Source organism: Benincasa hispida, chromosome 7 (assembly GCF_027475165.1).
Source record: "Benincasa hispida cultivar pf3 chromosome 7, pf3_genome.v1.1, whole genome shotgun sequence".
Classification (NCBI taxonomy): domain Eukaryota; kingdom Viridiplantae; phylum Streptophyta; class Magnoliopsida; order Cucurbitales; family Cucurbitaceae; genus Benincasa; species Benincasa hispida.
Genome location: NC_143484.1, coordinates 3,232,862 through 3,304,950, shown reverse-complemented (window position 1 = coordinate 3,304,950; position 72,089 = coordinate 3,232,862). Strand labels below are relative to the sequence as shown.

At 35.0% G+C, this 72,089-nt stretch overlaps 1 protein-coding gene and 1 long non-coding RNA gene across 2 annotated transcripts; both read right to left on the bottom strand.

Annotated features, from left to right (window-relative positions):
• Positions 1-22,623: 22,623 nt before the first annotated feature.
• LOC120080828 (uncharacterized) lies at positions 22,624-23,694 on the bottom strand. The gene is made up of 3 exons (XR_005482651.2): positions 23,624-23,694; positions 23,459-23,538; positions 22,624-23,348 (listed from the first exon to the last, which is right to left on the bottom strand). It is a non-coding gene; the product is annotated as an uncharacterized LOC120080828 (long non-coding RNA).
• A 554-nt stretch (positions 23,695-24,248) lies between these two features.
• On the bottom strand, positions 24,249-32,787 carry LOC120080774 (E3 ubiquitin-protein ligase ORTHRUS 2-like). The gene is made up of 11 exons (XM_039035400.2): positions 32,516-32,787; positions 31,743-31,838; positions 31,157-31,618; positions 28,778-29,310; positions 28,312-28,437; positions 27,545-27,644; positions 27,165-27,226; positions 26,943-27,045; positions 25,846-25,984; positions 25,536-25,750; positions 24,249-24,778 (listed from the first exon to the last, which is right to left on the bottom strand). Exons 2-11 carry the CDS (start codon positions 31,803-31,805, stop codon positions 24,572-24,574), a joined length of 2,010 nt encoding a protein of 669 aa, XP_038891328.1. The 5' UTR covers positions 31,806-31,838; positions 32,516-32,787; the 3' UTR covers positions 24,249-24,571.
• Positions 32,788-72,089: the final 39,302 nt, after the last annotated feature.

The window sequence follows — 72,089 nt, the reverse complement described above, 5'->3', positions numbered from 1 at the left end:
ATCTCCACATGAATGATTAGAATCAGATCATCTGTAGCAAGTCACAACACTTGTAACTATTCTACAAAGCGGGCTGCATCCGTAGGATTACCAGGATAAGGTTTCCCTCATATATCCATATACTACAGACCATTTTGGCTATCACCTAAGACATGATCCATCTGTATGTCTCCACATACATGCTTAAATTACAATGACAACCAGGGATTTTAGTTTATTGGTTTGTGGTAAAGCAAATAAAACATCCAATGTTTCATAAACAATAGTGAAGAAAAATATTATATATTATTACATCCCAAGTGTTTGTTCAATATAGTGTTTATAAACTACAACACCCAACAAGAGTTTAGGGCATCAACCCCAACAATCTCCCACTTGTCCTAAAGCGAGTGGGGTGTACAAAACAACTAGTACAAAACAATAAACTAGGGCACTAAGGCCCAATACAAAAATCTCCCACTTGCCTTCGTCCAATCGTGGGCGGTCTCGTAGACCCATGCTCTGAAGCTGACCCTAAAAAATTGTAGCCGGGAGAGCCTTCGTAAACGGGTTAGCAACGTTGTACTCCAAAGCGATTTTCGTGACTATCATATCCCCTTGATGCACTATCCCATGGATGAGATGATACTTCCATTCTATATGTTTGTCGCGCTTGTGACTCCTGGGCTCCCTGGAGTTCGCCACAGCACCACTATTGTCACAATAGAGAATGATGGGCCTAGACATGTCTGACATGTCTGGAACAGCTTCTAGATCTGTCAGAAACTTCTTGAGCCAAACGGCCTCCTTAACAGCTTCACAAGTCGCTACGTACTCGGCCTCCATCGTGGAGTCGGTGATGCACCCCTGCTTAGTGTTTCGCCACACTGCTGCTCTTCCGTTAAGAGTAAAAATTAACCCTGAAGTGGATTTCCGAGAATTCTTATTAGTTTGAAAGTCAGAATCCGTGTATCCCGTAAGGATCAAATCCCTAGTTCCATACACGAGCATGTAGTCCCTCGTTCTCCGAAGATACTAGTACTATACTATTTTCTTTCTTTTCTTTTTTTTTTTTTTAAAGAAAAGCCTAATGTCAAAATTTCTAATATTAACAATTCTAATATTATTTAAAATGCAAAAGAAAATATTAACATGGTAGATCTATCATAATACAAATAAGAATATTACACTATGGAGAACAAACTACTAATACCAATACATAAATATTATTAAATTCAATGGCCATTAAAAAAATTAACATGGTTGATCTACTAACATCAATATATAACTAATACTAAAAAATTACTAACATCAATATATAAGGACATTAAAATGGTATATCTAGCATAATATAAATATCAAAAATATTAAAAACAAAAAACTAGTAATAAATAAAAAGTAAACTCACAAATTCAACAACATTCCTATTTTTCCTCAAAGTGACAACGGTCATTTTTTTTTATTATTTATCATCTAGCGACAAAAACTATGAAAAATAGAATAATATGAGAATATGGATCTATAACTTATTTTTAATTATAAAAATAAGAATTTAGTTGAGTGAAATTGTACCTCTTTTTGGTTTTTTTGTTTCCTAAACAACAATAAAGACTATAAAAAAACTATAATAGTATGAGAATAGGAACAAAATTTATCATTATTTTTTTAAAAAAAAATAAGAATTTAGTAGAGTAAATGTACAAACATAGTAAAATCACTAATGTATAAATATCAAAAATAAAAAAAAATCACTAATGTATAAATATCAAAAATATTAAAAACAAAAAACTAGTAATAAATAAAAAGTAAACTCACAAATTCAACAACATTCCTATTTTTTTTCCTCAAAGTGACAACGGTCATTTTTTTTTATTATTTATCATCTAGCGACAAAAACTATGAAAAATAGAATAATATGAGAATATGGATCTATAACTTATTTTTAATTATAAAAATAAGAATTTAGTTGAATGAAATTGTACCTCTTTTTGGTTTTTTTGTTTCCTAAACAACAATAAAGACTATAAAAAAACTATAATAGTATGAGAATAGGAACAAAATTTATCATTATTTTTTTTAAAAAAAAATAAGAATTTAGTAGAGTAAATGTACAAACCTCACAATTTGATGGACGAATGTGGGAATAGGAGGATTTAGTAACAATTTTGGGAAAAAGAATAGAGAAAACTTGTGGGAGAGAGTAATCTGTAAGTTTGGAAGGGAAGAAAAAATCTGAAGAGTTTGTGAGGGGTGGAAATCGGAAGAGAGGAAGTGAGTTTAAAAAGACGTAGGTCGAAGATTGAAAACTCAACCCATTGCAGTATTGATGTGACCAGACAAGGATGGCAACGGTGCGGCAAGCTTCGAGCAGCGTGGTCAACAGTGCAGGTCGAGATTTCAAATCTTGAGATGGCAGGCGGAGTAGATCAAGACTTCAACTTTCGATCTTGTCGATGGCAGGTGACACAGGTGAAGGTTGCAAATGGTCGATATTTCAATTCCCAACCTCTCTTGGTCGAGTCTTCAACTCTCAAATTAATGTGGCCATTTTTAATATGTGTTGATCAAAAGTTCAAATCTTGACCTTCTACCCTTCCAAAACTACCACATTTTCTAAATATTTTCAAATCCACTATATTTTCTTAATTATTTTTCGAAAGTAAAATATTAAAATAAAAGATCCTTCAAATATTATTCAACCAATGTCATGATGTGAAATTTAAAATTTAAGTCAATTAAACTTCTAAGTTTCCATAAGCCAATTAATTCAGACACTTCATTACAATTATCTCTGAAAATCACTAATGTATTAGTTGTCAAATATGTGTACATTTCTTCAAATTTTGATTTTACAAAATGGATAAGTAGAATGCGTTTTTTAAAGAAATTTTATCTGATAATCTAAATTGTTATAAAAGTTTAGAAATTCAATTGATATAATTATAAGTTTCACACGGGCTTTTTCTTAATGGAAAATAATGGAGGGTGCAAAAACTTAAGACTCCGTTTGGTAACATTTTCATTTTTTGTTTTTAATTTTTGAAAATTAAGCCTCTTTCTTAAGTAAATTGTTTAATTTTTAGCCAAATTCCAAAAATATAAAATAAGTATTTAAAAGCTATTTTTAAGCTTTCAAAATTTGGCTTGGTTTTTAAAATCATTGGTAAAAAGTCGATAATAAATGAAAAAATGTAGAGGTGAAAGTAGTGTCTATATGTTTAACTTTCAAAAACAAAAAACTAAAAATCAAATAGTTACCAAATAGAGTCTAAATTTTTAAGTAGTTTTTCTTTTTTAATTTTTCAATTTTGATTTGATTTTTTTAAAATATTAGTAGATATTTGTTAATTAAACATAAATAATACACAGAGAAATAGTGTTTAAAAGTAGGGTTGGCAAAAATCCCCGATCTGGTCCCTACGAGTACCCACCCAGATCGGGGTGGAAAATCTCTGGTTTGACCGAGGACCCAAAACAGGTCTCCGAATTGGAGACGGGGTGGGGACATGGAGCATATCCCCGACCCCGACCCCTCCCCGAATATATATATATATATATATAATGAAATAAAATTTAGAAAAAAAGTAAAACAATAAGTTTAAGCTACTGTTATTATTATTGTTGTTTTTTTAAAAAATTTTATTTCATAATATTATTTTATTTTTTTAATTTTATTTCTTAATATAATTAACTTTAATTTTTTATTGAATTTTAAAATAAAGAAATGTTAAAAATATTTTTTATTATTAAGTTAAATAAATATAACAATAATAATACTAACTTTCATTCCAATACAAATATAAAAAATTATTAATTTTAAATAAAAAAAATTAAAAAAAAAAACTAATGGACGGAAAATTTTTCCCTGCGGGAACCCGATCCCTGAACGGGAATTCCCCAACCTCGACCTTGACTCCTCAAGAGAGTGAATGGGGCAGGGATGAGGCTGGGAAGTACATCCCCGACCTCGCCCCGCTCCATTGCCACCTTGTTTAAAAACATATTTTTCTAAAATAAAACAATTGTTATCCAAGGAGAACTTACTTTTTAATTTATAATAATTTAGGTATGGAATTCAACATGTAACAATTTAGTTCCAATTATTCTAAAAGAGTTACTTTTAAAAAATAATAAACCAAGGACAATAATTATAATAAAAGGAATGATGTGCTTGAAATACCTTCTACTTTAACTATTTTTTTAAAATATATTTTCAACAAAAATGATTTCATACCCTATGTTTATTTAACAGTGATTTAAGCAGCTACAAGTATGTTTGGTAGACGACTTTCTGTTTTTTTTTTTTTTTTCACTCTTAATTCAAATATTTACTATAATATCACACAAATAACAAAATTCAATTTTTTCCAACAACTATTTCAACAAAAGATTCGAATCTCTAATATCTTGATCATAAAATTTATGTTAATTTTCGTGTTAATAAGTAGATTAAATATTGATCAATATATGATATTTTTTTTAAGTACACAATTAAGGTGAGAAGATTTAAACTAGATTCTTGGTTACTAAATATTCGTTTGATAACGCTCTCGTTTTCTGTTTTCTATTACTCATTTTTTCAAGAAACGAACTTGTTTGATAACTGTTTTCATTTTTTATTTCTAAAATGAAAAAAAAAATCTTAAAAAAAAAAGGCAAATTTTAGCCGTATCAATATATTGAAAATAGTTTCATTTTTGTTAAATTTGATAATTTTTTAAAAAGAATAAAGAGAGGTAGGAAAGGAAGGAGTTGTGGGTCCCAAATAATTGGAAAGTGCATTAAGGGCATGAGAGAGAAATATGGAAAATTCTGTATGTTTTTGTTTTTTTTTAATCCCCAGAGCTGCACGTGCTTTAGAAACAATTGAAACAATAATGAAAAATTGCAGAAGCGGTCCCTACAAAGTAGTGAAATCAAGAAAAGGCCCCTAAAGTTAGGAATAATTGAAAAAGGGGAGAAGGAAGGCCAAAAGCAGCGGATGCCTGCCTGCCAAAGTGGTAGACAAAACGTATTTACTGTTTCTCCCTTCTGCAAACTGCAAGAATATCCTCTGCCATAAACCCTACAATATTAAAGAATTTATATCACACGCGCTTCCTAGCGCGCTTCACCTTCACGCGCTTGACTCCTAATTCCCTAACCGCGCGTGTATTATAAACGCCTCATTTTCCTACCCAAATATTCTTCAATGTACCCATGCTAATATTATTGTGCTTAAAACTAAAATCAACAATGAGTAGGTACAACCCTCCTCCTTCTTTTGCCACACAAATAAGAAATATAAAAGATAAATATTTTTAAAAGAAAAAATGCCACAAGGTATATTTTGATTGAATGGTAGTTCGAGTACACAAAAGATAGGTGTATCCCGACTACACTTGAGTTTTCCCTTATTCAAAATTGAAAATACATTTAGGCTGTGTTTCGAGCAAGTACTATCTTAAGATATAATAACTACCTCTTGTTACAGTAAATATTATTTTATAATCCTCACTTAGTTACCGTTAAAACTATCCGTTTTTATTATTTTACGTTCATAATTTTTCTATTATTTGCTAAGATGTTTACTATTTTCTTTTCAAAGTAAAATAGTTTAAACCTCAAATACATATTATTATAACCCAAACTAAAATAATCTACACCTCAAACACAAACTACCCAACTATAATAATCTAGGACTATAATAATCAACCTCTTGCCCGAAACGTCCCCTTGATATTTTCTTTCATAAATAAGAAAAGAAAAATAACATATTTTAAAAGTTAATGTCTCGATTTCATTGAAGTATCGATATATTGACAAAAACTTAAATACTGTAATAACAATTGAATGTTGGATTTTGAATATTGTGCATCTCTAGGTAATATGAAATTATTTTAGGTGGTTGTTAAAGATATTTTAGATAAATACTACACACTGAAACAAAACTTAAATTTCAAGAGTAAAATTATAATATTTTGAAACCAATTAAAATGAAATAAAATTTAAAGTTTAATGACGAAAAAATGTAATATTTTGAAACTAGAGAAATTATTTACATAAAATAATAAAACTTTAATTTTCTTCGATATAGGCTAATAGAAGTCTATCGATGATAGAAGTTGATAGAAAGATGATAGAAGTATATATTTATGTTTTACTATTTAATATAGTTTGATATATTTTTTTTATAGGTAAAAAATTCTCATAATATATAATTGCAATAACTTTGTGTGTGACAGGTGAGGAATGATTTGATGTGGTAGGGTGTAGGGTGAGTAGAGTGGGAAGATAGGGGTGGCTTTAGGGAGTATAGAGCTAAGGGAGAATGTGAAGAAGAGACTGAGAGCATATTGATGGTGTGAATTTTCGCAGGGAATCAAATCCAATATCTTCTTTTGTCAGCGTTTAAAAAACAATAATATCATTATTACACTTCAGTTTTTTTCTCCCCTAATTTTAAAACCCAAAATTTACCACCTCTTCTGAAAAGACGTGGAATGTCTTCTTTCAATATTTTGACTTTAATTTTGGGATTGGTCACATCATTCTAATTAAAACTAACCCTTATCCTTCAATTTAATAAGCTGCGTCAATATTCCTAACCCCTTCTTTTTTTGTTCTCTACTTTTTCATTACACACTACATTTCAATAATTATATTTTACGTTAAAATATAAAATAATTTTTTTATTTCTATATTTAATTGTTAGATTCAGTCTTTCATAGTTTTTTTTTTTTATCTAAATTATTTAAATTCTAATAATATAATAATTTTTTAGGAATAATATCAATTTGTACCTCGTAACTTTTGGAGTTGCAAATCATTTTAAATTTCAAACTAATAATTGTACCAATTTAACTTTCATAAGTATATCAATCCAAATCCTAGACTTTTATAAGTGTATCCAAATAAAACATAATGAAGAATTTAAATCGATACATTCATGAAACTTCAAAGTTTGAATTAATACATTTATGAAAGTTTAGGGTTCAAATGAGTACAATTAATAGTTTAGGGTTTTAAGTTGATACACTATGAAAGTTCAATGTTTAAATCGACACGATTATTAGTTTAGGGTCTAAATTGATACAATCTTAAGAGTTCAGGAGTCTAAATTGATATTTGTCCTAGTTTTTAATCATTAATATAAATTATGTGAATATGTTTTCTAAATTTATTGGGGAAAGGAAGTTAAGATAATAAAAAGTTTTCAAAAAATAAAAGTTAAGATAGTAATAGGGATTAGATTTAAGAATTGTCAAAATTGCAAGGAGTATAATCAGACCTTTATAAAGTGTAAGGATTAAAAATTGAACAAGTTCTAAAATATATGGATCATAAGAGTATTTTAACCAATATTATAATTTGAACTTGGATATTTAGGTTTTACCCCTCTATTCAATCAAGGTTTAAATATTTTTTTTGCTCAATTTGGTTTATATAATTTCAAAATGTCCATTTTAATTCTTAATTTTAATTTTTTCCTCGTTATTTTAACGTAATTTTCTTTTATGACAATGAAAATTGATAGGCGATCATAGAGAAACCAAAATTGTGGCCTTTTAACTGTAAAGAGACCTAATTAAACTATGAAAAATTGCAATAAGAAAAGAAGAAAAAGAATATTAGACTAATTAAAAATCTAAATATGATTTTTAAATTTGCCTATATTGCAAAGAAAAAGTTATAATAATTTTTAGTTTTTAAAATATTCAAATTTACCTGACTGATACATGAATCAATAAGTATATTAATAGTAAATCTGATATACGTATTTATTTATTAGTAGATTTTGATATCTATATCATTTTTAATCTTTAAATTTGTACCATTTATATTTTAACTAGTCGCTAAAACTTCTTCTTATTTACCTTTTTAGACAAATTTTTTTTTTTTTTTGTTAAACAATTATTTTAGTTTTTATCACCACATTATTCTTGATTGTTTGACAAATGAATTAACACATTAGTTCAAAAATGTATCAAATGTGTTAATGTAAACATAAATTATAGCTATATAATTTTAAATTAGAGTTAATTATTAAAATATTATTACATTCTTATTTATAATTTTGAGTTTGGTGACTTAAGGATTATCATTTTAATTTAAACTAGAAAAAAAAATAATGTGTGACCCACACTGATAATATAAATAGAGGCTATTTTATTTTTCAAGTATATAACTCAATAACCATTAGACACGTTTGAATCAATCATTGAATTAAAATTTGAAAAATTATTGAATTCCATTTAATAAAATAATTGAATCATAATAAATAGCATATCATAACAAATATCTTATTTTATAATTCAAAATAACTACTAAAAAAATAAAATTTTACATTGAATAAACAATAATCTTGACGAAATGCATTATTAATTTCACACCATGGTTTTTTATATGTAAAATCGATAATAAATATACTTATATAATTGTTAGACCCTTGAAACATATCATATTATAAGACCATTAGATTTTTACGGAATTTAAAATTTATTTATTTTTATTTTCTGATTAGAGTACGGATTCGAACATTTGATTTTTTTGAAGTATATATAACTTATTTATTTAAGTTATGCTCGAGTTGGTGATATTTGCTATCCTATTAAATGTCGGTGGTTTTTACTATCCTATCAATTTGGGGTTTACTTTTTTGAAAAAGTTAGAATTTAATTAGTCCCTAAGTTTGATAAAAATTCTTATAAATAATGTTGGAACTATTTATGAGGTTTTATCAAATTAAATTCTAACTTTTAAAATTATAGGGACTAAATTTGTAATTTAATATACTTTTATTTTTAATCAATAATTATAAGAATAGAGATCAAACAACTTTTCTTTAGAATGGTAAAACGTGTCTTATCCATTTAAGTCGAGATGACCTATTGTGTTGATGTTTAATTATAGAAAAAATAGATTGTAATGTGGAGGTAAGTTCTAACCGGCATTCACTAGGCATAATGTGTGTTTTATTAAAAGGCTCTTGTTAATAATATTTTTTAGGACGAGGTTGAAATATATAAAATTAGGTTTAAATTCTATTTTAGTCTTTAAGCTTTTTGAATCTTGTTTTATTTTGGTCTCTAAATTTAAAAAAAAAATGTCCGTTTTAGTTCTCCAATTTTTAAAAAATGTTTATTTTGGTTTATATTAACTCTTTAAGAATGAAATCTGTTTAAGGATAAAATTGCATCTAGCATGTGTCGAGCAAAATAAAAGTGAAATCAAATGCCAACAACCGATAGACCAAAATAATGAACAACCAAAATTTTGAATGTGAGTTTTCCTATAGAAAATGAAAATCGCTTTACACTTAATTCAAATTTGAAACCCTAGATCTTTTAGCGTGGCTAACTTACTTGGGAGTTTGATCATTAAAAAATATAAGTCATCTCATCATTCAATTATTTAAACCATAAAATTATTATGCATTAAAAATTTAAAATTTAGGACTAAATTACTACAAATTTAAATATATATAATCATTACAAACTAAAGCCTCGATTAATTCTCAATTTTTTATTTTTTAAAGTTAAGTTACTTGTTTACTCCCAATTTCTTACCATATATTTTCTTTTATCTTTTAGAATAATTAAATTCCGAACCAAAACATAAAAATATATATATATTTTTATTCTTGATCAAAACTTAACTTGATCTTTGAAAGTATTAGTTGAGAGCAGATTATAAAACAAAGAATTTTAGCAATGGAGGCATGTTTATAAGTTTAATTTTTAAAAACCCAAAACAAAATGATTTTGAGATGGATCTAGATTTAGAGACTAAAGGGTTGTTTTTCATAAAAATTTAGGAAAAAAAGTTTTTTTTTTTAAAATGTAATTGTTTAAAATATAAAACAGTTGGAATTATTTATAAATAAGTTGGTTCATTTTCATATATTTGAAAATAACAATTTTTTTAAACCCATATAAATTTAGTTAAAACAATAAAAGATAAAAAGGTCAAAATTATTTACTTTGAAAAAATTAAAAAAGAAAAAAGATAATTGCATTGGATAATACTTGTAGAGATAATAATTAAGTATATAGCAACATTTTCAAGAAATTGTAAATATAACAAAATGTATAAATGATAAACTCTATTACTGATAAATTCTACAAGTGATAGAATCTATCTCTGATAGACTTTTACTAGCGATATAAAACTTGATTTGTATATTTGCAACTGCTCAAAAGATGAAAGAAGACGAAGAAGTGTTGGAGTCCTTCCTTTGTCCAAAATAATGACTAAAATAGACGCAATGGAATCGAACTGAACCGAACCGAACCGAATAAAAGTATTAAAGATAGAAATAAGCTAACCAAGCAATTATGTAGTAAGAAAACCGTAGTTGTAAAGTTGAAAAGGTGGTAGGGGGGGAAAAAAGAGAATGATGGAAGGTTTTTGGTGCAGAAATGGGAGGAAATGGAATGATGGAAAATTCCGAAAACCCTAACTGTTATCATTTCATTTCTTCCTTTCTGCTCTGTGTACACTGTCTTCTCTGCCATTTTTATGCACTATTATTAATTATGTTCCTTTTGTTTTTCTCTTTTTTTTGCAAAAGAAATATTAAATGCAAATTACAGAGATCAGCGCAGAGGTTGAAGATCGTCGCAAGTCTTGAATGAATATCATTAATGTTTTCGCAGACCAAATACTCTTCTCTTCTCTCTCTCTTGTCCCTACTTTTTAAACCATTTATAATTATTTTACTTTCCTCTAAATTCTATCCTTGTAGTCCTTGCTTCTATTTTCCCTTTTGTTTGAGGTTCTAATATTAAATTTATCTTTATTCCTCCGCTTAAATTCTTTTGGTTGATAAGTAAATTTAATATACTATCAGATACAATCTATAAATTATAGATACAGATACGACTACACGATATGAATACAATCGGATATATCAATTCATCAATTTCTAAAAATCTAAGATACGGATACGTCTAAGGATACGTCATATTTTTATATATTTTTTAATATATATATTTCTAAAAAACGAGGATACTGATATGTTGAAGATACATTTTTTTAAAAAAAAAAATTAGAATATAGATAAATTTAGCATACAAGTTAATAACAATAGTACAAAATAGAATACAAACACTGAAATACAATACAAAAAAAGCAACATGAAGTACAATAGTTAATAAAATGCAATAGAAAAGTGACTCATATTGCAAAGAAGAAGAAGAAAAGATTAGAGAGAGAAGTATGAAGATAAACGAATAACTTATTGTTGAAGACATCCAAATGGTTTATATTTTGGTAGACTTTGTGGGGACTCAAATGTGAAGATGGAGATTATATGATTCTAGTCTATGGTTTGGTCCATTATTTATTTATTTTTCTTTTAGTTTTGGACTCGAATAATGAGCTTTTTAAATAGGTTGCCTAATTTTAAATTGAGAAAGATTATATGAGTTACTTATCTTTTTTCTTTAAAAAAAGAATGCATAGAAATAGATATATCAAATCACGTGTCAGATACGTATATGTGAAGTATTGGTATCTGATACGTGTCTGATACTGAATCTTTGTCTCACATGAAGTATCTGTGCTTTATACGATGCAACATTTAAAATGTCGATTTCAACAAAAATATCAAAATCTTAATTTCGATGAAAATATCGTTAAATGTCAATTTTAATGGATATTTCTAAAAAAGTAATAAGAAAACAAAAATATTTAAATTAGTAAAGTTTATATTAAGTTTACATTTATTTTTTATTTTTCATAAATTTTTATATCATATAGTGAAATATTGTTGAACCCATGAAAACATGAAAATAACGATATGTTGATGGAAATTTAATACTATGCATGGTTGAAGTATATAATCCTGTAAATGACAGTTGTATATAATACTGAATACAAGCTATATGGTATAATGTGTATATTCATATATACTATGTATTTCCTGTAGTTGATATCGACTTTAAAAATTTATGCACCTAAAATTTTCTCGATCAACATTAGTGAAAGCAAGGGATGTGTGCAACGACATGTGTAAATCTACATGTCCATCACTTCTTACGTCGCAACAGCCAACATATACAGCAATCGAATACCCCCACAAACATCCACACAATATTGTACTTATATGTAAAGACGTAACTAATCCTGTATACTTATATGTAAAACATCCCCATAACTACATCTTTATATATAAGTAAAATATTACTGTAATTTAGGATAAAAGGTACAATGTCAATTGAGATAATTAGTTTTTTGTTTTTTGTTTTTATTATTATTTTTGTAACACTCTTCTAGCAAAATGGAAGCTTGATGGTTTAATTATTTTTTCTAGGTTGGAAAATTTGGTAGATATAATAGAGGAATATATCTATTTAGAATTTTTTTTAGAACTTCCATCATAGAATACCGGTGACACATCCCTAAATATCCAAACATTTGTTACATTTATCATTTGACCCTCTAGAATTCAGTCACTAGTCAAAATTTCCCTTAACTCTCTACTCAAGTATACCATTTATAAGCTAATTTAAAATGGTAAGGACTAATATAAAATTAAATATGATAAAAGTTGTTAATTTTAAAATCTTAAAAGTTGTTCGGGTCCAACTTCAAGTTGGTGGAGTGATCTATTATAGCCTATTTTATGAAATTATAATATTTGGTATCTATTATAACTTATACTTAATTATAGTATTACTATTTTAAATCTCTATCGTGTTTACTATTTTATACTCAAAACTCTTTCTATATTTATGAACTTTTAATTTGATTAACCAACTTTTTGTATTACGTGGTCTATTACACTTATAAATTTTTAATTCCATTAATTAGCTTTTTGTAGTTTGTTATTTTATACAATCAATTCGTATTTTAGTATTGATATCGACTCATCTTTAAAATTAAAATCTCAATATCGATATTGACTTTAATATTTTAATTTTTTTAATTTGGAATGCTCTTTAATAGTGACATTGAAACCCTCAATTTACAATGTCAATATTAGAGATGTCCACGGGGCGGGGTAGGGCCGGGGATGCTATTCCCCATCCCTGTCCCCGCTCCCCATTTCATTCTCCATCCACCTCAAATTTTCCACGGGGATTCCACAGAGAATTTGCAGGGATCAGGTTCCCGGGATTTTTTCCCCATTACTATTTTTTTTTTGTAAAAAGCCAATTAATTTAAATAACAATTGATGATTAATTTTATCACTAAATTGTTTATTATGGTTAGTTTTATATGACGATTTGAATTTAAAACTCAAATTTTGGCCTAAAAAACTAATTAATTTTTTTTAGTAGAAAGAAATAAATATAAATCAAAATATTCACATATATAATCTAAATTTAAACATATTCATTATATTTCCTAATAAATAATCATATTTGAAATTTAAATGTAATATTTAGATAATAATAATAATAACATAACATTAGATAACTATACAAAATAAATATGTAAAAGCTAATCAGGGCAAGGTCGGGGACGGGGATGGGAAATGTCGTTTAGTTCACGGGGAATTTTTTTTTCCCACTCTCTCCCTCATTCCCCGTTTAATCGGAGAATCCCCATGGGGTCTGTCCCCGTGGAGAAATTGAACATCTCTAGTCAATATATTAATTTTTCCTATGGAAAAATTGGACATCTAGTAAATATTTTAATTTTTTTGTTTAACTACTCACATCGAGTAGTTTGTCACATATTATATACAGTCACAATTTACAAATTCTTTAAAATGAAATAAAAATTAATTAAACTCAATCAATTATTCAATTTAACAAAAAGTCAAGTTGGATACATGTATATGTGTGAGGTCAATTGTAGACCTTGAAAGAAAAATATGATTGGTTCACCAACTCCTCTCATATGTATATATATTTTCAACACAAACCTTTTGTTTTCCAAATTTCTACAATATCTTTGAGAATAGTTTTGGAAATTCCTCTTTTAAATGGAACAATTGAGAATCATCAATCTCTAGGAAACAACTATGACCAAATGAATTAAAAAAGAAAGAAAGAAAGAAAGAAAGAAAGAAAGAAGCATTCATACATTGCATATGAACATTTGCAAATACAAAGTTTGAAAATGGTGTCTTTTCCATAGCCATATTTGTCAAAGAGTAGGCCAAAACACACCTCTTTTCTCTCCCCCACATCTTACCTTGATTCAAGGTTACCTTTTTACTTTATTTTGTTGAAACAATCAAATGAAAGTGACACTTCAATCAAATTCTAGTCCTTTATAATTATTATTTATATAAATAGGTTTTAAATATCATTTGACCCCCAACATTGACATAATGGGTTAATTTTTACTATTCTACCAATGTCAAAAGGGAAAAATGTTCCCAAAATATTAATAACATATACAATGATATGGGCAAATTGCAAAACCATATTTGAAGTATGGTGATAGTTGCAATTACATCCTCAAATTTTTAATTATAAAAGTTGAGTCCTCAAATTTAAGTCATTATTAAGATTTGATCCTCAAACTTACCATAGTCACATAAATTAATGTTCAAATTATAAAAACTAAACCCTCAATTTTTTTATTTATTTATTTTTTTTGATAATGGAATACTTCATTAAGCCTCAAGGACAGTGATTTGAGTTTACATCTTTAGCAATAAGGAAATTAGCCCAAAAAGGAAAATTCTTACATCAAACACCAGATAATCTAAAACTGCTAGCTCTTTGGCAGTTTCATGAACAACAACATTCAGATGTCTTCTAATATGAAGAAATGATATAGAATCGAAGTTTGAACCATATCCTTAAGATTTCTCTGATTCAGATATGATATGGTTTATTCATGTACCATTCCTAAACTTCGACATTACATGCAATTTGATGAGTTGAAAGTTTGAGGAAAATTAATTTGATAAGGTTTGCCAAGTATTATTACTTGGGCCGTGCACCAGCACGTATCAAATATGCATAAGAAAAGGTAGGCCATTAAGGGATTTAGGGCTTTTTATGACATTTTATGTTAAATTGTAGATGATAGTTTATTATGCATGTATGTTGGTGTTGAGAATGTGATCAAAGCTTCACATTAGCTAGAAAAAAAGATGACCATGAGTATATAAAGAAGAACAACTATCACCAATTGTATGAGGCCTTTCGGGTGAAATCAAAAGTAAAGCCAAGAGGGTATAATTAAACTACTATTAAACATCATGAACTAGTAATTTCAATTTTGTATTTAAAAACAGTTTAACCGACCAAGTTTTTTGTTTCATTTTTTATTGTTTAAATATTTGAGCAGTTGGTTGTTAGAGTTAGTTGTTGGGGATAATCGATATAGTTAATGGTATCAAAATTGGTCGTTGGAGCTGGTAGTTTTGTGTGTAGGTGGTGACTAGAGATGATTGTCAGAGGTGTGGTCTTTGTTAGAGGTAGTCACCAAAGGTGGTCGTTATCGAAGGTGGTTGTTGAAGTTTTACTGCAGGAGGTGGTTGTCGAAGCATGTCGCCGGCGATGGTTGTTGCTGGAGTTGGATGTTAGAGGTGGCTGCTAGAATTGATCATCGAAGATGGTTGCCAAAGTTGGCCAACAAGGTTGTTGTCGAAGTATGTCGTTGACGCTAATTGTCGTCATAGTTGGTCATCAGTGGTGGCTGGAGTGGGGTAATTGGAAACATTGGAGTGAGGGATAGAGGGACGATACTGAAAGATGAAATTCCTCACCTCCTTAATTAATGTGCAAACTTTAGTTACAGAGTTGAAATTGATGGAGTTGAGTTATTTAACACGAAGTTGTGAAGTTGGAAGGGCTAAACATTGGAGTTAATAGATATTTAATCATCCAAATATATGAAATCTTAATTAACATCTACGTTTGGATTGATTTCTCCATAAAATCAAGACTTTTACATTGAAACAACTTTCCTTTCATAAAGATCCATGTCGTTTACTACAAGCTGGTTAAACCTTTTCTACGACAAATATTAATTTTAAATTTATATTAAAGAAGCATGGAAAATGCCAAAAATCAGTTCAGAAATTAATTAGATAATACGTACAAAAATACAGATGGGAACGACAAAAAATGTTAAATAACATTGTCCTTATGTCCTATTACGCACATTTCTCTATGTTCATCCAAATTTACAAATACGTTCATAAAACTATTTATTTATTTATTTTCTACTTTTAAAATTTATGCTAATATCTATTTTGTTTGTATTTTTTTATTTTTAAACATTATGTTTGTTTCTCCACCTTCTTTTGAAAACACATTCAATTTCTAGTTAAATATTAAAATTATTTTTTAAAAAGTTTAATTTTTAAAATTTAGTTTAGTTTTTGAAAACATGTTCAAAAAGTAGGGGTAATTGCGAGAATAAAAAACATTATAAAAATTTTTAAGTTAGCAATGGTTTTCTAAAATTTACAAATACATAAATAAATTTAGATCTATTCATTTTTTATGATACTCTTTTGGGTGTTTCAACATGTATATCAGTAGTATATATGATATACTTTATGTTTAATGTATCAATTAACTAATACTTTATATTTTGCATATTGGTCAACTAATATACTGTATATCTAGTAGATTCGTCTGTTATAGTACTGATATAATTAAAATACAATTCATTATGTCAAATTTATAAGCCAATAAGTGCTCATGCACTTGTTATTATTCGTGGACTTAATTTGGATCTTTATTAATTTGTTTTAAAGTGTTAACGTTCTAGTATATTATCATCAACTTACAATATGGTTCAATTCGTTTTATTCGTTCTATTGATAACCATTCTAAATATATGTTCATAAACTATTGTTACTTCAATGTTATAATTGAAATTAAATTTTGAACGATAAGAAGTACTTATGTACTTATGATACCCCAATGTCATTTTTTAAATGAATTTTGAATTGACATTGATATACTATTAAAACATCAATATTAGACTTGAAAGTTAATTTAGAATGAACATTGTCGATATATTGTCAGTACACTGATGTTAAGCTTGAAATAAATTTATAATGAATGTTGATATACTACTGATAATAGACTTATGATTAAATAAAACTATATAGATAAAAATGAAAAAAAAAAAATTAACCACCTAGAGGGGCAAAATGGTAAATGAGGCATATTCTTTAAATAAGTGGCCCATACGTGTGGAATATGAGCAATAATTAGAGAATAGGTAAAAAGTGAAATTAGGAATGGACACTATTTATCTTTTGACTTTGGAATCCTCAAGGAAACGTATTAGGTTTATAAAGTTAGAGTTATTTTCCAACCTTTTCCCAAAATTCTACATCAAAGCATTTGATGTTGATGCCATTTTAGGCTAAACCAAAATTTCCTTTTTCAATCACTAGAAATACGTAGGAAAATTATTTCAAATGGTAAAACTGTCTTAAATATTTATAAAATATAGTAAAATTTTAGAACTATCAATAATATATGCTGATAGACATTGATAGACTTCTATCCGTGATATTGATAGATACTGATGAAAGTCTATCAACGTATATCAGTGTCTATCATTGATAATTCTAAAATTTTACTATCTCTTGTAAATATTTTGGTTTATTTTTCTATATTTAAAAACAGCCAAAATATATATTTAATCAGCCTCACATTATATTACTTTTAATTCCATGATTATACCTTAAAATATCTATCATCAAGATGTTAATTTCTAAATATTATAACTAATTTCTCCATTTTAATTATCTAACTTAATCACCCCTACATTATTTTTTTAATATTTGAAAATTCTCTCTCTCTCGGTTGAAAATATATATCTAAACTATTTTTTTTTACTGTATGTATAAAGTAATTCAGCTATGCTCACATCGGCAAAACAATACAAACCATTGTTATATGTTTATTTTTGTGCAATAATTAGGTGTAGCTTGCATTTTTTCTAACACAAAAATATAAACCATTCATATTTTCTAAAATTTTTTTGTCGAAAAATTGCATAAAGATAAGTGCAACCTCGATTATTTTTATTTTTAAGATGCATACTTGATTTCAATGTAATATTTATTGTTTGTTAAATATATGAAAATGTTCGTATATTGTTATCAGACATGTTCGTAATTTTTTAATATTGTGAAACGTTGTCTTTGGGCATGGCATTATCTTGTACGATACATCCAAATGAGCATAAGAAATTTATTAATATAAGATCACATCGAAAAGAAAATATGTATTTTGAGAAACTAGAAATGAAAATTAGTTAATTTAGTCTAAAAAGGTTGGAATAAATTAATCTAATCCTTACTCTACCAAGGTCCAATATATCATCCTATCATAAACTTGGTTAAAATGATTATCTCTGTTTCTATTATACTGGACAAAAGATTATTTCGGAAGTCCTGATCCTGCAAAATATATTTTTCTTATTTGAAAATTATGTTTGCTGTGTTTTTTTTTTTTTTTTTTTTTTTTTTTTTTTTTTTTTTTTTTTTTTTTTTCTAGATTTCCTACCTTTTTTGTGTGTGATTGTTTTGAAAACTAGGGTTGCTTGCTTGCTTTTCCGCTGTGCATACTTAAAGGAATTGTGATTAGTGTTTCGAAGTTGGTCATTTCATGAGAATTACGAGTGCCATTATCTTGTGAGAAGTTTTCACAAGTATGTCGATTTTGAAAAAAACGGTTGTGTAGCTATAAGTTTGGAAGTTTACTCCGAGTCATATTGTCTTATTCTTTAACATCTTGAGAAGGGATTTCTCATACTTAGGGGAAGCATAAGCTATTCAAGTGGAGCGGTCTTCAATTGAGAGAGAAAGATAAAGTTTTTGTGAGAGAAAGTTTCACGGTTTAAGGGGAGCTTAAGTCACTTCTAAAGGGAGTCTCAAGTTTGGGGGGAGCTTAAGTAATCCTTCACTAATATCCATACTTAGGGGAGCCTAAGTTTTAAAGAGAGGGAGTCTCATATCTAGGGGGGAGTCTGGTTGATTATTTGAGAAGTTAAGCTTTACAGGTGTCATTGTAATCATGACATTGTTACAAATAAGTACAATATTGTAATTGCTAGCATTTATATTAATAAAGTTATCTTTCTTGGACATACTACTTCAGACGTAGATGTATTTCACCGAACTGGATTACCAAAGTTTAATGTCTCTATTCTTTGTTTGTTTGTTATTGTTTAAATTTCTTTGAGGAATGATGTAATGTTGTTCTTAACAAAAATCTAAAGTGGAGTAGGCAACCTTTTTATTTTCAAGCTTGATCAAAGAAAATGCAAATAAATATAAAAGATATAAGATACACCGACACTCAATCCTAGCATAATTATCAAATGGAATTATTTTTGTCCAATTTGGAAAGTATTACTTTAGAATTTGAATTTCACATTTGATTATAGTTGACCTATATTCTACATGAATCTAAACAAATTGCGATAAAAGTTTTTTTGGGGAATAATTTTGGTTAAAGTTATTATTTTTTTTAAAGCATGCTATATATAATTTTCTAAAATTTAGTTGAACTGATTTTTTCAAAAGTGAAAAATTCACAAAAAAAAAAAAAAAAAAAAAAAAGGATTAGAAAACAAGAATGGAAAATATATTTAAGAAACTATTTTCTTGCCATACTTTTCATATAAACTATAAATATAAATGATAGAGCTCAAATTTTATTTATTAATTTAATTTAATTTTTATAATAATATACTACTAAGAATGAATTGTTTTTTATTGACCAAAAGGTTGACTTTTAACAAAAGAGAAATGTAACACGGATTAGTAAGTAATAATGGTCACTGATTAGTCGGAAAGTATAGGATTTAAGACGACAAGAAAATGTGATAACTAATTATTAAAAAATGTAGGGGTGTACATTTAAAAAATAAATAATTTTGAAAAAATTGGAATGTTTCACAATCATTTAAAATAGTTTTTGAGAAATATTTTCAACTACTTTTTAAAATCAAAAGTGATTAAATAAAAATGATTTTTTTTTTTTGAAAAAAAGTTTTCTTGAGGGATGATTTAACAAAATAAAAATATATGCTTGCCGACGGTTTAGATTAAGATTGATTAAATTATCGCATAAAAGAATTATTATTAAATTATTTGTTATTTTTTAAAACAAGTGTCCAAGCCTTCGTAATGCAAAAGGTAAATAAATAAATTGGGTCTGATCATTTAGGCCCAACTTGACTGGGCAGTTAAAACCTCATAGGGAAATTGGATCTAATAACCACTTTTTGGAGCTCAATTTGAAAAATAGCCAACTAAAATTTTCTTTTCAATAATTGACAATTTTCAATTTTCATGGACCGAACTAACCTGTTTCATTCCTTTTTCTATCCTTTGCATCGTGGTGCGGGTCGCCAGAAACGTAGTATTAAATTTCTATCGACATGTCAAAATTTCTAGTGATATATCTATGTTTCTATAGATTTGATCTCCACATGAGAAGTGTATTGATATTTCACGAAACATAAAAATTATGCAACAAAATATCAGTAATATAAATATAATATAAATAATAGACATGCAATTTTGTTTTAATCATAAACTTGTTTATTTACTAATCTAAATTTATTTTTTGATTTTTTTGTTTTTATAATTTTTTTAGAAATATTCATCAAGATCGAAATTTTATCGATATTTCCATAAAATTAAGACCTCGATATTTTTGTTGACATCAATATTTTAAACATTGACTAGAAGTTTCCTATTTTTTAAGGATACTGTAATTTTATCTTTTGTATTTAATATTTAACTTATATTTATCTTTCTTATGTTTTCTTTAAAAATCTTTTTATTTTATGTATCATTCTCTTTTTTCTGCAGGTTTATGTTTAAATAAGAATTTTTAGATTTTAGATTTTAAATATCACGTTGTATTTAAATTAAGGAAAAATATCAATTTATACTCTTGAACTTTGGGATTATATAAATTTAAACCCTAAATTAAAAGTTGTATCAATTTAAACCCCGTCAAAAATAAGGAATTGCTAATTTAAACATTTCAATTTTTTTTCAATAAAGTTGATCCCTAATTGTTTGTACGAGGTAGCAAGGGGACTTTATGTTTCTACAAATTATAAGCTCAAATTATCTAAAATTAATTAATTAAACTCTTTAATTAATCAATTGTCATTCATTAACTATAGGTCACTCAACTATAAACCGATAGTTACACTCTTATGCACCGTATGACAAGTTGTGTCCATGGACATAATTATTGCAACCAAGTAGATCATTCGCGATTGTTTGAAATTACAATTGGGTGAAATATCCGTTTTACTTCTATAATTACCTCTTTCTTCTTAAGACATCGATCCTCTAAAGAGCAATTTGTTTTATGGTCCAACCATAAACCAAGTCTCTCTCGGACCAGTGAGGAGGTGGAGTACCATTGTTCATGTCTCGAAATCAGCACTTAAGAGAACTACTCATTTACTTTCCCTATATAAGGAGTGAATTCCATCTTGTGAAATTATGTTCCCAACTCTCTATTTAGTTAAATCCCGAAAATGGTAGACATATTGAATCGGCTACTTGGGCCATTCTCACGCATACAAATAAAAGGACGAGCTCTCATAGGTAGGAGTTCATAACTCACATAGTGTTCAAATTGGGTCGCATATGATCATCCTGTGAAATATTACATATTTTCAATTAACAGATTTATAAAGAGAAATTAAATATTTTGTGGTTGATACATATCATGAAATACATGATTTTGGTATATATTTTCACACTTTTTCATAGTGAAAATAGTTATTTACATCCCTACAATCGACCTAGATTGGGTAATGTGATCATTTATAAATCCTTAAGCTAACTAAAGTATGTTTTTACTGATTTGGGTTGTTTATATGAGCATTTATAGTAGATTTTAACCAATATGTAGGAATTGACAATGATGTACTCGCATTGGAAACCCTAGATCTCTTTAAAGGCCTTGGCTAAGGAGTGGAAGGAGGATGATGATCAAGGGGTTCTAATTAAATTCCAAAATGTAGAATGTGAGGAAGACTAGAGGAGTCACACTGATAAGAGAAAGAAATCAGAGGAAGTATTACCGGTTATGATACAAGCCCTGCTTTAGGAGAATGAGAATATTTTCGAGCTACCAACTGGATTACCTCTAAAACGATCTATTGATCACCAAATAATCACCCGAGAAGGACAACCTCCAGTTAATGTCAGACCATGCAAATACGAACATCACCAAAAGGAAGAGATTGAACGACTCGTAGAAGAAATTTTGCAAGCATAGATCTTCATACCCGGTAGAAGCCCCTACTCGAGCTCTGTATTGCTGGTAAAAAAAAAGGATGGAGAATGGCAGTTTTGCGTGGATTATCGAAACCTAAACCAAATCATAGTGGTGGACAAGTTTCCCATTCTGGTTATAGAAGAATTACTCGATGAATTCCATGGCTCCACAATATATTCCAGGTTGGATCTAAGATCAGGTTATCATCAGATTTGGATGCACGAGAAATATGTGGAAAAAAACAGCTTTCAGGACACACGAAGGGTATTATGAATTCCTCGTAATGCCTTTCGAATTAACCAACGTCCCAGCCACTTTTCAATCTTTGATGAATCACATATTCTGACCCTTCCTATGAAGGTGTTAGTATTTTTCGATGATACTTTGATTTGTAGCCCAAATATTTCAACTCATGAAACACAATTGGTTATTGTTTTCAATGTCTTGTGAGATCACAAACTAGTTGCTAATAAGGAAATGCTCATTTTGCCAAAAGTCGAATTCAATACTTGGGACATTAAGTATCTCAGGAAGGCGTAAAGGCTGATGACAAGAAGGTTCGAGGAATGATCCAGTGGCCCCTACCCAAAAACTTGACAGAGTTACGTGGATTCCTGGGCCTTACGGGGCATTATAGAAGATTTGTCCAAAATTATGGACAAATTGCAGCCTCATTCACCCAACTTCTTAAGAACGGTTTTAGTTGGAATGAGCAAGACACCAAAGCCTTCCGAAGGATACAATTCTATTGTGGTAGTGGTGGACTGACTGAGCAAATATGCTCATTTTATCATATTGAAACATCTTTCTTTGGCCAAATAGGTAGCTTGAATATTCATACATAAGGTAATATGGCACCACGAAGTACCTAAGTCAATAATTACTAATAGGGACAAAACATTCCCTAGCCATTTTTTGAAGGAATTATTCTCCGTGATGGGCACCATCCTAAAGAGAAGTACCTCGTTTCACCTTCAGATTGATGGGCAGACAGAAAAAGTTAACAGATGTATAGAAACTTATCTACGATGCTTTTGTAATGAGCACCCTCAAAATGGAGCAGGTGGATCCCCTGGGTTGAACGTTTTTGGAAGAAGACCCGCTCCTTTGCTATCTTATGGAGAGAAGAAAACAACTAATGACTTGGTGGAACAACAAGTGATGGTGAGAAACGCAGCTTTAACTGTCCTGAAGGAACATTTGACAATGGCTCAGAATCGCAAGTTGACATCTCTCAACTAAAAAAGAAATTGGGGCAGAGCATGAAAATACAGAGGAGTTTGAACTACAGATGATACCTGAAACTATTATTGGAGAAAAATGGCTAGTGAAATGGAGGGGTTTGCTGGAGAGTGAAGCCAGATGGGAAGCAGTACATCTGATCAATGGAGCAATTCCCGGAAGGAATTGTTAGACCCCTATTATCAATACATACAAAAGAAAGGGCAAAAAAGAAACTATACCAAAGATCGTGAATGAAGATCATTATAGTGGAGGGGAAGAAAACAACCGTGAGACCGAAGGGGGTCCACAAAGAGGCTGTATAACTAAATAAGGTGGTGAAGGAGAGATTACAGGAACAGGAACCTAATTGCTTCATAGGCTGTCAAAGTACAAAAACTTATTTTTATTTTCCGAAAATTCAAATAAGAAAGAACATAAAGCTCAAAATTCAAACTGCCCCGACACATGTGCAAAGTTCACCGTTTTTTATTTATTTAAATTTGACCCTCGAAATATATTAATATGAATTTGTAAAATACAATTACACCATATAGTAAATTGGATTCTGCTGATGAAGATGATACTAGATTTTGAAATGTTTTCAATTGAAAGTGTCTAGGAGTTGGAGTTGCTATGTATCATAATTTCCTATCAAAATAATAAATAAATAAAAGTCAATAATGTAGTTTTTTTTTTAGTTAATTTGACAAATTTCCAAGTTTTAGGAAGGTCATTTCTTTTACAAAGATTTTAGTTTTGGATTGGCTTCAACATATTAGTAAGGCTGCAGCACATATAGATATTCAAAGGAACCAACGCCCCATTTGTCATAATCGCGTTCTATAAGCCTAGAAATTCAGAATATAATGGAACTGGAAACGGAATTCACATTTCCATCAAGCAATTGTCATGGCTGTGTATTACAAAATAGAGTTCAACTGAACTGACCAATTTACACACATGTTGTCTAAAGAGACAATACAACTAAAATATGTGTCTACCTACCATATCTCCAACAAGTTAACAACACGGTCACCTTATACTGTGTTCAAATCAAATCACATGAGCCACATTCATATCTACCTAAAATTATGGTAAATACCCATCAATCAGAATACAAAATCTCAGTCATCTCTACTTCTCCAGGCCCAGCCAAGGCCCCAAAAAACACCACTTGTTTACTTCTTTCATTCCGAATCGTCCACCTTTGCTCGTTTTCTTGTTTCGACAGGACTACTGCTTTCATCTTTTCCCTTCCCTTCATCCTCTTCCTCATCCTTATCTTCCTCCTCTTCCCCATCTCTCTCTTCTTCACACAGCTTCTCAGATGCATCATCCCCTTCTTCAATCTTACTTTTTAACGACTCTATCACATCCAACAACTCTCTATTTACCTATTCATACCAACTATCCAATTCAGAAGAATGAACAATATCCTTTATAGTAAACAAAATGTTTAGGTTTGAATGCTACTTTTAGCTTCTAAGTTCTAACCATTTCCGATACTTTTAAAAGGTTATTGTTTTGATCTCTATTTGTAAAAATTTTAAGATTCATTTTATACCCAATGAAAACCCTTTAATACAAATTTATATATTTTAGAAGTTTTAAGGAATGAAATCTTATGGTAAAATTTTCATTAAAGACATGAGATAATGAAAATGAAGGACCAAAACACTAACCTTTTTAAAAAGTTCATGTTAAAAATGAGCTTTTGGAAAGTACAAAGACCAAAGGTTAAAAAAAATACATTTGATCTCTAAACTTTCATGAAGATAACAATTTAACCCTTGAACTTTAGTCGATAATGATTTAATCCACGTGCCTATAAATTTGTGTGACAGCCAAGTCCATGAACATCAATAAGTATTAATTTAATCCTTCTACTTTATGGTTTGTAAATGATTTAGTCTTTATTGTGAAAAATATTATCAAGATTTAATGAAATTCCTATCAAATTGATCGAAAATCATTTTTTTTATAAACTATAAAAACTAAAACGTTACATAATAAAAGTTGGCACTTAAAGTTCCAAGAACTAAATTATTACTTTTATGAAAGTTTAGGGATCAAAAGTGTTTTAAAACCAAAACGAAAATGAACTTAAAAGTATATGGACCAAAGTAGTATTTAAATTCGCAAGTATATTACCTGAAGATTCTGTAGAAAATCAGAGATATCCGTGGGGCAACAAGGACAACTCAAGACATTCTTTTGAGATCTAAGAGACCTTCCACCAGTTTTTCTCTCTCTCAAGAATGTCTTCCCCACAAAAGCGCCTTCCAAGCATGACTTGCAAAAGTTATGACCACAAGGCGTAGTAATTGGCAAAGTCATCACCTCCCGGCAAATAAGGCAGCTAAACTCTGCACATAGTTACATGCAGCAACTGAAAATTGTTAAAAAAATGTGAACTGCCTTTTCTTTAGGGGTTTTACTCAATAGTATATAATTACCCGACCTTTCAGTAACTTTTCTCGGACACTCAGATTATATGATTTCCTTTTTATCCTTGTCCTCTTCCCAGTAGAATCTTGAGCTTCAACTGGTTTCTTGCTCGTTGGTGGATCTTTGAGCCACTTCCATTTACCGTCTTTCTCCTGAAAGAAACTTGCAGATATAGCTTTAGATAAATTGTAGTAAAATAATCAATAAACCAAAAATGATGGTAGTCAAAATCTTTACGCAAGAGAATATGTAAACACTAGAACAAACGCTAAACTAGGAAAATGTACACAAGTTCGTTTTTCAATTTCACAAGCTTTAGATTCAAATAAACACAGATCATCAAATTTAGAATATATCAATGATATACAATTGTTGCTCAAACGTGTGGAAATGATATACAAGTAGAACTGCAGTTTACAAAATTGCAAGAGAAAGAAAATGAATTCAAAGGGTGGAAAATTCTTACCGAGTTCAAAGAAAGTGAATGCTAGGAAAAACAAACTTCATTTTATACTATATAACTCGTGTTCTTTGAAGATTTTGGATACTTAGACTAGTAAAAAATTAAAACTCGTGTTTTGAAAAAGAGCAACTTCATCTTCTTGACGTTGGCTTACACCTATTAGGAACATTATTGAAATCTAATAGAAGAAAAAAAAATCTGAATGGATTACGTACAAAAGATTTCATAAGTTTTTTACCAATTCTGTAAAGATGTAACATGTATGTGACACTCATTACATTCATTATCCTTTTTCTTTCCCCCGTAAAGGAACTTCTTTAGTAAAACAATATTTTGTAATTGCTTAAGTTTTTAAAAAATATAACCAAAATCTTACCTAAATTCTAGCAAATAAAAAAAAGCTTTATGAAAGTAAATGTCTTAGTTTATTTGGCAAGTATTTCAAAACTTAAGTTTTCAAAAAAAGGAACAAAAAAAAAAAAAGAATGTGAGAAATTATCAGACGGACTGAAAAGCGTGAAAGTATCAAAGGAACAGATCTGTTAGAATCACGATTAAATAAAAGCTAGATATTGCGAGGAAAAGATGTGATCGTTCTTTTGGGAAAAGGATATCTCACGAGTGAAAAATAATTGGAGAATACTCACATCAAAGTCCCATGATGGACCTTCCTTCCTCTCTGTAATATCTGTAGCTTTTTTCAACTCTGAAATTGCAGGTAAGGGTCTAGGTCGGTCTCCATGTTCATCACTGCAGTTAAAAACTTATCGACTGTTTATTTAATGAAGGAAATGCCTCGGAGGCAAAGCCAGCGACTGCAACTAGCCTCTGATAACATGAAAGCAATTACGAAATTAGAGTACACAGACCTTGTCCATGGAGCAGGATCATTGTCGCATCTAACAAATAAATAGCGACATACCTTAAAGCCCTAAATTCAGGATACACATTTAATCAATAATCTGATCAGCAGGTATTATTTAAGGAAAGAAGCAAATATTCTGTTTTCGATTTTAAAAAATGAAGCTTATAAACACTACTTTCACTTATTCTTTTCTTACTTCATAACCTACTTTGGTTTAATGTTTTCAAAAACCAATTAAATGGGTAGTTTATAGAATTTGATTTTGTTTTTCAAATTTGACTTTAAATTCAAATGTAACTTTAACGGATGGGAAAAATATATCAAGAGATATTTGAGGAATAAAGATAATTTTTAAAATTAGAAACCAAAATGATTATCCGATACCTGAATTCCCACTTTACGCCAACACTTCTCAATCCTATAAACTCCATCATACCGCAATCCCTTCTCTGGAGCATACGAGGAACGCTTTTCTTTGTGAGATCTGTTATAATAAATGTTAAAATATGGAGTTAGCCATTGGAAAACTTCAGATCCCTGCTTGTAATAAAGATATACTCGACATACACAATATCAAGAAGCCCAGTGTAACACTAGTTTCCCAAAGGTATTTCACCAATTGTTATGCAATCACGGCTAGCTAAAAAAGTACAAGAAGCTTCAAGTCTGGCATGAAAAGCAGACCCATTTTTTACAAACAGATAAAATGGTGGAAGTTTTATGCCTTTCCCGTACCTCTACCTAACATGGAAAACACTTTAACATGCTCAAACAAAACAGTGGTAATTTTACTGTATTTCTTTAAACTTAACTCACGTTACACACATGAAAAAATCATTGACTAATTAAAACCATGAGCTTTTCCAGTTCCATGCAAGTAGAAAATCAAAGAATGCTTCGTCCGTTCTGGAATTTTGAGTCATAAACTCTCCTATAAATTGAAACGGTGAATTGAATGCCAGCATAAATTTGACGTAGAATACGTAGAATCAAGAGACCCAAGGCACTGTAAAGCAGGTTCTCTAACTGTCTTCAAAAAAGATGTATTCTAAATAACTAAAGGTTCAACAGAATAAATGGGTTATGGGTATTAACAACAGAAACACCAACCAAAATCACGGAATATCAGGCATTAATTTGCAGCTACCTACCTAACAACCCTAACTGGATAACCTTTTGCACAACTAACTTGTAGTGCTTTGTTTGATTTTTCAAATTTCTGGTCGAAAGATTGATCCTTGCTTGTACGCTTGTTCCCACTAAGGTCTCGACCCCCACTGCAATTTAATTCCAGAATCATCAAACACGATGGTTTATTATGCATAGTAACCGAATACAAATAATATAAATAAATAATAAAATACCACCAAATTAACACTATGCTAATCAGCTCTTCAGAAGCTAAAAACAAACAGGAAAATAGAAGACAAGATGGGAAATGGTACAAAGCAATGAAAATGAACTAAAATAACTTATCATGCGATTATTTAACGCAAGAGCAGGCCTTCTAAATACATGGCTTGCTAAAAGTTTGCAGAACAGGGGGAAAAAACAAGGGCAGGGAAAGAACAGACTGCACAGAGTACAGAAGCAGCAGCAAGAGAAGAAAAGAGAGACCTTCCAGTGTAGAGAAACCACTCCCCATGATCTTCATCGTCTTGGTAGCCACCAGAAAGAACCACCGACTGTGCACCAATATTTGACTGTCCTGCTATACCTGCAACATGTGGAAAGTGAGCACCCCATTGACGACATTCTAGCCTATCCTCCCAGCATTCACCAACCAGAACACCCTGGTTTCTCTCAGGATCATTTTCGGCAGTAATAGGACCAAAATGATCAGATGGAATTGTAACAAATATTTTTCCACTTGCAGCATTAGCTTTTCCTTTTCTTTGTGCCCGGTCAGTGGTATAGGCTTTATCTGGTCTATTTTGATTGTGGACAAAATGATAGACCTTCTGAGGTCCACCGGAAGCAAATGATTTTGACAATTTAGCCATACGAATGGCCACTACAAGGGTGGAGTTAATACGGGGCTGGCTAGCCATTTTGGAGGGAATCACGCAGCGGCACTTTGCACAAGTGTTCTTTCCTTGTCCAATCCACTTCTGGAAACATTTTAAGCAGAAATTGTGGCCACATGGTGTCTGGACAATGACATGGCCATAATATTAGTAGCATAAAGGCAATTAATCAAATTGATAATAGACAAGGTTAATCCCCTAATAGTTTGCTTGCACATGAATGGGAATGCCTCGAGTAATCAGCAGTTATGCCAAAGGATACAAGCCAACAGGAATCAATGAAGAAAACGATATGACTATTAATCCACTTATTTTAACTGATTCATAAACTAGAAACTGTACATTAAAACACTAACACAAAGCATCATCTTAAATTCCTTCCACATGTTAGCCACGATGACTTTGGCATTAGTATTTTTGCAAATCAATACTTAAGTTTCTTATTTCCAGATCCACACTATATACAGTTGCAGTCACCTTTGTCACCGTAATGAATAAACAACTGCAGTATATATGAAACTTTTATGAATATCAAAAATGAAGGTAACAGATTCATCCTACAAACCTCGACAATATTGCAGCATTGCTTCAGTTTTCCAATGATTAATATTCAAGTGTGAAATCCTATATTTTGTCCCAATATAAGCACTCTAATATTTTCAAACAACTTACAAGCGTATTGAATGCAACACATAATACAAGACTGGTGCATAATGAATTAGACATCCATAATCTTAAAATATATATGTTCAATGCTTATGCGTTATGCCAAGTGTTTGATTAATTATCAAAATTAATTTTCGCTTGTATAATTTTGCCTCTACTTGGCCACCATTAAGACACATATTTATGCAAACTGAAGGTAAGTAGACAGGAAAATCCTGAAAAAGTCCAAAAAATAGTACGACGCAAATATAGAAAACAACACATTTATATGTTAATCTGAGATCAAAGACAAAGCTTCTATAGCCATGGCTTAAAGTTGAATTGAAGATTTCATCTCCCAATCATACAATATTTGTTGACTGTAATAATTAGGACATAACATTTGAACGATTCTTTCAATACTATCTATGGTGATCACATCCAGTACAGGTATCAATAAAACTGCTCTCTTGAAAACTTGTCTGTATCATCAAAACTTTAATAACGTATTAGAAAAAATGGTGAGTGGTAAAATTTTGAGGAAAAATAGAAAGAGAATATTAAATACAGTTTTTTGTCAACTTTGAAGGACAAAATCCATTCTTTCATATCCACAATTTCGTAATTACTTATCATTAAAATATTCATTAGATCCGTGTTTCCACCTAATAGCCAAGCTTATTGATGAAGGTTTGAGGATGAACTCAAATAAAAAATATATAAAATTAAAATTAAAAAACCTCTTTTGAATTTTGATAGGAATGATAAGTCTAATAACAATGTAAAACACCTATAAACTATTGATAGAATCATCAGCTATCTGAAACCAGGGCAAAAACCATATATGGCAAGTGAAGGCAAGAAGACTGATATCGATTCACGAACCTTAATCCGATAAATTAAAGATACAATACAACCAATATTTGGCACTCGAAATAGAAATTTCCTTTACTTAATACATATGAATAAAGGGAAAACCGATCAAATAAACTGTGAAATCCTAAAGTCAGAGGAAATAAATGAATTTCCATAGGCAATAAACAACCATATTATGTTTTATTGAGTCTAAGCTACTGAAAAGAAGACGAATTGCAGTGAGACAGTAAAATGACATTTACAAATTACAATAAAAATATCTCTTCGTTATATTAAGTGAATTAAAAATAAAAATTGATGAGATAGAAGATGAAACGTCATTTCCTAGATAACACAGACAGTTAAAGACACTGTGAAAGATCATTGCAACCAATGCAAGGGCAAGAAGAAAGAAGCAGATGGTATGGCATGTCAAAGAAGATAAAGAAGGATGGGATAAAAAACTTACAGTGACAGGCCTATCTGGTAACTGCATGCAGAAGGAGCAGTTCAATCTCTCGTCAAACAAATCAAAAACATCGTCCCCCTTTTTTTTCTTTTCCTTGTTGGTATCATGGTCATCCTTGTCTGACTGCAACTTTCCACTGAGAAGTTCCTGGCGCTTCTTTGCCTTCTCACGGTCAGTAAGGGAAACATCTGCCTCAATGGCTCGAATCGCTGCAACAAGGTCACTAGAACGATCAGTTGGAAGTGAATGGTTGCCTGGCGGAGGAAGGGGAACATCTTCAGGAGGGGTGGAACAATCAGGACAGTCCCATTGAAGGGTGGATGCCAGGGTTTCAGGGGGATTTGAGAGACAACTAACATGCCAAGGGGTGACACAAGTTTTGCAAGTGATCGTCTCCAAGTCAGAAGGCTTGGCCTTGCAGAGCATGCAAATGCCATCGCCGTCACAAGGCAACTGAGAAACCTACACCGTGAGAGGAGTGTTCTAATGAGAGAGATTGAAGAGAGATGGATGGTAATTCTAAAAAGTGAGCCAAAATGTTTTCAACTTTGAAAAACATGCTGACATTATTAGCCCATTATTTTACCAGGGTTTTCTTTGCCTGGATTTCTGTAGCCTTCGGCTGTGCTTTGGCATCTTCCTCCATCATATTCACACTCTAATCAACAAACTTAGCTAAACCCTGCATTTAAGGGGGGGACGAAGAAGTATTCCTTTGAATATTTTTACAAAATCACATAATTCATTCCAAAGAAATTAACAAACAAATAAAATTGAGAAAAAGTAACATAGCAACAATAGATTGAAATGCCATACTCCTCTGAATCATAACCATAAGAAAAAATTGAAAACGGCCAAGCAATTAACTAAACATGGAACAAAAGAAACAAACTAGAGGTTAACATGAGAATATCCAGTAACAATCAAGCAAATGTGTACAGTTAAAACACCAACAAAAATTCAAACGGCTTACATTTTCTACCGGATCCAGTGCCAGATCATTCACTGTTACAGAGTATTACACTGATCCAATCAAAGCGCTAAAGTTACAGCATTTCAAATCCTCCTCATTTGATTTTGTTTATTCATTCCTTTATTAGCCAATGTAATTTACGGATATTATCCAAGAAAAAAAATATTCGACTCCATTATTCAGACACGATGATAATGTGCAATGAAAAATGGATTTTAGCAAGGTTAACAATGAAAACTAAATCATCACTTCAATAACAAAGAAGAAAAAGAACGTTGAATCAACTACGATTTGAAGCAATATTTCAGCAACCAAACAGAAATTAGAAAACAAAAGCGAGAAACCCTAATTTCTAGAAAGCGCATAGAATGGAAGAAGGAGATTACCTTGTGATTTGGATGGTTAATTGTAGATTGAGCGGATTGTTCTTCCTTGGGCTTGACCACTGGGTAAAGCAGGGAGAAAACCCAAATGGTGAATTGAATGGAAACGACACTTGGAACAATGAAATGGAAAATAAGATGAAATTTTGAGATGGAGATTTGAGAGGGAAGATTTTGGGAAGTGGAGCGGGAGAATGAGAAGACGGCTACTTTTTTTTAGGACAGATTGGGCGCGAGAGTTTGGAGAAAGTGGGATATATATAATAATAATATTCAAACCAAAATTATCTTTTTCTTTTTTTCTTTTTAAGTAGAATGAATATTCGAAATATCCATCTCAATAGAAATACCGCAGATTTTGGAAAACTTTTTAAAAAATGGATGAGAACTGTTTTAATTAATTAATGAAACTTTGATTGGGACTTAATTAGACTATAAATTGACCATTTTAATCATTATTTCCGTAAGGTAAAACAACATTTAGATGGTTGTAAATATTTATGTAAAAATCGATGTGAGAGCACAAATTTTAAAAATAGATGGATAAATAATTGTAAAATAATATCAAATATTGGTTATTAATTACAAAAATAAAAGAACATTAAATATGCGCATACAAAATTATTATAAATTGTATATATTAAATTGTTTTTTTTTTAAAAAAAATTGATCTTAGAGTATCTTATCCTAAATCTTGATAATTTTGAGGTTAAATGGTGTAAAAAATCGATAAAAAAATGTTTGATTGAAGTTTTTTTAAAAAAAAATCAAATTTGGTTTCTTGAAAATGAAAACTTTGGATGGTAAAAAAACAAAGCTCACATCAATTTCAACTTTTGTGGTAGATGATGTAAAACTTCAATGGAAAAAATGGTTTGAATGACGATAAAAATAAATATGTGTTTTAAATATTTAAATTAGATATAGATGTCCATCGTATCTGACGAGAATGTGAATTTTGTATATTATATTGAATAATTAACTTAATCAAGACAAACAAAGATTGAATGCACCCCCTATACCATATTTGTACAAATAGAATAGTCCATTTATACAGAATGGTAAATGGGTCTCTCTATGATCATAGAAAAGAATAGAAACGGATATTTGAATCCTTACCAACTTGATCTTGTTGCCCCAGGCAACAAGCATGCATGAACCAATAAAGGAAAGAAATCAAGAAAGAAAAATTACATAAAAGGAAAATACTAATTAGGAATAAACACCTAATTTACTTTAACACCCTCCCTCAAACTAAGTTGGTTGTTATGGTGGTAGAGTAACGATCAACTTGAGTTTGTGAAGTGACCGACTGAAGTTGATAACGAAAATCGAAGAAAACTCCCGAACCAAATCATGACAAATTTGGGTTAGAGACATAACCCATAAAGAACTAAAACACAAAGAACTTCAGAGCAGGAGAGAGTACCTACGAAGAACTAAAACACATAGAACTTTTGGATTGGAGAGAATACCCACAAAGTACTAAAACACATAGAACTTTTGGGCTGAAGAGAATACCCTCGAAGTACTAAAACACATAAAACTTCTAGACCAGAGAGAATACCCATGAAGTACTAAAATACATAGAACTTTTGAACCAAAGAGACCTAAAACATAACACAAAAACTGCTGATTTGAAAATGGAACATAGATCCTAGAAGAATAGAAAACATAATAGAGGTTAAAACTAAAAAAAAAATGGCGAAATAGGGTGGCGTGAATAGAGCGAACAAAATGGTAGATCTACACATGGGTTTGCCTCCGTCGATGGTTGATCGACGGAGGTAGAGATCGGATAGAAGCAGTAGTGGAGAAATCTAAGAACCTGGCTCTAATACCATATTAATTTGGGTTGTTTTTAAATATAGAAAGATGAACTAAAATATTTATAAAATATAGCAAAATTTTAGAACTATCAATGATAGATGTTGATATATATGGATAGAAGTCTTTCAGTGTCTATCAATATTTATTATTGATAGTTCTAAAATTTTATTATATTTTGTAAATATTTTCGATAGTTTTATCATTTGAAATAAGTTTTCTATTAATTTTGTATATTATATTGAATAACTAACTTAATCAGAGTACAATACAAAGGCAAATAAATAGACACCAATAAACCTAACAAAGGAAAGAAACCATGAAAGAAAAAGTACATTAAAGGAAAATACTAATCAAGAATAAACCCCTAATTTATTTTAACAGATAACATATTCACTCTCTACTTCTCTCTTCCCTCATGTTGTTCTTGTTTCCCTTGTTTTAGAGTACGTTATCAGCACGATGCTTTACCACTTTGAAGATTAAGATTTTATTGAAATTAGAGTTGATTCATTGGAATACTAAGAAAGCTAAATACTTCCGAAATTTTCTCCATATTCTTCATATTGTTGGAGGTATTTATAATTTAAAGTTCAAATATGGTGGTTATTTTAATTATGGTCAAAATTGCATGCCTAAGAAAAAAAATTACATGCATATAAGGTATGTGTTTGATGTTTTCATGCTACCATTGGTCATCTTTAATTTACTATGTATTTCCGTATATAGTATGTGATGTGTTCTACACCATGCCAGAAGTTCTCTTGCCGACAGTTGTGAAGTGAGTCTTTGATATTCACAAATCTTTAGCCAACAACTAAAAAAAAAGTGTGTATAAAATAAGTGCGTATAAAATTTAATTATTTTTATTGTTATTTACCTATTTTTCATAATCATAATGAGATGTGGGTTCACATTAAAATTTGTAATCAAATCATGTAATTTGATCGAGGAATAAAAAGTGTTCGATCTAATTACGGTTGAAAATTACGTGAGACCTACTACCTTTACCGTTATCATTACAAATATTATTACTAAAGCAATATAAAAATTATGAATTTTTCATATTTATTGTTACTTTTATCGTTACCATTACTAAAGGTCAAACGGTAATGGTAACAATAACATTAAAACGTGACAAATTCATAATTCTAGGTAAACGTGATCAAAAGCAATTCAAATGTGTTCACTATTTAAGTTTATTACGATTCATCTATCAATGAAGTTTCATTTTGATTATACCAGTTTTTATTATGGTTTGACAAATATGGCCTTAAAGTTAAATATTTAGTTAGATATGCCAAATATGCTATATTGTTTTAGATGTATGTTTTAAATGTTGCAATGTCATTTAGATTAAGGTGGTTAATCATGCAACTTATATTTAAATATAATTCTTATATTGAAAGATTTGATTGAGATGTTTTCCTAATTAGTTTATATTTTAATATTTTGAATATAATTGTTATATATAGAAAATATAAATAAGGATATTTGTTTTCCTAGTTAGATTTCATACCTCTTCATCAGATTTGAGGGTTTTTTTTTTTTTTTTTAAAATAAATAAAGGTAAAATTTTCTCATATTAATATTATCTTTTATATGTCAAGATTATCTTATGATAATATTATCTTTTATCTTTCAAATATGAGAATAAATATCCAATATTATCTTTTATTTTATTTTGAAAGGTTTAAGATTTTAGATGGTAAAGATTCTTTCTTGAGTGAATTAATTTTTAATAAGATTGCAAATAAAGCTTAATATAATTATTCACTTGTGTTCATTAATCATTTAATTAACAATTATTTAAAAGATTAATGCATTTGAAATTTTAAAAAAATTGACTATAAAGAAACTTTGTCTAATGATTGTTTCGTTTAGAACGTATTTAAGTTGACCGTAAAGGAACCCATCTATTGGAGAACTAATCTAGAAGTTGAATAAATGAAATTTTTGTTGGTCATGCTTTTATTGAAATTTATTTTGCTTGTTGAATATTTAAATTATTTCCATGTGAATTTTGTGAGCTTCAAAAAATTTATATATAGTGATTATATATATTTGATTAAATTCTCTCATGGTAAAGTTTATGCAAGTTCTGTATAATAGTTACTCTTCCTAAAATTAATTTTGTTTTAATGCACCTGAGGTTGCATAAATTAATTAGTGCTCATTGTTTTTGTCTTGTCCTTGTAGTTGCACATATTTTAAATTAATAAATGCTTATAAGCTAATAAGCATATATCAAACATGTTATGCGCTTGTATTAGCAAATTGAGAAAGAAAGTTTGAAACATCGTGCTAAACATTTTTCTAATATCTTTTGAGGTTGAATAAAACAAATAAGCATATGTTTCTATAAAAAGAAAATAATGAATTTCAACCAAATAATTTAATATCATTCCCTGAAGTAATGTTGCAATATTTAATAATTTTGATCGGAATCATGTTGATAAAGAAATTATTCTATTAAAACTATACACACATATATTGTTTTGAATAATAATTTTATTTTTCAAATGTGATGCAAAAGATAAAATGATCTTGTATTTGTCGTACATTATGAGTCTCCTTGAAAAATTAAAGTCCTTAGTAATAAAAATGAGAATGGTGTGTGGAAGCAAACTATGCAAATTTATTTAAATCTCCTCAAGATAACTTATCTTTTTAACCCCCTAAATATGAAATATTTTATTGTTACACCTTAGAATATCATGAAAAAATAATTGTTCTTTTTGACCCAATTGTATATGAGATATATATTTGAATTTCTTTTTTAATCTCCTGAATAGAATAAGAATAGTTTATATTTTTATTTTGCATATAGTACATCTATGCATACTATACTTATAAATAAACAATACGTCTTTCAAAATTTAAATGGTTGAAGCGAAAAAATCAAATATGTTATTGTCTTTTAGTCTTGATAAAGATTTTGGAAAAGAAAATATTATTTTTTCAAGATGAGTAAAATTTACAATTGATATAATTTATTCTCTTGTAAATTAAAGAGAAGTTTAGTAAATTTGGAAGATATACATTATTATAAATATCATCTAGAGAGATTGATAATAAGATATGGTATTTCTATACTATATTAATTGTCTTCCATGGGAAATCCATATAGAAAAGTTGCCTACTTTTCCTTCTAAATTGTATTACATACATATTCGTGTAATTGAAATATATACAACAATGAACCTAAAGTTCATTAATCAAAATATATTTCTATTTGATATGATAAGTCATTTTAGGTCAATAGGAAAAATAATTATTGGAAATATACATTGACATCCACTAAAATAAACTATAAGATTCTTTCATCTAATAAAATGTCACGTGTGGCGTGTTCTCAAGAGATTAATTATCAACTCTCACTAACTAAAATTGAATTGAATCTCTCCTGCTTTTGGAACAGATTCATGGTTGTATATTTGAATTTTAATCCACTAAGTGAACCATTTAAATACTTGGGCTAGTTGCATAAATGGAATTCAAGCCAAAAATAATATAATATATGGTACAAGGATAAAATAATTGCATATATAGAACAAAAAATGGCAAAAGACTAAAAAGCCCATGCTTAGCCACCATTTTGCTCACTTCTTCCCAATTTTCTCGAATTGAAAGCTATAACTGATAGCAGCTATCAATGATAGCCACTGATAGCTGCTATCAACGATAGTTGCTATCAATGATAGCTCTCAATTTGAGAAATATAAATACAATCTTGAAATATTAGCTTTTGTTTTGCTTTCAGTTATCAGTGGCTATCATGTTGAGGTTGATGCCCTAAAGTCTCGTGTCCTGTAGTTTGTAAACAGTATATACGAACACCTATGATGTTAATATATGATATTTACTTCACATCTTGTATTTTGCTCAGTTAATTGTTTTATTTGCTTTACCACAAACCAATAAACATAAAATCTCTGGTTATCTGTATGTGACTCAAGCATGTATGTGGTGACATACAAGTGGATCATGTCTTGAGTGATAACCAAAATGGTCTGTAGTAAATGGATAAAGGAGGGAAACCTTATCCTGGTAACGCTACGGACGCGACCCGCTTTGTGGAATGGTCACAAGTGTTGTGACTTGTCACAGATGGTCTGATCATTCGTGTTGAGGATATGTGAGCGGGGGCGTCCTATACAAAGAGTTTGTAAAAGACCTGACCACGAAGTGTTAACGTCTCGTTATATAACACCGTTCATGATAGAGACTTCACTTCACTAGGATGACCATAGGTAATATGACTTCAATCCCGAGTGAGTTGGGAACTCCTGCCATTGAGAGCGGTCCTTTGATTTGTATAGGTATGAGTGGCCAGGTCGCCGATTCAAACCTTCCATTTTAGGGATTCGTCTGATTTGGGAGTTGGGAACTCAGTTACACAAGATAAAATTCACTCCTTCCCCGAGGCAGGGGTAAGTAGATAGATGGCTCCCTTAAGGGCTGATTCCGGGGCTTGAGCGATGTGGCACCAAACACCTTCTCTTGGCCCAAGAGGTGTTCACACATATTTGGACTATATTTTATTGTTCATTAGAGGAATTGAACCAGTGGTACTTAAGGAGTGAGATGTAATTACAGGAGCAAAACGGTAAATTGGCCTAGCTGTACTTACGAGCATCTGTGAAGGTTCATCGTACTCATGATTGGTTATGTCCGATGAACACAGAAATATATCTGTGGTAAAAAGAGTTCAACTGTTGGTCTTTAGTGGAATCACTGACAGTTAACGAATGGTGGATCTCATGGCTAAAGAGTTTAGTCAGTTATTCACGTACCGTTGGAGCTTTGAGCCACAGGTTCATTAGGTCACCTGGGTATCTTGGATAAAGTTGAGAACCAATGTTTGGATTAATTTGGAATGTTCAAATTGACAAGAGGAAGTTCAATTATATATGATATAATTGGACTAGTTAATTATATATGATATAATTGGCTAAATGTATGAGATACATTAATTTGGAGGAAATTAGATATAAATATGATTTATATCAAGTAGAGGAGAAAATACTATAGTAGATATGTGATATCAAACTATAGGATATAAATATAATATGATTATATTTATTAATTAATGAATTGTTTAATTATATGATAATTAACGAATTTATCCACGTTCGGACGTGGGAAGTGGGCTGCGATGGTTATGGTAACCGACTGATTAAAAATGAAAATCGTTTTCATTTTTCAATATCGTTCATTCATATTTTCGTCCGCGCCCAAAAGAATTCGTGAAAGTGATCATGAGAGCCTATACGATAGAAGCTCGTCCGTCTAAACGATCATTTGCCTCACGTTTTCTCTAAACGATCGTATATGTTTTTCCTAAACGATCGTTCAGCCTTTCATACACGATCGTGTAGCTCTTCTATGCGATAAGCATTTCCGCTATACGATAGCACAGGTTCATCTTCCACTTGCTTATCGTCTATACGACGCGTTGTCCTCCGTTCTCTACCAAACTCACCAAAGCCCACTCTTTGGATTTTCACATCGAGGATACCCGAGTTTCATTTGTGGTGCTGTCGTCCCCACTACAGTGTTTGTGTACATTCTGGTTGTGTTGTTGCAGTCGACATACTCGTCGGGTGCTGGTAGATCTATTGGAGGTTTTCCGCTGCTTAGGGTTCAGACGTTCGAAGAGAGTCTTCATCTAGTATGAATCATTTCCTTGTTAATTATTGTATTTTGAGCATGCCGATAATTAGGTTTATATGCATAACTGTTTGTGTGAAATGTATGTGTTTTGTGTTTTGGTCACTGTGAAATTGGAGCGATCTAAACCCGTTCATGGACTCTCGGTATGAGATCCTTCAATTGGAATTAGAGTCAGGTTTCTGATACTCCGATTTCATCTGTTGCAACGAAATAACATATACATTCATGGTGGGTGCATTTCTATGCTATTTTAAATGTTAAATCTGCTGTGGATGTGCCAGATTAATGGATGTTTTCGGGATGAATTGCCTTGGTTTGTTTAATTCCTTTTACATTTACGGTTGTTTGTAAAGGCCCCTGCGTTTTTGGGCATAAATAGTCGTTATCAAGTCTGTATTCAAATTTTGTTTGAAGTCTTAAGTCGTTCGTCGAAGTTCTGGGTAAAGGTTGCGGCTCTTCGAGGAAGGAGACGGTCTAGGGTTGATCGCATTGTGCAGAAGAGGTTCTACATGATCGCTGTCCATCACATCATAAAAATGAAGGAGTACGCGATCGTGGTTGAACGCATCAGTTAAATGATGGGGTATGCGATCAAGAGTTGGTTGTATTGGGTTGACGATGGGGCACGCGATCGCTGAGTATCGTTTATGCACGCGCGCTAGATGATCGTTTAGGTCAGCAAGCTTCATCACTTAGTAACTGACTAAACAATCGCTTAGCATTGTAAGGTAAATCGTTTACCAAGTTGCACGCATTGGTTAGACAATGAGGCGCTCGCATATCGTTTCAAGCGCGCTAGACGATCGTTTAGGTCAGCAAGCTTCATCGCTTAGTAACTGACTAAACGATCGCTTAGTAACTCAAGGTAAATCATTTACCTGTCGTCGCGCTACACGATTGCATGGACGATCAGGCTTCGCAACCTCGTCGTCATCCACGCGATCGTTTGCTAATGTTCCTATCGTCTAGTGCGCGCTGAATGATCGTCTAACTTGCTGGAGTTTGCTACACGATGAAGACCTCCTGGCGGTTCAAGACCCCGTTCGCCTGTGAACCAGTTTGCTCGATGAAAAATGTAATAGATAGGGTTTTTCATTCCGATTTTTTTTAAAAGGCACATCCCGGTCCATTAATCTGTTTGTTAATTACATGCGATGTATGTTTTATATGTCATATGGTATGCACATATAGTAAATCCCATCTTAGGTTATGCAATGATCATGCATCATCTCTTTATTGTAATTGTTATAATTTAGAGAAGCATGATTTTAATTATGTAAGAGCATGTTCATGCATCATATAATATAAGAGTTATATTTATGCATGCATAAAAAGCATTGACATGCATCATCTTTATATTATAATTGTTATAGTATAAGGGTGAATGATAGCATGTTTGCTTAGTTATTACGCGTAATATAAAGGTTATATAGTAATGACCGGACATTGCATGAAGCATGACACATAGGTTACTTTATAAATATTATAAATGCCTCATTATATGCAATGTTTTTTAGTTGTTTCTTTTTAAGAGTTAAAGAGAAATTAGAACTAAAAGAAATAAGAAAGACATGCATGCTAACTTAGGTTTAATTCATGGTTTTAAAATGTTTAAAACTTGGATAACATAGACCTAAGATCACGGTTCTAATATGATTAGCAACCCTAAGACTTTAATCTTTTAATCAGTTTAATAGGATTAAATTGGCTAATAAAAGGTTAAAGGGTAACAAATCTATCTATAAGAAACCTTTTTCTAAGGGGGGTTTTGTCTAGGCTGGGGTATTTAAGTTGACGGAAACGTAATACCCCTACTTGGGAACTTACCTGGAAAGGTGAATTAGATAGATTTGATGCATGCATGCAAGTTAAGGACAGTCTATTAAAGTGTTTAAATGTGACTACTTGAACTTGTTTATATTTCATAAACAAACGTTGTTTATGAGCAGACTTTAAAAAGACCACTTAGACTAAAATCAGTAGCCAGATTGTCTAGGTTAATGAATCCCTAGGTAGAACATTCAGTGGGAGGTACTTAGGGCATAAGATGCTTCATTTAAACCTTTCACTTTTCTCCTAAAGTCCACACCGTGAGATCTATCCTCGACCTCGCGACACCTTTGGCATGTCCCCCCAACGGATGGTGTTTGGGTAGGTCAATATCAAGGTGGATGGAGAGAATGTTCATAGTAAGTGGAAGCGGGAAGTGCGATAGCATATCCCTCGGTCTCCCTCGTTAGGTTGAATAAAGTTACTGCGCATCGCCTCGAGACACCGTGGGAGTGTCTCCCTAAAGGATGGCAGTTTTGCACGTTTCTTTATTTGATCTCCTGTAAGAGGATAAAGTAACCTAGTCTCTTGTTCTAATCTGTCTTTTTCCTACGGTAAGTGCATTAGCAGGACTCTGGCATCGAAAACGAGGGGTTACACTTAAACAAAATAGTTAAAGGTTAACGATTTTGGACCAAAAAATGGTGGTTGTTAGGTTCAGTTCCAAGAGTTGGTTCTGCCTAATGGTTGAGAATGTCTCATCCCAGTGAAGGGGCAACTGATCACCCCACCGGTGGCGTTTGTCCTGACTCACTAGGGCATCATTGCAAAATAGAAGTCTATAACTTAAGGTACTTGAAACTGTTTTGCAAAACAAATCTGTTTGAACGTGATTTAGCAAAATCTAATAAAGATTTGTTCGTTTTTTCAGCAACTTTTTCAAATGGCTACAGCCACCTTATAGTTGTTAAGTGCCGAAAAATTAACTGGCGACAATTTTTCAACATGGAAACACATGATCACGACAATCCTAACCATCAAGGATCTCATGTTCGCTCTCACAGAGGCTTGTCCTCCTATTCTAGCTCCAAATGTCCCTCGAAATGTTCGGGAGGCATACGAGCGATGGACAAGGGCAAATGAGAAGGCCCGAGCCTATATCTTGGCAAGTCTTTTTGACGTCTTGGCTAAGAAGCATGAGTCTATGGTCTCAGCTCGTGAGATCATGAAGTCCCTGCGGGGGATGTTTGGACAACCGTCTGAACAGCTTATGCGTGAGGCTTTTAAATACATATTCAACTCCAAAATACAAGAAGGCACCTCTATTCGTGAACATGTGCATGATGGTTCACTTCAATGTGGCGGAGTTGAATGGGTCTACCATCGATGAGGGCAGCCAGGTTAGCATCATCCTGCATTCTTTGCCGGAGAGCTTCCTGCACTTTGTTAGCAATGTGATTCTTAACAAAGTGAAGTATAACCTTACAACTCTCCTCAACGAGTTGCATACATACCAATCTTTACTGAAAAGTAAGGAGAGACAGAAGGGTGAGGCAAATGTTGCTTCATCCTCAAGGATGTTCCACAGAGGTTCGACCTTAGGAACGAAGTCTGCACCTTCTACTTTTAACTCTGCAAAGGGGAAGAAGAAGAAGAGTGGTAAGGGAAAAGGGAAGGCACCTGCTAACCCACCGCCTATCACTCCGAGGAGGCGTCCACCAGTTGTTAAGGGAAAGTGTTTCCATTGTAACCAAGATGGACACTGGAAGAGGAACTGTCCTCGGTATCTGAAGGAGAAGAAAGCAGCTAAGCCCAAAGACAAGGCGGATAAAGGTAAATGTGATTTACTTGTGTTTGAAACTTGTTTAGTGGAGAATGATGATTCTGCCTGGATAATTGATTCAGGTGCCACTAACCATGTTTGTTCTTCTTTTCAGGGGATTAGATCTTGGCGACAACTGAAGGCTGGTGAGATGACGATGCGAGTAGGTGATGATGGGAATTAGAAGTCATTTTTACTCAGCAACTAAAATCCCGTGGATGCGATATGCGATATATGTTTCTAAGATATGTGTTGATAGTCATGCGTCGATGGTCATGCGTTGGAATGAAGATGCGTTAATAAATGTATGCGATGACCATGCGTCCTGTCACAATTTCTTGCGCTCATGCCAAGAATAACGCGAACGCAAGTTTCTCGGGTAATCCGAGGTCAAACATAGGGACTTGTAGCTATATGTGTGTGGTGATGTGCATGCGGTGGTTTAAATAAAAGAATGGAAGAGAGGTCGCTAAGTTAATCCTACTCCTACTCTTATCTCACAGACAACGCAATGAGAGTATGCATGAAAGGTAGAGATACGAAAAACCTTGAAATGAAATAAATGTATGGAAAAATAGATAAAATGCGGAGATGATTTCATTGCAACCCTTAAGAGTGACCGTAAGGGCAACCTTAGTCAATGCAAGCTATGCGATCATGCTACACTCATGCACGGTAAATCATTTTCCAATGCAAATACGGTACACCTAAGTCTAGGACGCATGTGTTGAATGCAAAAGTGTCTATAGAGATTATTCCTAAGTCTCTACTCTTTTCCTATGCGATGATGCAAAATGCACACAACGCTGCAGTGTCCGCACACAATCGTATCCTATCTCTAGGATGCATGCGATGAGTTAATAGCAAATAGTGCTTATTTCGAAGCTCCTATCTCTTATGTTATTTGTTCTAATCTGACTCTCCTGAGCCTAGATTCTGATCTGACCTTCCCAAGCCTAGATCCTATCCTTAGACTACCCTCCTAAGAATCCCTAATGGACGAATGAAGCATACATAATACAAGACAATCGCATAAACTTTACTGACCTAAGATTGTTCCTATCCCTAGTGAACAATGACTTACATTGCTTAATGCGACCAACCACTTACCCTCTCGGGCAGTTGGTTGTTGCTGACTTTACTCATAGACAAGCAATGTGTTAGCTTATAGACGGCGTTGCAGCAGCTTCACACTAAGCAAATAAGATTACTCACACATTCACGCAATGCACACCTCTCGGTGGGTTGCTACATGCTTCATATCCCTAATCCACATGACTAAGTATGCGATACCCAAGCAATCCCACTAAGTGTTGCAATGAAAGTAAGGACGTTAAGTAAAAAAGATGAAGATGGAGTCGAAGGAAATGTAGAAATGTATTGCACACAAAATGTATTAATTCCTTAATTCCAAAATGTCATACAATACAATATAAGAAAAGAAAGGAAAATGAAATGACCAGTTGGAAGCAAAGACTTGCTTCCAGCGGATGTGCGTCAAGGCTGCCGATGGTGCCATGGATGGGCAGAGGAACTAACTCTCTCGAGATCTTGCTCTGGATGAAGGCTCCGGTCGTCACTCGGAATAGATGAAGGAGGTGAAGAACTCTCAAACTTTTTCTCACGCGTTTGTCTGGATCGCAAGGATCCGCCCTAGGCGAACGTCAGGCGAAAACCTTGGATCCCTTAAATTTCTGCTCATCAGCTTCTATTTATAGAGCTTGGGTCGCCGATAGCATTAATTAGACTGCTCTAGTCTGACATTTGGCACGTTAGCCCTTTCTGAACCTCTGCTACTAATGGCATGGTAGGTGAAATGTCAGCATCATCTTTTGGTTTTTCTCGATGTAGATGCGTTGATGCGTCCATTCCACCAACCTTGCATTGATCCCATTAGTATGCGTTGTCATGTAGCCGCAATCATTTAATGACCACATTCGCTTAATACCGCAACTCTACACGATGACCACAATCGCTAGGCGAGCGCAACTCCCATGCGATGGATGTATACGGCTGAGTATCGCAATATCCATGCGTTGATCGACGTGTTCGACCTTGCGATGGAGTGCTTCTCTGCATGCAGTCGTCTATGCGGTGGTCTGGTTTCCTCGTTTGCGTCTATTTCTTGTTTTAGCTACAAAAATAGAATATTGAACACATAATACGCAAAATAACGGGTTAGCTGAGATTCAACATGCTGATCAACGCAAGCTCACTTTCTCATGAACTCCTAGCACAATTACGGCCTATTCTGCCTAACAACCTTCATAATGCTAAGTAAAAGGCCTAAGATGACATGCATTTCTACATGTCATCACACCCCCAAACTTGAAATCATGCTTGTCTTCAAGCATGCGTTATATTCAAGAAATTTTAACTCACCTTCATGCTTTCCTTTGTAATGACCAGCTTCTCAGAATATAATTTACACACACCTTTGACCATCACCGCAATGCTCTCCTCCACTTTGGCTGTTTCTTAAAAAAGATCTTTTCTAAGTTTAGATCCGGCAAGTCTTTGCTCAAAAACTTTTTCTTCATGCACCGCAATTTTGCGTTTAGCTTTTGAGAATGCGTTCGTAAAAAATACTTCAAAACTTTGCGATGACTTATTCAAATGCGGCGTTGAACTTGGTTACGCCCTTTGTTTTGGCTTACCCCCATCTGTGTCATGTGGGCATACAACTTCGGTTGCGTTTCATATTCAACTCAACTCTTGTCTCGTTTGATTTGGCTTGCGCCGGACAGAGAAGCTGCGCTATTGTGCTGATCCTGGCGACTTGCCTTCGTTTTGGCTTGCCCCCATGTGTGTCATGCGGACATCCAACTTCGAGCAAGTGCCTTTCACAGCTTAACTCTTATCAACATGGGTTTCCCCATTACGTTGACAGTGGAGTTATTATTCTCAAAAGCTCGCTTCATCATTTTTTTTCAACTGATCGCAATGTAATGAACGCAATTCTCCAAGACCGCTGCCACCCTCAAACTTAGAGGTTGACAGCGTTCTCATCGCAAAGCTAAAAGCAAAATTACAAGAATGCGATAATAAATGCTTGAACAAAGGTTTGCACAAAATAAAACTTAAGACTTTCAAAATTTGAGGAAGCTAATAAAAGTAAAGAATACCTTGCGTTGATTAGTTAGAAGATGCGGTGAACTTTACGTACCATCATAGAAACATCGCAAAACAACGCAATCGGGAAAAAGAGAATTTCAAAAGGATAAGGCATACAAGATAACAGGAAAAGACCTTAGGCAGAACAATGCATACGATCATGCGTGGGAATCCACGCGATTGAAGCCATGCGTTGAAGGGTGAAAGGAATTCTTCCGTTGAACTACGAACCGAGGAGACTTATTGTTGCACCTACAAGAGCAAATGTACCACAACCAAGGAAGTAGCCATATATCCAAAATAACAATAAAAACAACAATAACCTATACTAAGAAAGCAAAGTAAAGATAGAGTAGAAGACATCCCTGGAAAAATAGGAGTGTTGTCACCGCAAGGAGTCTTCCATGCAGGAGATGGTTCTTAACTACTTGGGCCAAGTTGCCTTGACCATTGGAACTTCCGGCAATATTGAGCGCATGCGGTCGTCTTGTGCTTTAGAATTACTTTAAGCTCTTTTGCGACTGACTGCCCTTCTACATTGGGGTCAACATTGGCTTTTAACACATCGCCTACACTTCAATATTGTTTGCAACCTAGTCGCACAAGCTGCAATACTCCCAAGATAAAAAGTTTGCTCGTAGAGACACAAAACTTAACAAACATTTAGCTGCCAAGTCCTCGGCAACGATGCAAAAAACTTAATGACGGGAAATTAGAAGTCATTTTTACTCGACAACTAAAATCCCGTGGATGCGGTATGTGATGCATGTTCCTAAGATATGCGTTGATAGTCATGCGTCGATGGTCATGCGTTGGAATGAAGATGCGTTAATAAATGTATGTGATGACCATGCGTCCTGTCACAAGTTTTCTTGCGCTCACGCCAAGTATAACGCGAACGCAAGTTTCTCGAGTAATCTGAGGTCGAACACAGGGACTTGTAGCTATATGTGTGTGGTGATGTGCATGCGGTGGTTTAAAAAGAATGGAAGGGAGGTCACTAAGTTAATCCTACTCCTACTCTTATCTAACAGACAACGCAATGAGAGTATGTAAGAAAGGTAGAGATACGACAAACCTTGGCATGAAATAAATGTATGGGAAAATAGATAAAATGCGAAGATGATTTCATTGCAACCCTTAAGAGTGACCACAAGGGCAACCTTAGTCAACGCAAGCTATGCGATCATGCTACACTCATGCATGGCAAATCATTTTCCAATGCAAATGCGGTGCTCCTAAGTCTAGGATGCATGTGTTGAATGCAAAAGTGTCCATAGAGCTTATTCCTAAGTCTCTACTCTTTTCCTATGCGATGGTGCAAAATGCACACAACGCCGTGGTGATCGCACACAATCGTATCCTATCTCTAGGATGCATGCGATGAGTTAATAGCAAACAATGCTTATTCCTAAGCTTTTATCTCTTGTGTTATGCGTTCTAATATGACTTTCTCTGACCTGACCTTCCTAAGCCTAGATCTTGTCCTTAGACTAGCCTCCCGAGTATCCCTAATGGATGAATGAAGCATACATAATACAAGACAATCGCATAAACTTTGTTGACCTAAGATTTTTCCTATCCCTAGTGAACAATGACTTACATTGCTTAATGCGACCAACCACTTACCCTCCTGGGCAGTTTGTTGTTGCTGACTTTACTCATAGACAAGCAATGCGTTAGCCTATAGATAGGCGTTGCGGCAGCTTCACACTAAACAAATAAGATTACTCACACATTCACGCAATGCACACCTCTCGGTGGGTTGCTACATGCTTCATATCCCTAATCCACATGACTAAGTATGCGATACCCAAGCAATCCCACAAAGTGTTGCAATGAAAGTAAGGACGTTAAGTAAAGAAGATGGAGATAGAGTCGAAGGAAATGTAGAAATGTATTGCACACAAAATGTATTAATTCCTTGATTCCAAAATGTCATACAATACAATATAAGAAAAGAAAGGGAAATGAAATGATCGGCTGGAAGCAAAGACTTGCTTCCAGCGGATGTGCATCAAGGCTGCCGGTGGTGCCATGGATGGGCAGAGGAACTGACTCCCTCGAGATCTTGCTCTGGTTGAAGGCTCCGGTTGTCACTCGGAATGGATGAAGGAGGTGAAGAACTCTCAAAATTCTTCTCACGCATTTGTCTGGATCGCAAGGATCCGCCCTAGGCGAACCTCAGGCAAAAACCTTGGATCCCTTGAATTTCTGCTCATTAGCTTCTATTTATAGAGCTTAGGTTGCCAACAGCATTAATTGGACTTCTCTGAGTCTGACATTCGGTGCGTTAGTCCTTTCTGAAGCTTTACTACTAATAGCGTGGTAGGTGAAATGTCAGCATCATCTTTTGGTTTTTCTCGAGGTAAATGCGTTGATGCGTCCATTCCACCAACCTTGCATTGATCCCATTAGTATGCATTGTCACATAGCCGCAATCATTTAATGACCGCACTCGCTTAATTCCGCAACTCTACACGATGACTGCAATCGCTAGGCGAGCGCAACTCCCATGCGATGGACGCATACGGCTGAGTACCGCAACATCCATGCATTGATCGATGCATTCGGCCTTGTGATGGAGTGTTTCTCCACATACGTCGTCTATGCGATGGTTCGATTTCCGCGTTTGTGTCCATTTCCTATTTTAGCTACAAAAATTGAATATTGAATGCATAATAACGCAAAATAACGGGTTAGCTGAGATTCAACATGCTGATCGACACAAGCTCACTTTCTCGTGAATTCTTAGCACAATTGCCGCATATTCTGCCTAACAACCTTCATAATGCTAAGTAAAAGGCCTAAGATGACATGCATTTCTGCATGTCATTAGTAGGCACCGGGCACGTCGTCTCAGCTGTGGCAGTGGGAGGACTCCAGTTAGCTTTACAGAATAGGTTTCTAATTTTAAATGATGTATATATTGTTCCTGAACTAAAAAGGAACCTTATTTCTGTAAAGTATTTATTGCAATGTAAATACATTGTTTCTTTCAATTTGAATAAAATGTTTATTCATAAAGATGGTGTTTTTATTTGCACAGAAAATCTAGAATCAAGTTTATATGCTAAGGCCGTTAGCCATCAATTCCCTCCATAATACTGAAATGTTCAGAACTGCCATAACTCAATCAAAACGTCAACGAATTTCTCCAAAAGAAAATGCCCAACTTTGGCATCTATGTTTAGGGCACATCAATCTCAATAGGATTGAGAGATTGGTGAAGAATGGACTTCTAAGTGAGTTAGAAGAAAATTCTTTGCCAGTGTGCAAATCTTGCCTTGAGGGTAAAATGACTAAATGACCTTTTATTGGAAAAGGTTCTAGAGCCAAGGAGCCTCTTGAGTTAGTACATTCTGACCTTTGTGGTCCTATGAATGTGCGAGCCCGAGGTGGCTATGAGTATTTTATCAGTTTTACTGATGATTACTCCAGGTACAGGTATGTTTATCTTATGCAACGGAAGTTTGAATCCTTTGAAAAGTTCAAAGAGTTCAAGGCTGAAGTTGAAAACGCATTAGATAGACGGATTAAAACACTTCGATCGGATCGAGGTGGAGAGTTTTTGGACTCGGCATTCCAGGACTATTTGATAGAACATGGAATCATTTCCCAACTCTCAATGTCAGGTACACCTCAGTAGAATAGTGTAGCGGAGAGGAGAAATAGGACCTTGTTAGACATGGTTCGCTCGATGATGAGTTACGCTTCCTTACCGGACTCATTTTGGGGTTTCGTAGTGGAGACTGCGGTGTACATACTCAGCTGTGTTCCCTCCAAGAGTGTTGCAAGATCACCTCTGGAGTTGTGGAACGGGCATAAAGCTAGTTTACGTCACTTCCGCATTTGGGGTTGCCCTACACAATTGTTTAAGGCTAATCCCAAGAAGTTGGAACCACGATCGAGATTATGCCTCTTTGTAGGCTACCCCAAAGGTACACGAGGGGGTTATTTTTATGATCCAACGGAAAATAGGGTGTTTGTTTCAACAAAAGCTACTTTCCTGAAGGAGGATCATATAAGGGAGCACAGTCCACGAAGCAAAGTTGTGTTGCGTGAGCTTTCCAATGAAACTATTGAAACTTCAACAAGAGTTGTTGAAGAGCCTGCTACATCAACAAGAGTTGTTGATGGGAGTTCATCCAGTAGGTCAGTTCCACCTCAAGAGTTGAGGGAACCTCGACGTTGTGGGAGGGTTGCGAACCCACCCGTTCGCTATCTAGGTTTCATGGAAATCCTTGCTATGGTAGCAGATGGCGAAGTTGAGGATCCGTTGTCTTATAAGAAGGCAATGGAGGATGTTGACCGGGATGAATGGGTCAAGGCCATGGATCTCGAGATGGAGTCGATGTTGACCGGGATGAATGGGGTGTTGATGGGAAGGTACAGACCTTTAAGGTTCGACTTGTGGCAAAGGGTTATACCTAGGTAGAGGAAGTCGACTATGAGGAGACTTTCTCGCCTGTTGCCATGTTAAAGCCAATCCGCATCCTCCTGTTTATTGCAGCTTATTATAATTATGAGATCTGGAAAATGGACGTCAAGACGGCCTTTCTGAATGGAAATCTTGAGGAGACCATTTATATGGTGCAGCCCGAGGGATTCATAGCCTAAGGTCAAAAGCAAAAATTTTGCAAATTGAATCGGTCCATTTATGGACTGAAATAAGTGTCTCGATCTTGGAACATATGGTTTGATGCTGCGATCAAGTTGTATGGCTTTGACCAAAATGTTGATGAACCTTGTGTCTACAAAAAGATCATCAACACTTTAGTAGTCTTCTTAGTGTTGTATGTAGATGATATCCTACTCATTGGGAATGATGTAGGTCTACTGACTGTAGTTAAGAACTGGCTAGCGACCTAATTCCAAATGAAAGATTTGGGAGAGGCTTAGTTTGTTCTAGGTATCCAGATCTTTCGGGATCGAAAGAACAAATTGCTAGCACTGTCTCAGACATCGTACATTGATAAGATGTTGCTCAAGTACTCGATGCAAGACTCCAAGAGGGGCCTACTGCCGTTCAGGCATGGAATCACTTTGTCTAAGGAAATGTGTCCTAAGATGCCTCAAGAAGTTGAGGAGATGAGACAGGTCCCATATGCATCTGTCATCGGCAATTTGATATACGCGATGATCTGTACTCGTCCAGACATCTGCTACGCTGTGGGCATAGTCAGTAGGTATCAGTCTAACCTAGGCCAGAGTCACTGGACCGCCGTGAAGAACATCCTCAAGTATCATCGGAAAACGAAGGACTACATGCTCGTGTATGGTTCGAGGGATTTGATCCTTACAGGATACACGGATTCTGACTTTCAGACTGATAAGGACTCTCACAAGCCCACATTAGGGTCAGTCTTTACTCTTAATAGAGAAGCTGTAGTGTGGCGAAGCACTAAGCAGGGGTGCATCGCCGACTCCACTATGGAGGCGGAGTACATAGCGGCTTGCGAAGTTGCTAAGAAGACCGTCTGGCTCAGGAAGTTCTTGACAGACCTGGAAGTTGTTCCAGATATGTCTAGGCCCATTACCCTCTATTGTGATAATAGTGGGGCAGTGGCGAACTCCAAGGAGCCAAGGAGTCACCGGCGCGGAAAACACATAGAGCGGAAGTATCATCTGATCCGCGAGATAGTGCATCGAGGGGACGTGATTGTCACACAGATCGCTTCGGAGAACAATGTTGTTAACCTGTTTGCGAAGGCTCTCACGGCTAATGATGACAGGCAGAAATGCATGTCATCTCAGGCCTTTTAATTAGAATTATGAGGATTGTTAAGTAGAATATGCGGCAATTATGTTAGGAATTCATAAGAAATTGAGCTTGCATCGTTCAGCATTAAGAATCTAAGCTAACCCATTATTATGCGTTATTATGCGTTCAATTGTCTATTTTTATAGCTAACGCGACGAAAACGCGAAAACTGGACTATCGCATAGACGACCGCATGTAGATAAACTCTCCAACGCAAAGGCGAATGTGTTCGATCAATGCATGGGTGTTGCGGTAATCAGCCGCATGCGTCCATCGCATGGGAATTGCGCTCGTCAAGCGATTGCAGTCATCGTGTCGAAGTTGCGGTATTAAGCGAATGCGGTCATTGAATGATTGTGGCAGTTGAATAAAAGAATGGATGGGGAGGTTTTTAAGCTAACACTTCTCCTACTTCTAAGTAACAGACAACACAATGAGAATATGCATGAGAGGTAGAGACACAACAACGATTGACAGGAAGTAAATGAATGGAAAAATAGATAAAATGCGGAGATGTCTTCATTGCAACCCTTAAGAGTGAACCTTAGTCAATGCAAGCCATGCAATCATGCTACACACACTTGAGCCTAACTCTAGGACGTATGCAGTGTATATACGACAGTGCCGAGAAGCCTATGCCAGCCTAAACCCCTATAACCTGCTCACGTGCTCTCGCCGCATGAGCATGCTAGCCGTATACCACCGTATCCTACTTCCTAGACGCATGCAATATCCTATCATAGGGTGCATATGTTGTGTGATAGCAAACGAAGTTTATCTCTAAGTTCCCCATTCTTGCCTATGCGTTCCAATCCGCTCTCTCGAGTCTTAGATTTGGGTTTTAGACTACTCTCTCAAGTATGCCTAAATGATGAATGATGCACTCATAAAACAAGGTAACCGCATGAACTTTGCTGACATAAGATTATTCCTATCTCTAGTGAACAATGCTTACATCGCTTAATGTGACCAACCACTTACCCTCTCGGGCAGTTAGTTGTTGCTAACTTTACTTATAGACATGCATTTCTGCCTGTCATCAGCTATAGTGTTTGAGGGTCACCTACGGGGCATAGGTCTACAGGATCGCCCACGACTGGACTAGGGCAAGTGGGAGATTTTATTGTACTGGGCTTTTATGCCCTAGTTTATTGTTTTGTACTATTTTTTTTTGTACACCCCATTTTGCTTTAGGACAAGTGGGAGATTGTTGGGGTTGATGCCCTAAAGTCTCGTGTCTTGTAGTTTGTAAACAGTATATACGAACACTTGTGATGTTAATATATGATATTTACTTCAGATCTTGTATTTTGCTCAGTTAATTGTTTTATTTGCTTTACCATAAACCAATAAACATAAAATCCCTAGTTATCTGTATGTGACTCAAGCATGTATGTGGTGACATACAAGTAGATCATGTCTTGAGTGATAACTAAAATGGTCTATAGAAAATGGATAAAGGAAGAAAACCTTATCCTGGTAACGCTACGGACATGACCCGCTTTGTGGAATGGTCGCAAGTGTTGTGACTTATCACAGATGGTCTGATCCTGATCATTCGTGTTGGGGACATGCGAGCGGGGGCGTCTTATACAAAGAGTTTGTATAAGACCTGACCATGAAGTGTTAACGTCTCGTTATATAACACTGTTCATGACAAAGACTTCACTTCACTAGGATGACCATAGGTAACATGACCTCAATCCTGAGTGAGTTAGGAACTCCTGCCATTGAGGGCGGTCCTTTGATTTGTATGGGTGCGAATGGCCAGGTTGCCGATTTAAACCTACCATTTTGGGGATTCGTCTGATTTGGGAGCTGGGAACTCAACTACATAAGATGAAATTCACTCCTTCCCCGAGGCAGGGGTAAGTAGATAGATGGCTCCCTTAAGGGCTGATTCCAGGGCTTGAATGATGTGGCGCCACACACCTTCTCTTGGCTCGAGAGGTATTCACACATAGTTGGACTATGTTGTATTGTTCATTAGAGAAATCAGTGGTACTTAAAGAGTGAAATGTAACTACAGGGGCAAAATGGTAAATTGACCCAACTGTACTTACGAGCATCTATGATCATCGTACTCATGATTGGTTATATCCGATGGACACAGAAATATATCTATGGTAAGAAGAGTTCAGCTGTTGGTCTTTAATGGAATCACTGACAGTTAACGGATGGTGGATCTCGTGGCTAAAGAGTTTAGTCAGCTATTCACGTACCGTTGGAGCTTCGAGCCACAGGTTCATTAGGTTACCTGGGTAGCTTGGATAAAGTTGAGAACCAGTGTTTGGGTTAATTTGAAATGTTCAAATTGACAAGAGAAAGTTCAATTATATATGATATAATTGGACTAGTTAATTATATATGATATAATTGGCTAAATATATGAGATACATTAATTTGGAGGAAATTAGATATAAATATGATTTATATCAAGTAGAGGAAAAAATACTATAGTAGATATGTGATATCAAACTATAGGATATAAATATAATATGATTATATTTATTAATTAATTAATTTTTTAATTATATGATAATTAACAAATTTATCCACGTTCGGACGTGGGAAGTGGGCTGCGATGGTTATGGTAACCGGTGGACTAAAAATGAAAATTGTTTTCATTTTTCAATATCGTGCATTCATATTTCGTCCGCGCCCAAAAGAATTCGTGAAAGCGATCGCGAGAGCCTATACGATAGAAGCTCGTCCGTCTAAACGATCATCTACCTCACGTGTTCTCTAAACGATTGTATACGTTTTTCCTAAATGATCGTTTAGCCTTTCATACACGATCGTGTAGCTCTTTTATACGATAAGCATTTCCGCTATACGATAGCATAGTTTCATCTCCCACTTGCTTATCGTCTACATGACGCGTTGTCCTCCGTCCTCTACCAAACTCACCAAAGGCCAGTCTTTAGGTTTTCACACCGAGGATACCCGGGTTTCACTTGTGGTGGTGTCGTTTGATGCGTTATTTTATGATGTGGAATTATGAATGAAATGCGATGATGAAAATGTGTTGAGTACTCATGTTTTCTCAGTGGAATCCAAGTGTAAACCTTACCGAGTTTCCTAGTAAGTCCAGGGTCGAACTTAGGGACGGAAAAACAGGTTGCGGTAGTAATTTTTAGGAAAACTTTGCGGTAACTGGTAACTCAAATAAGTGTTGGTTTTGTTTGTTGCGGTAATGAAAATAAACAAATGCGGCGGAGTTCGAAAAGAGTTGATAAAACGGAAGATACGATGAGTATGTGGTGAACGGGTTGAGAAAAGTTTCGGCTAACACTTCCTAGGACGCATTCATGCTATGCGATCATGCAACATGCATACAACAGTAAACCACCTCTCGGTGCGAACCACGGCTTCTAAGGCTAGAACGCATGCAATATATGCGATAAGTCTATAGGACCTACACATAAGCCTCTATTCTTATTTATGCATTGACAAAATGACACATACACAAATAAGGCGACCACATAATATCATACCTATCTCTAGGATGCATGCGATGCAGGTTTGCAAACAGAGCTTATCTCTAAGTCCCTATATCTTGTTTATGCAGTTCTAATCTTGCTTTCTCGAGTCTAGATTCCAACCTAGCTCTCTCAAGTCTTAGGTTCTTTCTTTAGACTCTCTCTTGAGTAGCTCTAAAGGGATGTTTGGCACGACATAACACAAGATAATCGCAAGCAATGAATATCCTAGGTCATGTTAGCTTAGTTCTTCTCAACCCATTCGACAAGTTTAGCTACTCATGCGTGCTAAGAGAGTGAACAGATGTAGAATAAGAACTTCCATTGTATAAATATAAAGATGAAGTACAAAATAACAATACAAGAATAGAATAAAGAAAATCTAAGGACAAGGCTAAACTATCTAAGGGAAAATTCTCTAACTCTCCGAACTGCTGAACCCCTTTTCTGAAGGATGCCTTCGGTATTTATAGAGCTTTCGGGGTAAAAGGAGGATTCTCTCTTGTGATTGCACAAATGGGATGGCTTTAATTCCCTGACTGATGCACCGAATATTTGTCAACAAAAAGCTGAATGTACTTGTTATCGTTAGCAGCTGTCAACTTAATTTGGATTCGACCGTCATCAGCTTTCTGTCCCATCGTGATTAATTATGCCTTTCACCCAGATGCGCCCACCAAGTTACGCCAACTCTATGCGGCAACTGATAATGGGCAGAAATGCACGTTATCATAGTGCTAAGTTCTTAAACAATGTCGGCTTGCGTTGATAAAATGTGTTAGATTGCGTCCAAAAAGCATTAAGTTTATTACATTGCGGTCGCATGCATTCATCGCATAGGAACAGTTGATTTTTGTATTTTTATGCAGAATATGCATTGATGCAAGGCAGAAATTGCGATCATAGGAAATCATTGGTCGAGCACAGCATCACCGCAAGGCTTTGCGGTGATTGTGTTCGCAAACATTTGCTCAAGAAGGATTGTCACAATTTGGTGGGCGCATCTGGGTGAAAGGCATAAATAATCGCGATGGGACAGAAAGCTGATGACGGTCGAATCCGAATTAAGTTGACAGCCGCTAACGATAATAAGTACATTCAGCTTTTCGGTGACAAATATTCGGCGCATCAGTCAGGGAATTAAAGCCATCCCATCTGTGCAATCATAAGAGAGAAGCCGCCTTTCATCCTAGAAGCTCTATAAATACCGAAGGCAACCTTCAGAAAAGGGGTTCGAAAATTCATAAGTTCGGATCAGTTAGCTCAGCACGTCTTTGTCCATAGTTTTCCTTTTTATTTTAAGGCAGAGCAAGAGAAGAGTAGAGACGCTAGAGATTGCTCAGGGCAACTCAAGAGAGAACCCTGAGGTGTAGAAGCAGAGAGCGGGCCGACTCTCGTGAGAGCGAGATTATCTTTTGAACACGAGTAAAAAGACTGTGTAAAAGCCTGGGAAGCAAGAGATTGCTACCAGGCTCTTTATTCTATTCTTGCATTGTTGTTTTGTACTTCATCTTTATATTTATACAGTGGAAGTTCTTATTCTACATCTGTTCACTCTCTTAGTACGCATGAGTAGCTAAACTAGTCGAATGGATTGAGAAGAACTAAGCTAACATGACCTAGGAAGTTCATTGCTTACGATTATCTTGTGTGATGCTGTGCCAAATATCCCTTTAGAGCTAGTCGAGAGAGAGTCTAAAGAAAGAACCTAAGACTCGAGAGAGCTAGGTTAGAATCTAGACTCAAGAGAGCAAGATTAGAACTACATAAACAAGAGATAGAGACTTAGAGATAAGCTCTGTTTGCCAACCTGCATCACATGTATCCTAGAGATAGGAATGATATTATGTGGTCAACTTATTTGTGTGTGTGTGTCATTTTGTCATCGCATAAATAAGAATAGAGGTTTATGTGTAGGTCCTATAGACTTATCGCATATATCGCATGCATTCTAGCCTTAGAAGCCGTGCCATTCGCACCAAGAGGTGGTTTACTGTTGTATGCATGTTGCATGATCGCATAGCATGAACGCATCCTAGGAAGTGTTAGCCGAAACTTTTCTCAACCCATTCACCGCATACTCATCGCGTCTTTCATTTTATCAACTCTTTTCAAACTTCGCCGCATTTGTTTATTTTTCTTTACTGCAAACAACAACCTCAACAACAAAGTTTTCCTAAAAATTACCACCGTAACCTGTTTTCCCAAGTCCCTGAGTTCGACTCTAGACTTACCAAGAAATCAGTGGGGTTTACACTTGGATTCCGCTGAGGAAACTTGAGTGCTCAACGCATTTTCACCATCGCATTTCATCCACAATTCCACATCATAAAACCACGCATCAACAACCCTTCTTGAGCAGATGTTTGCGAACACAAATCACCGTAAAGTCTTGCGGTAATGCTGCGCTCATCCATTGATTTCTTGTGATCGCTCTTTTCGCCTTGCGTCAACACATATTCTGCATAAAAATATAAAAACAAACTGTTTCTATGTGATGAACGCATGTGACCGCAATGTTATGAATTTAATGCTTTTTGGATGCAAACTAACATATTTTATCAACACAAGCCAACATTGTTTAAGAACTTAGTACTATGATAACGTGCATTTCTGCCCGTTATCACACCTCCAAATTTAAACAATGCTTATCCTCAAGCATAAGCTAAAGATTTCGTTTAGCAAGTCGACCATAATTCTCTTTCCTTAAATTTCTCAAGGATACTTCATTCAAATCCTATACACCAAAATTTCCTTAAGTCTTATTCAAGTCTTCTCTAAAAATATTTCTAAGACCTAGGGACTGCAAGTTTAACCTTCAAAAGACTTTACTAAATTCCGGAACATCGCATGATTTATTTCAAAAAGAAAACTTTTCCTCCGGGGTGTCAATTGATTTTTATCCTTGCATATTTCTTGACATTATTATTTTTTTCTCACCTTGCGCTGATCCAAGTGCCTTACCTTGTTTTGGCTTGCCCCCACGTGTGTCATGCGGACATCCAACTACAAGCAATGCGCTCTTTCTCAGACTAAATTCATACCTTCTTGGCAGCAGAGTTGCAGTCATTGTATTTATGTGTTGATCCTGGTGACTTACTTTCATTTTGGCTTGCCCCTACGTGTGTCATGCGGACATCCAACTACGAGTAAGTGCCTTTCTCAACTTAACTCTTATCAACATGGGTTTCCCCATTGCATTGACAGTGGAGTTGTTATTCTCAAAATTTTCCTCTCTTTTTTTTTTTTTTTTCAAAATAGCAAGTTCGAAAATAAATACCTCACCCCCAAATTTAAAATGCGGCAATGTCCTCATTGCCAAAAGATTGAAAGAATTCATGCGATGTTCTTAGAAAGCTTCATAAAGAGAGTTTGAAAGAAAGCTAGCAGACCTTTAACTTCTAGAAATATTTCATGAGGTGACTTTTTTAAGAATTAAGTTGACTCTAGTATATAGAAAGAAATAGAAGCATGTTTTTCATCATTGAACTCATAATTGGCAAAGAGATAGCATGCAGCGACTCACTAAATTTATCAATATTAAATGATTGAGATAATCAAAGAGGATGCAGTGATAAAACTTTTAAAAGCAAAATGCGATGCGATAGTGCAAAATTTGAAATAAGGTTAAGGAAGAATACAACCCCCAAATTTGCGTTGTAGCTCGCATTGCGTGTTGATGCATCCTTCTTTGCGGTGATCTATCTTCTTTTGGATTGCGGTGGTGGAATAAGATAAGTTACTTGTTTGTGTAATACCTCCGCAATCCTGCGCCTCAATCATTGCAAGAAAAACAGAGAGAGGGTCAAATAATTTTAAACAAAACAGAATTCTTTTACCGCAATTTTCATTTTTTTGTAGAATAAGAATAAGAATAGATAAAGACTGAAAAGATATAGTGAAGTGAAAATTCTGAGTAGTAGAGAAGAATTAAAGATTGATTCCATGATTCCCAAAACTTGCGTCCCTGATGTATTTCGATCGTCTGATAGCGCAGGGACCACCTACATCTTTCTTTATTCAAAGTTTCTCAGTTCCACAGAGTAGACTTGACGATGCCAGCCTTCTCCGTGATAAGCTTTTACTCGCTGCCCATTAACTTTGAATATGTTGGTTCCGTCATCATTTGATAATATCGCCCAGAACGACGCATTGCTAAAAAGCCAGGCGTCATCCATCAGAAATCTGGAGATACAGGTGGGGCAGATTGCGAGTGAGTTGAAGAATCGGCAGCCTAGAGTCTTGCCTAGCAACACGAAAACCTAGGAAATAACAATGGAAAAGAGCAATGTCATAAGGTGACATTGCGAAGTGGCCAATCTCTTGAAAAAAGAACCATGAACCCAAGAACCAACAATCCTTCAAAAGAACTCAACACACGCCCAACGAAATTAGAAGATCAAGAAGAAAGGACGCCTAAATCCACAAGCCATTTAGAGCCAAGCACGTTTGACGCGGGAAAACCTGTGGTGCAGCTGAACACACCATTCCCTAGACGCTTGATGAAGAAGAATGATGAACAACAATTTAAGCATTTTCTTGAACTCCTAAGGCAACTGCACATCAATATTCCACTTATAGAAGCCTTGGAACAAATGCCAAAATACGTCAAATTTTTTAAGGATATTTTGACAAAGAAAAGGAGAATCAATGAGACGGAAGTAATTGCACTAACGCAAGAGTGCAACGCGTTAGTCAGCAATAGACTACCCAAGAAACAGAAGGACCCGAGAAGCTTCACAGTCCCGTGCTCAATCGGAGGGTTGAACGTGGGACATGTGTTGTGTGATCTGGGAGCAAGCATTAACGTCATGCCACTCTCAATCTTCAAGAAATTGGGAATTGGTAAAGTACAACCCACTTCTATAACTCTTCAACTCGCTGACAGGACGATCAAGTACCCTGAAGGAAAGATTGAAGATGTTCTTGTAAAAGTTGATATCTTTATATTCCTAGCGGATTTCATCATCCTAGACTATTCTTGGACGACCCTTTCTAGCCACTGAGAAAGTATTAATAGATGTGCATAAGGGAGAATTGACCATGCATGTAGACAATCAGGAGGTGAAGTTTAATGTGTTAAACGGATTAAAGTTCCCGGATAGTGAAGAATGTCAGCTGAACATAATAGAGTTGCCTGAAGAGGAAGCTGATAACTTGTAGAAATACAAGTTATTTATGCTACTTTATTTAGATATTGCGACCAAAAGAAAGGAAAGTTGCGTCAATTGTATAGAAATTAGCTAAGAAATGAAAGAATTATAATTTATCGTCAATACAGAATATTTCAAATCTGTTTTGCAGGAAATCAAGTCACTGCATGCGTTCATGGCTCAAGATAAAAAGAACAACGCATATACGTCGCATTGCGCCAAACATTCAGAAATGAATAAATGATCAACACAGTGACAGCGCATGCGACAATCGATCAAGAGCTAAGCGATTACCGCAACTTCAACCGCATGCGGTAATAAAAAATAACACCGCATGCGGACAAACGATCGAAGATGCAAAAGAGCAACGCAATTGCAGAGGATCCAGACACGTGTACAGCTGACCGTTGTGCATTTCTGACGGGATTGATCGCATAACAGAAGGAATATTCACTCCACTATTTTCAGAATTTCCATAACAATAAAGTGGGGTCCACACTGCAGAGAGTCAAAGCTGAAGCTATAAATAGCCTCTGAAATTCTATTGGAAGATATACTTGATACGGGCATATTTTGATATTTGTATATTGAGAGAGAGACAGGTCTGAAGAGCCTGACCGGAGAAGATCCGGGAAGATTTAAGAGACAAGGGCGAGAGGTGAGTCTTAGGGAAATTCCTTTATATCCTCGCCATTGAAGCTCTGTACCAAGGTCACTTCTACTGGACGAGCAAGCCTGAGAGGGAAGCTCTTCTCTACATTCAACCCATTTGCCGGCAAGCAAATCCACTGTCCAGATCTGTGTCAAGACGTTGGCAATTTTCTATATTTGTTTCTATCTCTTTATCATCAATTGTATTCATCTTCTTAATCTCTATCATTCACACCATGTATCAGACGCTAAATATTAGTATTGAATGTCATGATCATTTTCATCTCCATCTTTCTGTCTATTTCCGTTCCTCCATTAATCGTTTTCTCCATGATGTTTTCTTAATCCCTTGGTAATTAGCATGAATCTAACAAGTAAATTAATCTGTGCTAAGGAGATAAATATGTTTAGCTAAAGCATGCTAGACGACATCTTCACCTGTGAGAGCAGAAGTGAAGATGCCATTCCTCCTGTCGAGAGAAGGTTGGAAGAATGCATTAACTAAAGCGAGAAGTACTTCCAGATATGGAAGCAACCTTGCGTTCGTTACGTTCATCCCTGTTTCACCACAGAGATGTGGGAACGTGGTCGATCATTGAGAGGTGTACGTCAAGGGAAAGCGGAACCGTAGTTATATCTTTAACGCAATTAATGAACTTGCGATGTTTATATTAATTACCCTTTCTATTTCTGTTTCATACATAAAGACTTGCCAACGCATAACACGACCCTTTGTATAATCTTCATAGTCAATCTCAACTCAGTATCATGTATCAATATCTTGTATCTTGTATCATGATAACTTAGGTTTACTTTTATCGCACTTTATTTTAGTATTGCAACTTTACTTTACCGGAATTTAAATACTTGTACACACACACTCTTTTATTAATTGAAAAACCCCTGGTCGCATATATCACGAACGTAACGCATTAACTACGCAATCCCTGTGTTCGACCTCGGATCTCTTCGAGAAACTTGCGATGGAATTATACTTGGTTTCAATGCAAGGAAACTTGTGACAACGCATAGCATACTACAAGCCTTCCATTAATAACGCATACATCTAGAAGTAGTATCGCATAAAGTCTGAATAAGCACAACACAACATCCACATTCCATTTCCATCTTTCAAGTCATCAAGTTTATGGCAGCATGAGCTTGTATGGTCCATCATTCATCACTGTCCATATGCTTATTTAGAATCATCGCATCATCATTTTATGCCTGTACAAGTTTATGGCGCCGTTGCCGGGGATTGGTAACGATTAGTGCTAAGTACTTTTGTAGTATGTGCTGGACAGATCTCTTTGTACTGTCTGTTTATCGTGAAGAGCAGGCTGACAGTTTATGAGTATTGGAGTGATCCAGAAATTCTAAGCTAACCCAGGGATCAGGTGTATTTTTCGTGCAGGAGCACATCAGAACCAGAGTAAGCGCCGGAATTTCGAGACCTACGGTTGCGGGGAATGCAGGGTTTGAGAAATGTGCAACGCATTCTCCATACCTGGTGTGACTCCCGAAGGAATTAGATTGTATCTCTTCCCGTATACATTGCGGGATGAGGCAAGGAGGTGAACAATGTCCTTGATGGCATTGTGCAGGCAAGCTTGACTGCATCATTAGAAGAACCAACGCGTACAGAAGCGACCCAAGTTTGCAAGGTCCTCACGTTGGAAGAAAACATGAAAGAACCTGAGCCGCCAAGTCTGAGTGAGCGGCGGACGAAACCAATGCGTCCATCATTAGAAGAACCACCAGAACTAGAGCTGAAACCGTTACCTAATCATCTTAAATATGCTTTCCTTGGAACAAACAAAACCTTACCTGTAATTATTTCTGCAAATCTTACCGAGCCTAACGAATATTCTCTTTTGCAGATGTTTCAAAAGGACACGCGTGCAATAGGATGGACGCTGGCTGACATCCGTGGCATCAACCCATCTTACTGCATGCATAAATTCAGGCTAGAAGAAGGGAAGACTGGATCAATTGAGCCTCAACGAAGGCTAAATCCCATAATGAAGGAAGTAGTCAAGAAAGAAATCTTAAAGTGGTTGGACGGAGAAGTAATCTACCCTATATCCGATAGCAGCTGGGTAAGCCTAGTTCAATGCGTCCCCAAGAAAGGGGGAATAATAGTGAGTAGTAACAATGAGCTCATCCCTTCAAGAACTGTCACGGGTTGGCGCATCTACATGAACTATAGGAAACTCAACGCGGCAACCAAGAAGGACCACTTCCCTCTTCCCTTCATTGACCAAATACTTGATAGACTGGCTGGAAAAGAATTTTATTGTTTCTTTGATGGATACTCTGGCTATAACCAGATTTTAATTGACCCAGAAGATTAGGAAAAGACGACATTCACTTGCCCCTTTGGAACGTTGACTATGCAACGCACCTGGAACATTCCAAAGGTGCATGATGGAAATTTTCTCTGACTTCTTGGAGAAGACTGTTGAAGTTTTCATGGATGATTTTTCAGTCTTTGGAGACTTATTTCAATCATGCTTAGATAACTTGGAGGCCATCCTCACTCGATGCGAGGAAACAAATCTTGTGTTGAATTGGGAAAAATGTCACTTTATAGTGACTGAAGGTATTGTTTTGGGCCACAAGGTATCTAAAGCTGGGTTGGAAGTTGATGAGGTCAAGATAGATGTCATAGCTAAACTTCCTCCACCATCAAATGTAAAAGCTTTATGAAGTTTTCTAGGACACGCTAGCTTCTACCGAAGGTTCGTTAAAGGATTTTCTCAAATTGTGTGACCTCTGAGCGCATTATTAGAAGTGAACCGACCCTACGAATTCAATGACGACTGCTGTGATGCATTTGAAACACTGAAGTATGCGTTGACTACAGCTCTGGCACTAATAGCACCGGATTGGACGTAAAATTTCATTCTAATGTGTGACGTAAGTGATGTTGCAGTAGGTACCATGTTGGGGTAGAAGAAAGGGAATTTGATACACCCCATCTTTTATGCGTCCAAGACACTGAACGACTCTCAAGAACACCACACAACCACGGAGAAAGAAATGCTGGCTGTAGTGTTTGGCATCGAAAAGTTCAGATCTTATTTTGTTGGTGCATCAACAACCATCTATATAGATCACTTAGCCATTAAGTTCCTGATGAGTAAAAAGGATGCAAAACCAAGATTAATTAGATGGGTGCTGCTATTGCAGAAATTTGACATCGATATTCAGGACAGAAAAGGGACTGAGAATCAGGTGGCCGACCACCTGTCCAGATTAGAGAATCAAGAAATACAAGACCAAGAAAATGAAATCAAAGATGCATTTCCTGATGAAAGCTTATTCAAAGTTGAAGGCAGGGAACCTTGGTATGCAGACATAGTTAATTACTTAACTACCAAGCAATTCCTCGAACACTTCAACTCTCAACAAAAGAAACAGTTGGTACACGATAGCAACTTTTATTTTTGGGATGAATCGTTTCTCTACAAACAAGGTCCCGACTCCACCATGCGTCGATGTTTTCCGAAGGGAGAGACACAACGCATCCTGACTGAGTGTCATGATTCTCCTTACGGAGGGCATTTTGGAGGGCAAAGAACCGTTGCGAAGGTTCTTCAAAGAGGATACTTCTGGCCTTCCCTCTTCAAAGATGCAAGGGAGTATGTTCGCAAGTGTGACCCTTGCCAACGCACCGGAAATATCTTATCAAGGGACGCAATGCCTCTGAACAATATTCTTGAAGTTGAATTATTTGACGTCTGGGGCATCGATTTTATGGGACCTTTTCCCTTGTCCCGCGGTCAACAATATATCCTGCTTGCAGTAGATTACGTATCAAAGTGGGTGGAAGCAGTAGCTTATGCCAGAAATGATGCGTCAACTATTTCTAAGTTTCTTACCAGGAACATTTTCACACGTTTTGGAACACCAAAAGCCCTGGTAAGTGATGAAGGCATGCATTTCATTAACCGCATCATTTCAAATTTGCTTGCCAAATATAATGTCAGGCATAAGATCGCTATCGCATACCACCCGCAAACCAATGGTGAAGCTGAGGTATCGAATTGGGAAATAAAGTCAATACTGGAAAAAGTTGTCAACGCATCACGAAAAGACTGGGCACAGAGGCTGGATGAAGCACTCTGGGCCTACAGGACTGCCTACAAGACTCCCATAGGAAAATTAAAGTCAAGGTGGTCAGGACCATTCATGATGAAAACAATCTTTCCCCACGGAGAAATAGAGTTGACTCGGGAGGATGGCACAAATACGATCAAGGTAAATGGGCAAAGAGTGAAGCCCTACTTTGAAGATGGTGTGGACGACAAAAGTCATCCCTCGCATTACGTGAAGCCAACTAAGGCTTGCATCGAAGCACCCCTACGTTCACATCGACACATATTCCAGGGACGCTTCTTCTATCTTCATTTCTTTTGCATTATGTATTTTATCATTGCGTTTATGTTTACTTATTGTTTGCTTGTCTTTGCGTTATGTTTTAAGTTGATTGATGAATGTTATTGCTTTCTTGTTTAAGAGTCTTATTTAATTTATAGTTAAAAAAAAAGTTTTGTGTACAATCGAAAGAAGCTTAGGATGGGAATAAAACTGACGCGTTGGACTTAAGCCAACACATGGCCTAAACCGAAAGGACGCATCTCGAAAACACAAAACACTCAATTACCTAGAAACCCTAGGCATGTCCTTTTGTCTTCTTAATAAATGTGGATGTTAGGCGCCACTTGACGTCACCTTCCTTTCTCCCACCGACCTATAAAATGTGCACCTTCGATTTTCTCTCTTCTTTTCATCATCTTCAAAGCTTTCTTCAAAAAAAAAAACCTAGCGCCCGAAGCCTTCACTGCCACTCGATCTAGCCTGTTACTCCGGTCATTCTTCGACAACAATATCTTTAGCATCCGACAGCCAAAACCAATCGATGAGCTATGGAGGCATGTCGCCGGTAAGCTCCTTCTCATCTTCGTTTGCTTCAATGTCACCTGCTCCAAACACTTGCCGAAATTCAAAAACCCCTATTTCCACCAAGCCTTCACACGGCGGGCCTTCCTCTACTTCTCAGCGATCATCTTGGTCGAAACCCATCAAAACCACCACAAACCCTTCCTCTAAAACCCACCAAAAACCCAAAACCATTGCAATATCAACTCCCAAAAAACCAAGGCGGCAGTGCCCTTTTTCCTCTGCGGCTGCCAAGAAACCTTACCAAGCCCGCCCCACCACCGTTCATTCCAAATATTATTCCGGTGGGTGCGACGCATGACCCTATCCCTGCTTATCTCCACAATGCACCATCGCCCGCTGTGCGTCCACCTCCCCCATTATCCATCCAACCTTTAGCCACCATTTACCCGATTGAAGCAGAAGGAGCCAACCAACCCCTTCTGCCGTGTTCACCAATTATCATTTCATCTTCAGGGTCACTGCATACCCCATCCGACACCCCATCAATCACTCCACCCAGGCCCAACTCTGATAGTCCTGCGTCAGAGCGAAACATCGAGGAACTCGCGAAATTGGCTTGGAGAGATGAGTAAGAAGTTTTCGGAGCAATCTTGGCAAGTTTGAATCAGGGCCAAGAAGAGGAACAAGTGATGCGTCCTGATAACTTGTAGAAATATAAGTTATTTATACTGCTTTATTTAGATATTGTGGCCAAAAGAAAGAAAAGTTGTGTCGATAGTATGGAAATTGGCTAAGAAATGCGAGAATTATAAATTGTCGTCAATACACCCACTGACACCATTGCGATGGTAGAAAAGAATGTTTCAGTTCTGTTTTGCAGGAAATCAAGTAACCGCATGCGTTCATGGCTCAAAGATAAATGGAACAACGCATCTACACCGCATTGCGCCCGTCACTCAATAATGAAGAGACAATCAACGCAATGACGGCGCATGTGACAATCGATCAAGAGCTTTGCGATCAACGCAACTTCAACCACATGCGGTAATAAAAAACAACACCGCATGCGGACAAACGATCAAAGATGTAACGAGCAACACAATTGCAGAGGATTCTGACGCGCTGACCGTTGTGCATTACTAATGGGATTGATTGCGTAACAGAAGGAATATTCACTCCACCATTTCAGGAACTGCCTTAACAATAAAGTGGGAACCACGATGCAAAGAGTCAAAGCTTCGCCTATAAATAGCTTCTGCAATTCCATTGAAAGATATATTGGATACGAGAGAAAAATTGTATATACTGATCTGAGAGAGAGACTGGTTGAATGACTAAGTAGATGCGGGAAGAATTAAGAGACAATGCCGAGAGGTGAGTCTCCAGGCAAAGAATCCTTCCGATCCCCACCGTCGAAGCTCTGTACGAAGGTTAGCTCTACCAGACGAGCAAGCCTGAGAAGGAAGCTCTTCTGTTCATCCATTCCACACGTCGACAAGCAAAACCATCGTCCAGATCTGTGTCAAGATGTTGACACTCTTCTGTATTTGTTTCTATCTCTTTATCATCACTTGTATTCATCTCCTTAGTCTATCATTCACACCATGTATCAGACGCTTAATCTTAGTATTGAATGTTATGATCATTTTCATTATCATTTCTCTGTCTATTTTCGTTCATCCATAATTCATTTTCTCCATGACGTTTTCTTAATCCCATGGGTAATTAGCAAGAAAAGCAAGTAAATTAATTGGGTTAAGGAAATAATTAAGTTTAGTCAAGGCATGCTAGACGACATCTTCACCTGTGAGAGCAGAAGTGAAGATGTTATTCCGTCTATCAAGAGAGGGTTGGAAGAATGCGTTAACTAAAGCGAGAAGTACTTCCAGATATGGAAGCAACCTTGTGTTCACCACATTCATTCCTGTTTCACCATAGAGATATGGGAACGCGACCGATCACTGAGAGATGTATGCCAAGGGAAAGCGGAACCTTAGTTACATCTTTAACGCAATTAACAAACTTGCGACGTTTGTACTAATTATTCTTTCTCCTTCTAATTCATCCATAAATACTTGCCATTGCATATCACGATCCTTTGTATAAACTTCACAGTCAGTCTTGAACTCAGCATCATATATACCATGTATCTTATATCTTGTATCAAGTAGCTTAGGTTTATCTTCATCGTAGTTTAGTTTATTAACGCAACTTTACTTTACCGCAACTTTAAATTCATGTACAAACCCAATTCTTATTAATTGTAAAAATCGATCGCATGTATCACAAAAGTAACACATTAACGAAAACAATCCCTGTGTTTGACCTCGGATTACTCTGAAAAACTTGCATTGAAATTATACTTGGTTTTAGCACAAGGAAACTTGTGACAACGCATTACTCCATAGAATACTACAAGCATATGATTAACAATGCATATATCTAGAAGTAGTATCGCATAAAATGTGCATGAGCATTAACATAGCATAAGATTACATTTAGCGTTACAAGTTTATGGCAACATGAGCTTGTAGCACATCATCATGCATGCACAACATACAACCAATATCAAGTCATCAAGTTTATGGTGCCATTGCCGGGGATTGGTAACGGTTAGTGTTGAGTACGTTTGTGATATTTGACAGGACAGATGTCTTTGTATTGGCTACTTATTGCGGAGAGCAGTCTGACGGTTTATGAGTACTGGAGTGATCCAGAAATTATAAGCTGACCCAAAGATCAGGTGTATTTTTCGCGTAAGAGCACATCAGAACCGAGTTAGGTAGAGAAGAAACATGGCAGATAATAACGAGGCACCCGAAGGGAATCAAAGGGAAAATTGGCCAGCGCAAGACCCTGTATTTCTTGCTGCTGGCCGCAACATCCCAATGAGGAACTATGCAGTGCTGAATTTTTATAACTTCTCACCCGGAATTTCAAGACCCACGGTTGAGGAGAATGCAAGCTTTGAGATAAGGCCGATTATGCTGCAATTGATCCAAAATGCGGGGCAATTCGGAGGTTTGCAAGGAGAAGACTCGCATGCTCATTTGACGAGCTTTGTAGACATGTGCAACGCATTCTCCATACCTGGTGTGACTCCAGAAAAACTTAGATTGTATCTCTTCCTGTATACACTACGGGATGAGGCAAAGAGGAGGGTTTAGTCATTGGAGCGAGATGAAATCAGCGTATGGGATCAATTGGTCGAAAGGTTCATGAATAGAATCTTCCCTCCAGCCATCAACACAAGGAGACGGAGGGATGTGTTGAATTTCGAACAGAAGAGTTATGAAACTTTGAGCACCACCTGGGTGCGATTCAGACGATTAGTGAAGAGCTGTTCGCATATCAAGATTCCCGATTGCATTCTGATGTAGACTTTTTACAATGGCTTAGATCAACCAATGCAAGCAGTTGCTGATGCCTCTGCAGTAGGAGGATTAATGGACAAATCGTATATGGAAGCAAAGAGCATCTTAGATCGCATTTCGCGAAATTCAGATGAATGGTTAGATATCGAGTTTGAGGAAAGAGGTTTGGAGCAAGAGAGAGCAGAAGGTGCCGTTGTATCAACTGATACAATGAACACCCTGGTAGACCAGATGACCACAATGACCTCGCTTCTTTAGACTATGGCTATTCGGCAAGGACATCTTTCTCAAGGATCAACGCAAGTGAATGCGTTGACACACGTGGCCGTAATGAATTGCGTTCTATGTGGAGAAGGACATTCAACGGAAGTCTGCTCGTGGAATCAGCAATCCGTATACTCTGTCTATAATGAACCGTTTGACAACACCTACAACCCTGGTTGGCGGAATCACCCAACTTTTAGTTGGGACGGGAATCACAACCAAGGGAGCCAAAGTGATCATTAGAGCAGTTATCAGGGGAATTAAGGCAACCTTCCAATCTTCGTTAATCAGGATCACAACTCAGGTAATTCTCAAAGTATACAACCCTATGACCAACCTTTCTTTTCTGACACCTCTTGCAGTACCTCATCTTTGGAAACGTTGTTGAAACATTATATCGAGAAGAGCAAGGCAATTAGGCAATCACAAGCTTCCTCCCTTAGAGAGCTGAAGGAGCAGGTTGAATAGCTTACGATTGAACTTAAGAATAAAATGCCTGGTACGCTGCCCAGCAGTTCGGGAGCATCAGGGCCACGTGGTAAAGAATAATGTCAAGCAGTGACATTGAGAAGTGGTAAAACAACAGTCCCCATACCACCTGTACCAGATTCAATAACAAGACCAGTAGATTTAACCACCGACGATGACCAGTCAACCATTAATGACAGAATCACCAGTTCAGAAGTAAGTACATCTACAAGGGATGAATCTTGGCAAGACTTAAATTCAAAATCAATGAAACCTCCAGTTACTAAAACACAGCAAGCACAGGACCTCAATGAACAGCTAGCTGCACAGGAAGTACGACGAGATCCTCCACCTTTCCTGTCCATGCTGAAGAAGAAATATGATAGTAAGCAATTTCAAAGGTTCCTGGATGTTCTCCGACAACTACACATCAATATTCCCTTAATATAAGCTTTGGAAAAAATACCGAGCTATGTGAAATTCCTCAAGGATATACTTGCTAACAAAAGGAAGATCGGGGAAAATGAAATAGTTGCATTAACATATGAATACAATGCGCTGTTTTAAAACAACATCCTCACCAAAATGAAAGATCCTGGGAGTTTCATATTGCTTTGCTCAATAGGAGGGAAGAAGGTCGGAAATGCACTGTGTGATTTAGGGGCGAGTATAAACTTAATGCCCTTGTCGATCTTCAGGAAGCTAAATATCGGCAACGCAAGACCAACCACAATTACATTGCAGTTGGCCGATAGATCGATAACGCATCCCGAGGGCAAGATAGAGGATGCACTCGTGCAAGTAGATAAGTTCATCTTTCCCTGCTGACTTTATCATATTAGATTATGAAGCTGACAGAGAGTGCTTATCATCTTGGGTCGCCCATTTCTTGTAACAGGGCGAGCACTGATCGATGTACAAAAGGGAGAACTTACCATCAGGGTAGATGATCAGCAAGTTAAATTCAACATTCTCAATGCGTTGAAATACCCGCGTGATATAGAGAATTGTCAATATGTTGAGGAATTGTAGGAAGAACCTTGGCACGAACCCCTAGAAGAGTTGAAGGAAGAAGATTTTGGAATCGGCACCATGTGGGAGGAGAATTGCACTGCAATTCAAATTGAATCAGATTTTGAAACGATCAAGTTATTTGAACGAACAACGCAACGCACTAAGCCATCCTTAGAAGAAAAACCCGTGCTAGAGTTGAAGTCATTGCCTGTACACCTAAAATATGTTTATTTAGGAGGCAATAACACGTTACCGGTTATTATATCTGCCTCATTGAGTAAAGAGAAGGA

Bases quoted from the DNA above. Each gene is read 5' to 3' on its own strand.
- LOC120080774 (XM_039035400.2), bottom strand. From the start codon at position 31,805: ATGATGGAGGAAGATGCCAAAGCACAGCCGAAGGCTACAGAAATCCAG. The intron at 29,311-31,156 runs GTAAGTTTTTTA...GTCATTGTCCAG, and splicing joins TACCAGATAGGCCTGTCACT to ACACCATGTGGCCACAATTT. The intron at 27,046-27,164 runs GTCTGTGTACTC...TTTTAACTGCAG, and splicing joins GATCCTGCTCCATGGACAAG to TGATGAACATGGAGACCGAC.